This window comes from Panulirus ornatus, chromosome 68 (assembly GCF_036320965.1).
Source record: "Panulirus ornatus isolate Po-2019 chromosome 68, ASM3632096v1, whole genome shotgun sequence".
NCBI classification, from domain to species: Eukaryota; Metazoa; Arthropoda; class Malacostraca; order Decapoda; family Palinuridae; genus Panulirus; species Panulirus ornatus.
The window spans coordinates 14867888-14939976 of NC_092291.1; the positions used below are offsets into that span (position 1 = coordinate 14867888).

The following is a 72089-nucleotide window of genomic DNA, read 5'->3' on the forward strand; positions in this document are numbered from 1 at the left end:
GAGCCGGACGGTACGACCCTTGATCACGAAGGGACCACCCTTGGGTGGTCGGGTGTAGCGCCACCACACCCGTCGTGCTCCATGGTCGTCCAGTCGTGCTCAGGGGTCGTACATCTCCGTGCTCAGCCCTCCAACACAACTGCAGGACTAATCTTGTTTTTCGACCATGTTATTTCTTTCCTCCTTATCCCGCTGACGTTAATTGCTTTACATTTACATCACTAAATAGGGACCTCGTTGTCCTTTTATCTCTCTGTCTCTCTCTCTCTCTCTCCCTCACAGACACACACACATTATATATATATATATATATATATATATATATATATATATATATATATATATATATATACTGACTTATATTTCATTCTCAAGCACGGTATCATAAACAACCATATACGTATATGTATAAGAACATAATGTATATGTCCTGTATACTTTGACCGCTACCCAGGCTGTGATTTCAAGAGAACCCTGAACGTCTTGTGTGTGTGTGTGTGTGTGTGTGTGTGTGTCTTTCTCTCTGCCTCTCCCTCTTCTTATACACCTGTCTATCTCCTATCTTTTTCGAACACATTAGCATTCTCACTCTGCGGAAGATAACAGTTAACTTTCCTCACACGGCGCGAAACAAGAGAGCATCGTGCATCACTCTGGCGGGAAACCCTTAAACGAAAGGGTCAATGAAGCCAACCTCACCGAACCTACTTCCCCGATGGCTTTCCTGCTACCATGAATCTGCAATGCCAAGAGCCAATATTCCATCAGCTAATGGATGGGCCCGCAGCGGTTCCTCCGCCAAAGCCACCACACTGAACACACACACACACACACACACACACACACACACACACATGTGGATGGCGACTGCAAAGAAATCCTTGGCCAGACGGATTGCACTAAGAGATACCAATTTCGTTTCCGTTCGATTCCCGACTGCCTGTTTTCTCGCTGGCTGAACTTCTCGTACGTCAGTTCTCGAGTGCCTATTTGTCATTGGGCTGAGCTTCCCTAACGTCAGTTCCCGATTGCCTATTTCTCATTGGATCAGCTTCTCCGCATTAGTTCCCGACGGCCTATTTCTCATTGGCTGAGCATCTTTATGTCAATTCCCAACTGCCTATTTCTCACTGGCTGAGATCCTCTGCGTCAGTTTCCCGACTGCCTTATTTCCCATTGGCTGAGCATCTCTGTGGTATTTCCCTGACTGCCTATTTCTCAGTGGTTGAACTTCTCTACGTCAGTTTGCAGACTGCGCCCGTCTCTCACTGACTGAGTATTTCCATGTCAGTACTCAAATGCTGCTTCCTCATTGGCTGAGCTTATCTTATGACGCCATAGATTTGCTGTCCTGCGAATGGACAGATTATTAACCGCTCCGTGGCCCACGTCAGGGATGAGTTGCCCTGTGATTGGACGCGGTGGCTGGAGATTAGTCATGCGAAACGCTAACTTCTGTCAGAATCAAAATCAGTCACGACAGATTCATCATATTCCAGTGGCAATTCCGTCCCAAATCTCTATCCAACGGCTGGAGTCACAAATAATGATATCTTCAGCTGTCTTCCATCAAATGAAGAGCCTTGGCTAAGATAAAGAAACCGATGCTGTAAACATCAAAAAATACGAATCGTCTCATGATCAATACTCCTCCCCCTTCACCATCACCACCGTCACCACCATCACCAACACGTCCTTGCTCCTCGCTTGGTTCGCTGTCGAACTTCCTCTTCTTATAACATTCTTGTGAGACATTCTCCCAAATTCCTTCCCAGCATTTTGCTATTTCCCCTGAAGCGCGCACACACACACACACACACACACACACACACACACACACACACACACACACACACACACACACACACACACACAGTACGGTCTCTACACAACAACCTCCCCATCTCACTCCATCTACAGCTTTTTCAAATTGCTCTGCCTACGTTTCCAGCCTCGACCTCGTTATAATTACTTTTTGTTCAAGCAAGCAACCATGGTGACTTTGGCACAGCCGTGTCCAACTCTCGTGAGGACACGACACACACCGTGTCCACCGCCCATGAGGGTATGCATGACACACCCATGTCCCTCCGCATGAAAACACCACTCAGATTCCTGCTATATATTCCAATACAAAGTCTGTCTCTCTCTGCACATACCCTCCACGCTCATCCATCAACCTCCCCCCACTCCACGCACAATCGCCACCCGCTACTGCCGATGGGTCATCTTTTTTTTTAACTCCAATCAAACGTTTCTTCCACGCGAGTAAACGTTTCGCATACGCCATTTAGTCCCCGTCAAACCTGTTCGAGTACCATACCCAGTGTAGGTTACACACGACCCCTCGCTCCAAGCTACTCTAGCACACTACCTAAAGTGATTCTAGGCCTTCCCGCATACCGCCATACTCTCACTCCGTCTCTCTCAATATCCCTCCAATTGCACCGCTCCATTCCAGGATGCCTTCATCACGTTCTGATCCTCAATCTTCCTTGGGACCTCGTCCACGCCTCCTACTTCCCTCTTCATCCTGGAGATCAGATCGAGTACACACCCTCCTCATCCCAGGTCGGTCGTAACCCCCGTCGCTGGAGACAGGGCCCACTCCATACGTTTTCACCTCCGTGATATTCGCGTGGAGCGCTTTCGTTCGTTGTAATTCTTCTCTCACTTCTCTACCTCGCCGTCGGGCTTCGACCACGGGCACCGGAATGTCCTTCCTTTGCTTATCCATTTTGTCCCAACCATATGGGACGGTAGATCTAATCATCCCAGGGAGCCAAACTCCCCTGCATTATCTATAACCATCCCTTCCCTCCCCCTCACCTTTGTGTTTCTGACGAAAATTCCCATCTTGTACCACCCAACTGCCCACCATCATTATCGCTCCGGTAAGGTTCGCCTCCATATCTGCTCTCCTAAATTTCCCGTGGCGTACTCTTATCTCCTCTCGGAAAATCATCTTTCTCGGTCAGCCAGGTCATCCGTGAACGATACTGTCTGGACGTCTCTCCATAAACTCTTCCGAGGCCTCATCCAGGTGTGCTATGAACGCAAGCCTTGCCTCAACGCACTCCAGCTTTCCACACGAGCCATTTCCAAATGGCCGTATATAAGGCATTAAAACCAGTCCGGTCATTCATGGCATGATGTTGGATACCCCTTACTTCCATATGGCCGTGCAAAAGGCATTAAAACCAGTCCGGTCATTTACCATCTGATGTTGGATACCCCTTATTTCGACCTTCTTTTGATATCAGGTTTCTTCCTTCGGGCCAGAGGAGAATCAGTGACCTCGCCTTTCACATGGCCCTCAGAGGTGTTGGCTCAAAGGCCAGGTCGGCACGCTCAAGGATACGCACCGTCGAGCTCGGGGGGTCGCACCGTCGTGCTCAGGGGTCGTAACGTTGTGCTTAGGGGTCGTAGCGTCGCGTTCAGGGATCGTACCGCCGTGCTCGCGGTGCCGATAACATCAAGAGTGAGTAACCACACACCGTCCTCCATGAACAAGGTCGATGACGTCATTACCGCGTCTCTTCCACACACCCCCCCCCCCCTCCCCACAAGCCACGGATGCCGTGATTACAGCTGGTATAATGCACACGTCGTCGACCAGATTCCTCCCGTGGTATCGACCAATCATCCACTGCAACGTCACGATTGCCCTCGCCCTGCCTGCCAATGACAGCCTCGGGCCGCATTCCGTCGTCAAACAAATTCTAGCCAATCACGAGCAATGGTAATGCTGCCTCAAGGGAATCTAAACTTCCTTCGAGACAAATGAGGACCATAAATATTCTGTCTCTTAAGATTTTCGGATATTCCTCAGAAAATCTATGATATTTCTCTGTTCCTCTAATATCAACACTGGAAGACCCGTGTTTAACGTGGATCTTTAAAAGATAAATAATTTTTTTTCGGATTGACGTATGTGGTTGGATGAAAAAGCTTTTTTGAAAACCTATAACAATTATTTGAATGGATATTCTTTCTTTTTTTTCATTTAAATGAAGTTAATGTGTGGGTTTTAGGATATCAAAAAGAAAATAAGATTAAAAACAACAAATAAGGTAGGACCTCCAGGAAAACCATCTGTCTTTGTCCCTAACAAGAGAAACCTCAAAAAACAGATGAACACTTGTGAACAAAAAATAACAGGAGGGACAAAACAAAATCATTAACCAAAAAAAAAAAGAAATACATTGCAAAAACATCAACTAGATTACAAAACACAACTACAACAATAATAATAACAACAACAGAATCACTGTCCCATTCACAAGTCACTGCACCTCAAGCGTTAGCCTTGTTCATAATAACCTCGAGCCGCAGCTCTTAGGTAATTTCACTGCTGCACCTCTGCAGGCGTCAACACAACTACTGTATTCATGATCTCACTACCATCACTGCTGTTCTCGTCACTGCAGCGTCCCCTGCACAGCTCCAGTGGCAACCCAACCTCACTGCAACAGCCCTTGAGTACCGGCGCTAAGACGACCTTTGAGCACCACCACCACATCGGTATGTCCCTCGGGTAAGGTCGTATCGTCGTGATCAACGAAGTCATATGCGTAACTTCGTAGTCAAAAAGGGTGGGTTTTAAAACCCTTTTTTTTATATGTGTGTATGTGTGTGTGTGTGATTTAAGTACGACCAGTTACAAGCACAGCAACAATTAAGAAAAAAAAAAGGATATGAGTCTGACACAAATGCAGAGAGAGAGAGAGAGAGAGAGAGAGAGAGAGAGAGAGAGAGAGAGAGAGAGAGAGGAGACCTACCGTCTGCAGGAGCCGCCACCAATGCCAGCGTCACTCCCTCGCTAACCCGGCCTTATCAGACGCGCCACAGACGACACAGGCCGTCAACACACAACCCCGGGGGCGGGGCGCGGCAATGATCCTTGCCTCTTATGTTCCTCTCGGAGAGAAATTTCCCGGTATCCTATTATTTTCCCGGGAGGATATTAATTTTTTTTTCCCTTTAATTCTTCCCTCGTCGTGAAATGTCCTTCGAAACTACTATTACCCAAGAAACCCGGGTTCGACTTCCATACCTCCACGAAAGGTATTAGGGATTCTATTACTGTCCTCCGACGGATAACTTCGTTATGGACCATCCGTTCTTGTGTTATCAGGCTTTCTCATCTTCCTCACCCGAAGCTCTTATTTCATTAGTTCTGACATCTTGAGAGAGAAAAAAAAAGAAAAAAATTATGATTCTTAGTTTCTTTTTTAAAGCAAGAACTAATCCCTTCATATCCTTACTGTCTAGTGGACGGGAACAATCCATTTGCAACAGAGTAATCAAAAGAGAAATTCATTAACATGTCTCACTGCTAAAGGCATTCATCACATTCGAAACTTGATGAGAAACGTAATTAAAACTACAGAATTAAAGTGTGTATTACAATTTTCCTTGATGCTTTTGTCACAATATTCATTTCTTTAAGAAAACCGTTTTCTTTTTTTTTTTTTTAAATCACTATTTTCAATCTTCTGTCTCTCTTAAAGACATATGCTTCACTAGGAGGACGTGCTGTAAGCGTCCATTATGCGACACAGACTTCATATTAAATCTACCTTTTTTTTCTCTTCCTTCTCGTACTAAACTTGTCAGTGTGGTTAAGATATGCGCGAAGACGCGTGGAGTGTTGCGGGCCAGATTGCGGGAAAGGAGGAGGTCGGCGGCAGTGGACCACCTTCCTGGGCGAGGGTCGAGGCGGGAGTGAGGCAGGTTCCCGCCCGCCGGCCCCACCACCACCACCACCACCACCAATTCCTCCTCCATCATCACCGCGCCTCTCACACGCTCAGTGTGCAGCCTGAGGTCAAGGGGAGCGGTCGCCCCCACTGCTTCGTCAGGCTTGGTGACCCTTGTGGCTCATCTCTCTCTCTCTCTCTCTCTCTCTCTCTCTCTCTCTCTCTCTCTCTCTCTCTCTCTCTCTCTCTCTCTCTCTCTCTCTCTCTCTATCTATCTATCTATCTATCTATCTATCCCCACACACACAAAAAAAAATTCCAAGTTCTCCAATCCCTCCCCCCACCAAAAAAAAGACTACATATGACTGAATCTCATTCACTTGAATATTCTTACGAAGTCAGCACTTTTATTCTGGGATATTCTAAGATCTTGGTGTTTACCGCCTCCAGCAGGATTCTGTTCTTTTTTTCTTTTTTCTGAGTTTTATTTCTTGAATCTTTGTTCAGCTGCTCATTAAAGCCCCAGCGCTTGTAAGTCTTCCCTCACAGGCACGACAACTTTAACCTTTAAGTACGACGGTTTAACTCCTCCAAGTACGGGCGACGTAGCCCCTCGACTACGCCAACTCAAACCCTTGAAGTACGACGACTTGGCCCCCTTAAACTACGACAAGTTAAAACCTTTGAAGTACGACCATTTGGCCCCCTTAAACTACGACAGGTTAAAACCCTTGAAGTACGACCACTTGGCCCCCTTAAACTACGACAAGTTAAAACCCTTGAAGTACGACCACTTGGCCCCCTTAAACTACGACAAGTTAAAACCCTTGAAGTACGACCAAGTGGCCCCCTTAAGTTACACTCGAACTCACGTGGTTAAGACTTGGTAACCGAGGGATTAAACGATGCCTACGCAACTGTGTCCAAATACATGTTGTCGCCCCTCTGGGGAAACAAGTTATCTATACCATCTAACGACACGTCTAACGCGTTCTGGTTAATCATCAAGACGATCAATAATTTGATAACGTCACCAATGTCCGCCTGAGCACGGACATGAATCGCTGGGGAGGTGAATTAACATCATCATCTCCCAATCAACAGGAAATGTCCATTACCCATTTTTTTCCTAGCAATAGCTCGCGATCCATCGGGAAAATTTAGCCCAATACCAGTTTTCGAACTTCTTTTTTTTTTTTTTTTTGTCCCCTTGCGTGTTTTGCCCGAAATTGTACGATCTTTCATTAGCAATTAACTGGCCCACGCTATTCAGGCGTAGTCTCTTTAACGTACTCTTATCGACAAGAAAAACACGAGAACTGTCCTTATACAACGCGGGTCATGGTGTGAAATCATACTGCGTTAGCGAGGTGGCGTTAAGAACACTGGACTGGGCCTACGAGGGGAAAAATCCTCACTTGGCCCCCTTCTCTCTTCCTTCTTTTGGAAAAGTAAAAACTGGAACATCTAAAAAGGTGTTATTCCTCTTTTTTCTTTTTCACTAGCGGTGATAATCTGCCGCTGACGGCCTTAATAAAAACCTGAGAGACACGAGCTCTGTAGCCCAAAATAACCAACGCAACCCCACTAACAAACTCTATGAATACCAAACATCTCTTTGTCTTCGTTACTTCGCTAAGCAGCCAAGATATTTTCCCCCCCCTAAGGTTTATAATTAACGCGCATCCTCCCTCCACGGTAGATTCACATCATCCGAGCATAATCTCTTACAGATACGAGATTAGCAATTTAGATGCGAATTACGATAATGTAAGATATAGGGATGAGGGCAGAACGCGGGTGAGGAAGAGTGGGGAAAAGGTCTTAACCCCTTTAAGCAAGACGGTTCGACATGACCCTTCTAAAGGGTGAATGCAAGGCCAGGATATCATGCTCAAGGGTCGTAACGTCGAGCTCAAGGGTCGCAAACAACGTCGTGCTCAAGTAGTCGAAACCTGGTGCTCAAGGGTCGCAACCTTGTGCTCACGGGTCATGTCCCTGTGCTCAAGGGTCGTACCATCGTGCTCAAGAGTCGTCACGTTGTGCTCAAGGGTCGTCACGTTGTGCTCAAGGGTCGTAACGCTGCCCTCAAGGGTCCTAACATTATGGTCGTATCATCGCGCTTAAGGGTCGTAACGCCGTGCTCAAGAACCGCGCTACCGTGTTTCTATATATTTCTAATAATACCCAAGAGAAAGTAACAAACGTTCACCAACTTTTGAAAAACTTCTAATTGCCTACTTATCCCCGACAGATGGGCGTTTTCTTTTTCAAACAGAAAATTGTATCAGCGTTCTGTTTAAATAATTATTTGTGCGTGAGTTGCCTGCCTCTCTTGCCGTGCACAGCTCTATCCATACACAACTCTGGCCGTACACAGCTCTTACCGTACACAGCGCTATCCGTACACAGCTCTGGCCGTACACAGCTCTGGCCGTACACAGCTCTGGCCGTACACAGCGCTATCCGTACACAGCTCTTGCCGCACACAGCACTAGCCGTACACAGCTCTGGCCGTACACAGCACTAGCTGTACACGGTTCTAGTTCAAAACCTAGTCCCTATCCGCGCCACTCGCGGGCGGGGGCCCCCCCGCCCTACCGACTGTATAACCCCGTCGCATTTGCATTTCAACTGCGTTCGGATGGTGGTCGGGTGCAGGGGTATTCCTTGCAAATGACCGTGGGTTTTGTACGTAAAGTTATCGAATTAATTCCACACCGGGCACCCTCGGCCAACCCAGAGTCCTCTGACCCAACGCATGTTTTGCTCATCTGATAATTGTTCGAGGTACCTTGGTGCTACATGCCACCACTCTTGTTCCAGTTCGTGCGTGCATATGTGCTAGATAACGCTATTTGTATGGGTATGTATGGTAGATGCCGTTACTCGTGGGTTTAAGTGTGGTTGATAACGTTCTTCTTGCGTGTGTGTGTGTGTTAGATAACGTTATTCGTGTGTGTGTGTGTGTGTGTGTGTGTGTGTGTAGTAGTAGTAGTAGGTAACGTTATTCGTGCGAGTATATGGACTATATACCGATATTCGTGCGTGCGCATGATTAGATAACGTTATTCGTTCGCGCACTTGTATTAGATAGTGTCAATGGTACATATGTATGTGCACTAAATCCAGTTATCACATAATGATGTTCGCGTGGGCATGTATCTTACTCGTGTGCATGCATGAACTAGACATTCGTTATTTTAAGACATATCTAATGACTGGTTTGAATGAGGGGGCCGGGTGGCCTGAAGGGTGAAGGAAGATTTTAAGAACTGAGGAAGGGAGAATATGAAGGAGATGAGGGAGGAGGCTGGGGATGCAGAAACACACACACACACACACACACACACACACACATACACACACAAGACGTTCAGGGTTCTCTTGAAATCACAGCCTGGGTAGCGGTCAAAGTATACAGGACATATACATTATGTTCGTATACATATACGTACACGGTTGTTTATGATACCGGGTATGAGTGTGTGTTCAATAACCTAATCATAAATGTTTATATATATAAAGCCTGGTGTGTGTGTGGGGGGGGGGATGATACCAGATTCCACCTTCATGTGGTTCAAACCACGAGCGATAAGCTAATCTACAGCGAGGCAGCATCCTCGAGAAGGGACAAGAAAAGGTGTACGCCTTCGTCCCAAGATCATCTCGCTCCAGAGAAGTCCACCATCATTTCCCTGCTCCTACGTGGAGTGCAACCTCAGACCTTGAATGTGGTGATGTATTCATGAAATAAGTTTTCTAGCGCGGACGAGTTTTCTCATAGCCTGGGAAAAAGATTTGAAATTGCTCCGCGTCTGCGCCCCAGCGGCCGGCAGAGGCCCTGGCAACCGTTGCCGTGGTAACCGTTGCTGGGGACGCCGACGCCAAAGGTCAGCTGTGGGAGGCTCGACTCGCATAGATTATTTACTCAAGTTATTCAAGCTTGTTCTAGTTTATTTCAAAAAGGTGTTCCACTCAACAACAGATAAGTTCTACCACAAGGTAAGCATCTGGCGTCTGCCATAAAGAAGATCTAAATATACTATCTGATCTGATGCAATATACTCTAAAGGATTGTTTACTCTATCCATTGCCGATGATAGCACAGGGTGCCTCACTTGTGTACTTGTTTCATAACGCGAGTTTGCTGTGTAAAGACAATCTGATTGGACGACAAGATTCTGTAATGATACACGTCACACGCACGTCCTTGGTGTTACCCCCCTACCTTACTGGTGATAAGAAGGTGAAAAGATAAAAGATCTTTCAAAACCTAGTATTTTTTCCGTTTGTTTTTCAAATTGCTGCATGATATCACAGCCAAACTTCACACACACACACACACACACACACACACATATATATATATATATATATATATATATATATATATATATATATATATATATATATATATATATATATATATATATATATTCCTATGAGTCCACGGGGAAAATAAAACATGATAAGGTCCCAAGTGCACTCTCGTGTAATAATCAAATCATCAGGGGAGACACAGGAGAGAAATATAAGTCAGTTGATATACATCAAAGAGACGAAGCTAGGATGCCATTTGGTAAACATGTGATTGTCCAAAACATACAACGTAAATCAATCCCGAAGGATCTTCGGTGCAGATGACTGACGGATCATTAATTTCTAATTCCTTGATTGACATTTTACCACACGATCTGAAATATGTGTTCAGCACCGCTGGATAAAAAAGATTCCCCCCTCACTAATTACCTAAGAGCTCAATGAGGAACCAAAATGTAAATTGTACAATAGAGCTGTAAAGATGGTTACATACGGTGTACTCCTGTAATTCATCATAATGAGATGACCAAAATTCATTGGATTTATATCACAAATTGAAGTTTGACGACTGTTCCCAACACATCAAGTCACCGCCATCATCCTCACATGGAATATGGTGAACGATATACCAATAAAAAAGCATATATATATATATATATATATATATATATATATATATATATATATATATATATATATATATATATATATATATATATATATATCCCAGACTCTGCCAATTTGAGTGAGGTTAAACCGCGAGTGAAAAGGCATCTTTGCAGAGGGAGAGGCTGTATAATTGTCAGCAGACGGAATAGAGTACAGTCTCGTCAAAGGACTTCTAGCTTCAAAGGAGTCATTCTTGTTCCTACTACTAAATGCAGTGCCGCCTTGGGATGCAAGGGCTCCTGGAAAATGAGTCCTGGGGTAACAACAACAGGACCCTTTCTGAATGGTATCCAGTTTCATGCGGTTTCTGCAGCTTTGAGGCTGCTCTCCAAGCGGGAAAAGGGTAAGGTAGGCTCCTTTGGTGAGGGAAAGTGATTGACAAGGTTATTCCCAGCAGTCTAATGACGACGGTACACCAGTCTGCTTGAGTGTGTGTGTGTGTGTGTGTGTGTGTGTGTGTGTGTGTGTGTGTGTGTGTGTGTGTGTGTGTGTGTGCGCTTATCTTTCTTGTTTGTCCGTCTGTCTGCATGCTTTAGTCTTTCTGTCTCTTGTCTACTTCTCTACGTTTCTCTGTGCCTGTCTGTACGCACGGTTTTTGCATGACAGTGTGTGTGTGCGTGAGAGACCGCAGTTACTGGCAACACAATATCTTATTCACACTTCGACGAATATCTGTCAGGGTCGCTGCTTCCATCGCGACCCAAGCCACCGTGGGTTCAACACACTGCAGTCATAGGTAGGTGCCAGGTGAATTCTATGCTTACGTCACCCGTTACACTTTTTTGATTTTTCACCTGTGTATTGTTAAGTTCAGAGGTAGGCTGAGTGTGTATTTCTCATCAGGGTATCAGGAACCCTCATTGGGTAATGAGGCCTCGATCCTCATATCCCCTGTTGCTTATTTGGTCTCACTCCTCACCCTCCAGCCTTCATTGTGTTCTCCTTAACCCTGAAAACCTCATCGTCCACACACCTCCCACTCGACCCCTAATCTCCCACACCTCGCCCTCCACTTATCCCGTAACACCGTCACCATCGACGAGCAGCTGTCATTATCAGAATACCTCCGATAATAGTGGCTCTACATCTCTCTATCCTCCCAAGTAACCTATCCCCTCTCCTCCCCTCGGTCCATCACCCCTCTCACTCTCTACTTTCCTCTCCTCAAGGTTCACTCTTCATCTCAACTCCCACAGCCTCTTGCTCATTCTCCATCACCCCAGCTTGTTCCTGGCCCAAAGTCTGTAAGTACGTACAGATAACACTGGATACCAAACACTGTTCAAGCAACGAAGAACTTTGCATCTGGAGACACACGGAAAGCAAGATCTGGTAACACATTGCTCATCCTGGACCTGTTCTTGCAGATCTGAGGCCCAGCAACTGAGCGGAGACGCCGGAGAAGCAACACTTCACCCTAAAAGGAGAAACAACCTCAGAATACAATCCCTCAACATTTCGTACGCTGTAGGTCAAGGAAAACACACCTTACTGTACAATGCCCAAGGAGGGACAATGAAAACCTAAAGCGTACGACGAAACCAGAGGGAGAGAAAATGTCTTACATGACCCAGTTATGAGGAGTGAATTTGACGGACACGATACGAGAGAAAACCAACAATCGATCGTGCGCGACTCAAGGTGGAGAGATCTATGCACACGAGCTAATCAGTAGGGTAGGTCATCGTACACACGACCAAGAGGTGGGAAATTATCGTACACTGCCCAAGTTAGGTAGGGAGAGTTATCGTACTCTTAACCCAAATTCAACGTATCCAGGCAAGAGAAGAAAAAATACACCAAGGGTTTCATAAGCCAAGCAGATTACTGAAAAAAATATATAGTCTAAATGATGACGATCAAATCTCACAAACCGGTAGCGAATCTTTTTCAGTGCAATCGTACCCAGCAATAACTGTGACAAGCGACAAACTAATACCAATGTCCTTATAGCCGTGAGGGTCCTTCTACTGTCAAATATATCGGAGGCTTAAAAACCTGGTTTACGTCAGTGGTAGCAAGTGAATGTAAAAACCACTTGGCTTATTCCGCTGCGAGATTGATGTTCTGTACCTCAAAAAAAAGAAAAGGTCATCATTTTACACCAAACACAAGCTCAAAACATAATTTTTTTATATGTTCATTTGCTGGACGTGTGTGTCAGTTCCTGAAAGACCCCCTCGACACCTCCATAATTACATTCCTGGAGCTGAGCAACACGAATTCGTTCCCGACGCCCTCGATTATCATCATTACTCCATACACAGACACAGGAAAATTCTATCCTTTCCCTCTCCTTCCCGTCATCTCATCTCGCATCTTCACTTATATCGGAAATTTACTCCAGTAACTCCTACACTTTAGTGGCCATCCCCCCAGCTCTCTGCTAAAACTCATAAAGCGAAGTTTTGAGCGATTCCATAAAGTCTTACCGCAATAAATACTGAATCTCACCAAACCTTCCACTAGACTCCTCGAGCTCAGCACGGGAACCATCAGAGCTAGGCATTAAATCTCTCGAGAGATCGCAGAGACTCCAAAACTTTATCATTATAGAACAGTAACACTTACGACGGTAACCTCCACCCCCCGACAGTTATCGATATAGCTCATAGCGGGAGGGGGGCTTATTGAAAAAGACGCTATAGATCTCCCCATAAAACTTCCTCCCCTCCCTCTATCAGACTCCCCGACATCAAGGTTTACAAAGGCTTTCCCCCCTCCACCAACCACCAAGATTCTGAGGAGGCAGGACGCTGTCGCAGCCCCGCCAACGAGTGCCAGGCTGGGCGACCTCGGGTACCAGAAGGCCATGTCGGTGTTCCGACAGGAGAGCCTGTCGGAAGAGGTCAGCAGGGAGAGTGCTACCTTCACGGCCGTCGCAGGAGGGGGCGTGGCGCTCCACTTCAAAACGTCCACCTCTTCCACCTCGACCACGTCTACCCAGACGACCAGTGAGACGGTCGTGCAGCGGATGGTGGGTGAGTTGGGAGGTGGAGAGGGTGTGTGTGTGATGGGAGGGGGGACGGATGAGAGGGGGAACTCAGTACACAAGCGGATGGATAAGTAATTGAGAAGCTAGCCGGTTGAAGGATGAGTATATCAGAGTGAATATCTGATGGGTATATACTAATCAACTAAATATGGTAATTAATAATCATTTATGTGTATAGTTTCCTCCATGTCATCCACCGATCTTTTTCCATGTACACCTTCCGTCTCTCACACACCCCTCCATCAGGAACCGACGTGCATACCTCCGGCAGCGGTATGGGTACTGTCAACGGATCGGGTTTGCCAGTATCTAGCCTCGAGAGCCCACCACAGCAGACCGCCGTCCACAACACCGTCATCCCTCCCTCACTAGACTGGACGCCCGCCACCGCTGCAGATCCTACTGTGAGTGTTAGCAGAGGGAAATAACTTATTTTTCATACAAATGTTCACTTTTTCCGTCATTATTTCAATGTATCCCTCCAAATGACTGAGGCACATTGTTTTTTATATGCTTCTTCTTCTTTCCCTTTCGGGTCAGTGGCGTCGAAAGTGTAGTGAAGATGTGACTGTAGTGAAGATGGCTCGTATGTACAGTGATAAGGTCTATGTAGTGTGTAATGAGGATCAGTATGATGGTGCCTTCCTGATGTGAATATGATGGCGAGTGACAGAGTGTGGAGGAAGACATGTGGCAACCGCTCTCGTGTGTTAGCGTTTTTTTTGTTATTTCTGAATTTTGTCAAAGCACTAAACGAAAAAATCAAACTAATCATCTATGGAATCCCTTCATTTATGGGTATAATAGGTCTCTGACATGGCACGACATATGCACGACATTACTATCCTTGAGAACGAAGAATTGACCTCAGACCTGACCCTAGTACATGCTTTATCATCAATGAGATTGAGATCAAACACAAAACTAAAACAGGATCAACTTTCCTCTCAGATACGATAGGGAAAAACGTAATGAAAAGACTGAAACTTTCCCCTTTTATCGTAACTGAACTGTTTAACTAAGCGACTCCGTTTCCCCCACAGGATAACATGGCGTTGTTCGAGAGCGAGATGAAGCGGAAGGACCACCTCATCGAGGAACTCATTAAGCTCCACCCAAGCCATGGGCTCAACAAGGTCAGTAACTCCATACTTCACAAACCATTAGTTTTCCGACACTGTCAATTACTATCTGCCGAAAAGACTCAACAAGCTGCCTAATAAAGTGTTCTTTTCTGTACTACCAATCATACCGTGTCATTAGGAATTAGAAAAGTGTCGGAGAACAGTTTTGTTGATGAAGACCTGCTAGAGACAGACTAATTTAGTACATTAATGAGATACCGAGGTTCATCAACCCTAATACTATTATAGCATCATTAAGGTTTATTTGCATCCATCAGCAGCGTTCATCACATAACCTGGAAGTCTGCGGGATTATCTCAACTCACCACCTATCTATCGACTTGTGTAGAAGTTAAGCATTGGGTACCATTTAATACAACATCACATCTAATCAGTTAACTGTATCTCTCAACAGAAGTTATGAATTTGTTTTGCAACGCCTCTGCTACTGTAACCCATTTATGTGTAGTTGACAAAGGTCGATAAAACACAGTTCCTGACTAGACTGACACAATCAGCCACGTACCTATAGACGAGAGAGAGAGAGAGAGAGAGAGAGAGAGAGAGAGAGAGAGAGAGAGAGAGAGAGAGAGAGAGAGAGAGAGAGAGTAGACAATAGCACGGCTCTCTGTGTAACCGAAGACGTCACGGAGGGTAAGAAAACAATAGAGGAGAGAGAGAAACATCAGCCATGGCCCCCATCTCTATAGACAGAAGGCAGCATGTCGTGTAAATGTAGACAGAAGGCAGCATGTAGTGTAAGTGTAGACAGGAGGAAGCATGTCGTGTAAGTATAGACAGAAAGCAGTAAGTCGTGAAAGTGTGTAGTGAGAGAGACAGTAGTACAGCCTCTCCCCTTTGGTATAGACGTCACGGTTATTATGATGATGACGTAAGAGGTACAGAACCAAGCCGTGTCTGTGTGTGTGTGGCAGGTTCGAGGTGGGGAGGCGGAAGAGGCCTTACGGAGCGACCTAGCGGGGATGACGGTGAAGGTAGAGCGACTGGAACAACAACTGAGGGACGCCCTAGCCTCAGTGGCCTCGAGGGACGCGCGAGTGACGGAGCTAACCCGTCAGCTGGACGCCCACAGGCAGGAACACGCCCGCCAGGCAGCCACTATCGTCACCCTCCGGCAGAAGCTACAGGTGGGTACTGTGCTGGCCTCCACAGGTTACGTCAAGGGGAATGAAGGAAAATGCAGTATGCTAATCACTTGCATATCATAACTGTGAGTGAAGGACTGACGGTGACTCCCTACTGCAGGAGGAGGAAGCAGCGTGTGTGTCCCTGAAGGCTAGCCAGCGTCGGGGTGAATTCACCGTGGGCGCCCTCACCCGCGAGACGCGTCAGGCTGCCGACCGAATCAGCGAACTCGAGTGTCGACTCAAGTACGTTTTAGAAGACATTGTGGTTCTTCTTTTGAGCCATTAGGAGACCAGGTACATTTTTGAGCCATCAGGAACCCAGGTGTTCTTTTAGGCCAGAAGGAAGCCAGGTTGCTTCCAGTGAGCCATTAAGAGCCCAGGTACTTCATATTAGCCATTAGGGCCCTATGTGCACTTGTTAGCCCATTAGAAGCCAACGCACAGTATTCCTCAGGTGAGTGTTAATCCTGTAGCCCACAGGCCAGATGATCTGGTGAAGATGAGGAGTGTCAAGGACCCACCCCACTAACCCTGGTATCCTACAGGACCCACTTGGAGGAGAGGGAGGCGGCGGAGCAGAGGAGCGAGACAGCCCAGAGGCGTCTGCTGGAACTGGTCAGAATGGTGACTTCCTCGCTCAGCTTGGGCGATCTCGACCCTCAGGACATCCAAGAAAAGCTCTCCACAAGGCTTGCCGACCTCGTCCAGGTGAGTGGAATAGAAAATGAGAGTGGGAGAATGAGGGAGAGTTAGAAAATGAGAGGTAAAGAGTATGAAAGTGAGAGAGAAAGGAATAGTAAGAGTAATGCAGTGAGGGATAACAATGAGAAAGACTTCATGGATATCCAAAGAGGATTTTTGGCCACCATACACTAACCCATGCCAACCAAACTCTATGAGATACATGAAGGATTAAGCCTTTGTTTCTGCTCACTATCGCAATGCACACACACACACACACACACACACACACACACACACACACACACACACACACAGGCACACGATATGTCCCCATAGAACGCCATCCGCACCAACAGCTTGCTCTTCCTCATACAGGAGTGTGCTCGACTGCGGAGTGAGGTGCTGAGGATGACAGAGGAGCTGGAGCAGCGAGAGGGGGAGGCGGAGGCGACGAGGCAGACGGTAGGAAGACTGGTCAACGAGCTCGACGATGAGAAGCACACCGTCGAGGAACAGAAATCGGCCATGGAAGAGTATAGGAGGGTAAGTGGAGGAGTTCCCGTCACTCGCGAAAAGAGGCAGCACGTCCGGTAACCTAGTTTAGCTTGTGTGTTAGTTCAACTCAGATGTGAGTCTAGTATAGTTCAGCTTTGGTTTATATGGGCGCCTTTGTTCTGTAGTTCCGGTCTAGCTTCGCTGTACGTGGATTAACTGGGGTCGCAGTGATTCGTTGATCTGATCTTATCTTGAGTTGGTCCGATTTGGCTAGGACACAGTGGCTCGTCGCTTCGATATTCCTGCATTCCTAATCTATACATCTGGTGGCAGAACTCTGACTTGACCTTACGCGAGTCAGGTCACTGATCACCAAGGGGGTCGTACCGTCGCGTTTGATGGTCGTACCGTCGTGCACAAGAGGTTCTAGCTTGGCTTGGAGATGTTTGACTGAGTTTTCCTTCACAGGGTTTGGTTTAGCGTGACGGTGGTTATCCAATCTAACTTTTGTTCAACAAGTTCGATTCAGCCGACTGGCAAAGGTTTATGTGCTTGAATCCTCCTCACTGCATCAGAAGTTTCGAAGCTTTGGTTCACTTCCATCATAGTGTTGTGGTCAGACGGGATGAAGGCAAGGTTGAGTGCTTGTACAAAAAAAAATCCTGTTCTACTGGTGGAAATATTCTCTACCCGTATGACAATGACCTGTGTCTGTGTGGATATGACCCTGACTCGTGTCACCGCTGTATGACCCAGACGTTAGTCCCACCTGTAAACGCAACCTTGTCTGACCCTGACCTGTGTTGTACAAACGCTTCTGTCTCCTATATAAAGCCCTAACGCATCCCTCCTGTGTGTCCCTGACTTCATCATACCAGTTCGTCCCTGACAATCATGGCCCTGACCCGTCTCTCGGTTGCGTAGTCCTGACCTGTGCGGTACTTGGCTGCAGGAGGGTGACGACCTGAGGACGAGGCTGCGGGCGACGGAGGAAGAGGTAAAGAGCGTGAAGGAGAGACTCCACAACACCAACAAGTCATACAACACCACCCTGGAGGAGCTGCACACCGCCGAGAAGCAACTCCAGCAAGCCAAAGGTGAGGTGCTCAGGTCGTGGTGTGTATATGTGTGTGTGTGTGTGTGGAGGGGATGGTCAGGGAGGGCGGGGAAAGGCCACAGGAGTGTGAGCGAATAACTGAACGAGCGTCTGTGAATGTTAACGAGTTATGTGCACGTTCAGCCCATGCTTGAGCAAACTAACCACTACCAGAGCCAATATCTGAATGATATGAACTTGGAAAGTTCATCTTAAACGCTCCTACTGGGGGCAGTAACGCCACAATTGTTGCCCTACCACTCGTTAATCCCTTCTCCCTCTCCTCCCCTTGCTGCTACAGACGCGGCAGTAGTGTCGGACCACCGGAGGCAACAGAGCGAGGTGGAGGGCCGCGGGTTCCTGACCACCGTAGCGGCGCTACTGTCCACCCCGGAACACCGCCTGTCCCCAGAGCCACAGGCCATCACCGACCGCATTCAGAGCCTCGTCGCTACCAACAGGGAGACTACAGAGGTAGGTCCTGGCTAGGAGGGGCGGAGTCCAGGTCTGCAAAGTGTAAATGCTTTCCCTTGTCTCTTCTTCTTCCCTTTCATAATCTTTTGTCTCTTCTTTTTCCCTTTCATAATCTTTTGTCTCTTCTTCCCTTTCATAATCTTTTGTCTCTTCTTTTCCCCTTTCATAATCTTTTGTCTCTTCTTCTACCTTTTCATAATCCATTCTATATTTCAATTAAGGCCCGGCCTTGTTGTTACAATGAAAAAATTTCAGGTACATTACCATTGTACCATACGATAACGTCACCCACAATGGAAATCGAATCATACATCATTATTCGCCCGTTTATAAATCGGATATTACGGATATACACCTTTTATTCTACCTTGTTCATAGGTCATTATCTCCAAGTTCTACTCCCTCCAGCACGTGGATCGCCTGACCTCGCAGGTGACCACCCTCGGGGAACAGACCAGGAGGCAGACGGAGCTGTACGAGACGGCCGTCAAGCGAGGCCGCCAGTCAGAGGCTGACCTCCACGCCCTCAGCAACCGCTGTCGTCAGCTCGAGGCCGACCACGCCGCCGCCGAGGCCGCCCGCGAACACCTGACTGCTGATAAGGAGAAGGTGAGTTGGTGGGTACTGGTGCCAGGGTGTAGTAGGTGGTGGTTACTGGTCCCAGGGTGTAGTGGGTGGTGGGTGCTGGTCCCAAGGTGTAGCGGGTACTGGAGCCAGGGTGTAGTGCGTGCTTCCCTCCCCCCACGTACCCTCCCCAGCAGGTGCTCACTCGGGTGTCCTCCTGACGCAGGCGGGGCGGACGCTAGCGCGGGTGGTCGAAGCCCTGGGCCTGTCGGAGATGGGGAAGGAAGTCACCAGTGACATCGAGATGATCATCTGCCGCTGCCAGCAGTTGGCCAAGCTCGAGGGCGAGAAGATCGTGGACAAGGTAGGCCAGCCAACGCTTCAGATGTTTGCTTGTAAAACACACACACACACACACACACACACACACACACACACACACACGTAGTAACACTGCAACTGGGGAGTATTCTGCGAGGGTGCACTATCGTCATCGAACGGAAAGGAGTACACAGCCTTGTCGAGGAGTTTTCCCGCCCTAAGGGAGCCCACTTTACCCTGCTTCCCGCGTGGAGCGCAGCTCTGAAGCTGCGGGAGCCTCCTGAAAGAGATCCTGGAAATGCGTAACCGTCTACATACATGATCCGAGTGGACAGCAGTCCCACATCCCATCTCGGCAGGATATCCCATTGTGAATCGATAAGCGAGAGGAAAACGTTAATGTAATCAAATAGATTTAACAAAACCATGAAAATTATTAACACAGAAGTAACAAACAAGAATGCTGATTTTCGCCAAGAAGTAGTAAACCCACGAACCTCCAGCTACAGAAATTTGTCGTATACGAAAAGGAGAAAAAGCACTAAAGATGAGGATATGCTCAAGTGGACTTGTTAGGGATTAAAATGATCTCTCGTTCTAAGAATAGGGAAAACAAGTCTTGACTAATCCAGAGGTAGTGCTGTACTAGACAATAAGGTTTAAAAAGTCCTCTCTTTCTAAACCCGCAATATTTCCTCAACCATATTCCTTAAATCCCCCATTTTCCACTAACTTTAAGCAGTCTTTGAACATCATTTCTATGCACGCGATTTATGTGACACTGTCGCCAGCACTTAGAATGTCACTCGTGGGTTAAGACGTATCATCACCTGTGTACTAAAATCTAAACGTATTTAAAAAGAGGTAAATCATGTTCAACGCAACCAGGTAAACAGATCAGATTTCGTCGTTCACATTCGGACATAAACTATACTCTGCAGTGTTGGTATGGAGGAAAACTTGCAGGAAACATGTGTCAAACTTTTTACAGTCTGTAATTTTTTTGCTTCCTCGGGTCATTATTCCACTGATTCAAATGCTAATTAATTCAATTTCTTTCTTCAAGTTAAAAGACACAATTATACTTTTTGTCTGATTAACTTTCCTAAACATGACAAAACTGCTTCCTTCTTAAAATTCTCAGTTAAAAATACTTTATGTGTTCCTGATCATACAGGTTTAGTAAACTGTTATTTGTTCCTGATCATACAGGTTTAGTAAACTGTTATTTGTTCCTGATCATACAGGTTTAGTAAACTGTTATTTCTGGTCAGGCCAAGCTGAGGGGAAGGAGGGACACCGATGAGGTACTGTGTATACCAATATGCATGTAAACAGTATCATATATATATATATATATATATATATATATATATATATATATATATATATATATATATATATATATATAAACACCACTTTTTTCTAGTCTTAATCTTTGGATTGTAGTAATGCCTTTGTGTAGCAACGCTAGTACAGTACAACGAGACAAAACGCAATGTGCAATACTTGTGCGCTCGCACTGTGTGCACTATGACGAGCCCTGATCTCGACGGCAAAGATCCTGAGGTGTTTACGACATTCCTTAACGACAGGGGTCTTAAAACATCTTACGAATCTTTCTTTACGATCGTAACAATGACACGGAGATCATTAGGACCTGAGCTCACTTCACAGCAAAGATTCTCAAGATTCTTTACGATACTCCGTAAAGACAGAATCTTAAAAAAGAAAAAAAAAAAATCTTTAGAATCTTCGTTTTAGATCCTCGTGCTGGGGTTAAAAATCCTTAGAACTCTCTCGGGGATCTTTCATAATGGCAGAGATCCTGGGAATGCCCCAGTAATCCTCTTGGTCAAAGTTCCCCCAAGCGGAACATTCGGGATCTGGTATTCAACCCACATCACAATAAGCCAGTTAGATGTTACGTCACGTCACTTTGAAATGATGTGCTAAGTGGTCTTCTACACCTCTTGAACACTTAGGAGTACGACCCCTCTCGAGTACGAGGAAACGACCCACTTCGACACGACGGTACGACCCCCTGAGGATGACGGCAGAGCCCCTTTGACTTGACGGCAAAGCGTCGTACGGTCGTACTCAAAGTATCGTACCGTCGTGCCGGGAAGGGCTAGCTTTGCATGCTTCACTGGTTTACAATTAGTTAGGAGCACTTAACGATTGGCCTCTTTCCCCATCCCATCCCACCCACACCCCTAACTCGTCGTTTATCACATTTCAGAACCATTTGTCACGCAAGATGAGTCTTCTGTGATGTTCTCTCTAATTCAGAAATGAACTTACTGATGTAAATGGTTCAGAGAATGATGATGATGATGATACTGATGGGTGTTTCATTGGGGTATTCGGTCATGTCCCGAGAAGAAGGTTCGAAACCCTATGAAGCAATTTCTTTAAGTTTGTAGAATCGGTGTTTACTGTCTCCCATTCTTTACAGCTATTTACTCATCTTTTACTACTCTCTACTGTCATGTATCAGTTATAGACTAAATGGATAGCTGAACGCTCAGCAAATTCTCTTCTAGGAAAATTTTTTATACAGTTGATATATTATCTTGCGCGTGTGAATAATCCTGTAGGTATATTATTGCTGTTAACACAAAACGTTCAGTAAATCCCATATTTAAAGTAAAGAACACACACATACACACACACAGTGTAAAACTCCCTAACCGTACCTTATAAATCAATAATTTTCAGCACACACACACACACACACACACACACACACACACACACACACACACACAGTGTAAAACTCCCTCCCTCGTACCTTGAAAACAGATAATTTTTAGTTAAGAACACACACATACACACACACACTCTAAAATTCCCTCCCCGTACCTTAAAAATTGATAACTTTTTAATTAAGAACACACACATACACACACAGTGTAAAACTCTCTCCCCGTACCTTAAAAATCGATAATTTTAAGTTAAGAACACCCGTTCCTTAAAAACTGATAATTTTAAGTTAAGAACACACACAAACACACACACACACAGTGTAAAACTCCCTCCCCGTACCTTAAAAATAAATCATTTCAAACACTTACACGCACGAGTGCTAAGTATGTTCAACTAAAAGTATTGCAGAGGTAAATCCTAAAAGGAATAAATGCATTAAGAGGATAAAGTGATTAGTTGCAATTAAGATAATTAAGAAGTCATTGGGGAGAATATATTCAGGAGTAGGTAGTGAATAAAAAGATGGCTGGGTAGTGAATTAAAAGCTGCTCTTTACTGCCAATGGGAATTGTGTAAACTGTTAGCAACGCACTAACTCCTTTTATTTTTCTATTAAATTCTTTACTCTTGGTGTCTGAGCCTGGCTCAGAAATGAAGCTTAAGGAAGTGAACGGGGTTGAAATGGACTTTTGTGTGAGGATTTCCATCACTTTCCCCGCTAAAACTAAAAGTAGAGAGTATATTTAATATGAGCCCCGGAGGCAAGCTAGGCTAGAAGCTTAAAACAAAAATTGAGTCGGTCAAGGAAAATGGTTATGACCATAGAGCTGTAACTTACAAAAAATATGTACAGGTCTGCTGGGAGGGGGATTAACGAAAGGGGGTACCCGATGGTTTCCCCATAGGAAGATAAGACGAGAGATGAATTAAGAGGAATATTCAGAGGAATATTGTGGTCAGATACAGAGAAACAGGAGCAAGAGTTTACTACACATGAAGGAAGAGGAGACTCGACGGAATCGCATCCGAGATCAAAAAAAAAAAAAAAGTGTCAAAAAAAATGGAAGAGGGAAATTAATCAAATGAAGATCTTATTTAATGAGCATTATAGAATCAAGTCAACCAAAGGGATCCAAAGAAATTTAGACACGGAGAGAGAGAGAGAGAGAGAGAGAGAGAGAGAGAGAGAGAGAGAGAGAGAGAGAGAGAGAGAGAGAGAGTCTTCTAAGAATGTCCCAGGGACAAATCCATTAAAGGTAATGCTCATAACACAAAGAGACTCGAAAATAAGGGGGAAAGAAAACGAGAGCAAGTTTTGGGGCCGAACAACAGAAACAGAGGGGTATTAACTGATGCATTAGTGACAGAGATCTGGGGGGCTTTGAGACGGAGGGGAATAGCAAATTGCTAAGTGAAGCTACTGTAAAGAGCGTAATACACACTGTTAAAGACCAAACAATTGGGTGATGTAAGTGATCTGTTAGATGAAGGGTTTAGAAAACGCGCTGAGTACATGTTGGCGAAAATGGATATCTTAGTAAAAAGAAAACGAGAGTCCTATGACCAACCTGATCATGATGAGATGAGATCTGGCCTAAACTAATCAAAGATACACATAATGGCAGCGAGGGAGCGAGAAGACAAGGGATACGTAGGACTGGCCCGCTTAACATGAGACAACGTTATAGGTGTATGGAGATACTGTCTCCATATATTCGGAAGAGTGCAGATACGCCTGACAAGGAGAATTTCTTTTTCTTTTAGCTTATTCGGACTGCCATAAAGCGTTTGACTGTACAAAAACGTCATTACAAACAGGTGACTGTACAACATACACAGATACAGAATCCCTCCCATTAAATCACTCTCCAGTGTTCACGTATCCTCACTCCATACCTTACTCCCTCACTATCCCCTTCTCCGATTTCTCCCGCATCACACTCCTCCTAACCACTCCCTGACCCCCCAACTCCTATCCACACCACCTCACGCATCACATCACGCCACTCACCTCTTGACCGCCGCAGACGACCACCGTGTACCAGCTACAGCGGAAGGTAAAGGGGCTGCGGGAGGCGGTGGAACGTAAGGACCTGCACGTGGACATGCTGCGCCGGAAGCTGGCACTGACGGAGGATGCGGCCAGGGCTTCCCGCCACCTGGAAGAAGAGAGAGACGATCTTATAGCCAAGTGGGTCGTCATGGTGATGTACAGGGAGGGGCCCGAGTGGGTAACGTAAGGGTTCTCTATGGGATGTAGTGGGAAATATATGGATGGAGTTGGTCGTCCAAGGGTGTTGTGGATACTCTAATGGTGGAGTGGCTGATGTTCGGGTGCAGTGGGTGTTCTTGGTTACGTACTATGTGCGATGGATGTCCAAAGGGTTGTATGGTTGTAGAGGTTGTTCTGAGAGTTGTATGGTGTGACGGGCACTAAAGAGGTTTTATATGGGTATGGTTGGTCTCGCGGAGTGCACTACAGGTGAGGTGATTGTTCTTAAGTGATAGGGATGTAACGTTGTGGAGGTATAGTCGGTGTGGGGCGGAGGTAACAAGTGATCATGGAGAAAAGTCGGTTTAGAAAAGGCGTAAATGGTAGTACGAGGCATACCGTGTGTAGTGTTGGTGTACCTGGATGATGGAAGGATATGTTAGGACCCATGCGTTCATGCTATAGAAGCAGGTAGGACCTGTGCCATTCACGGTGTACCAGGACGGCGTATTCCCTTCAAAGCAAACGAAAGGTGACCTCCCTCCCTTCCCGCAGATACAAACGCCAGTGCCGAGCTGTAGACCGCCTGAACGGAGAGATGGCCGAGTCCAGACTTCAAATACGAGATCTTCACGCCCAGCTCGCAGACGCCGCAGAGGAGAAGGTAAAAAAAAAAAAAAAAAAAAAAACAGGTCTTTGGGACACTTTCCCCTTGATTTACTTCGAGCGATTCGTTACTTTCCTACTTCAAGCACGAAAGACACGTCTTTTGGTGAGGTTAGGATAATGTACCGTCAATAATGTGATGTATAGTCAAGGGTCTCCTTCCATTCTGATCTGATACAATGGGAGGTGTGTCATTCCTGACAGGCTAGGGTTGGTTGACTTTTGTACTCGGTCGTTCGGTACAATTGATATGCTCTAGATATCGCAACATCCACGGATTCTTGTGACATTAATCACACTGTGCGCGACGGGACGAGCCTTTGAGCACCCCTCCTACCAATATTGCTTCCATCATCACTCTTTTCCATCCCTCTCTTCAGACCCAATCTCTCCCTCTCTCTCTCTCTCTCTCTTTCTCTCTCTTCCCACTACAGACCCGCGGGGGGCAGCAACAAAAGAAAATCGAGGAACTCACTGCTAAGATCAATGAGCTGGACGCCATCCGATCACGCCAACAGAAGAAGATCTCCCACCTGAAGGAGCAGGTGAGAAACCCTATATGTACAGTAAATATGCATGTAACGAAAGGCATGACCCTCACTACCACCAACCGAGTGCCGTTCCCAGGCATCAAACACTATACCATAGCCCTCACCATCCTCAGTAACATATATCCACTCCTCACTATGGTCCCCCCACCATCTCGACACTACACACCATGGCCCTCACAACCATACACTATATCCCTCACCACTCTAAAACTATACACAATACACCATGGCCTTTACCATCCCCAGTACCATACACCACAACCTTTAGCCTTGGTCCTAACCATGTGTTGCACGTCCCTCCGCAGGTCAAGGCCCACGGAGAACACGTGCTTGAGGAGCGACGTCTGAACGAGTCCAGCCTGGAGGGTCTGACGCAGGAGCTGGCCCTCACCAAACAGGCCTTCAGGGACCTCACCAGGCGGGAGAAGCAGGTTGGTGAGGGGAGAGGACAGCTCACAAGGAGGGAGAGGCAGGTTGATGAAGGGGAGAGGTGAGAAGGCTGGAAGTGGTTGGGAATAGGGACCAAGAGTGTGGATAGAGGTATGTACTGTAGTGTGTGTGTGTGTGTGTGTGTGTGTGTGTGTGTGTGTGTGTGTGTGTGTGTGTGTGTGTGTGCGCGCGCGTTGTTTGTGTTCAAGATGGCAGAAACTGTCCACATAAAGCTTATAACGCCAATATAACACCACAACATACGTCAGGTCTTCACAACACCTTCAAAGATCTTGAAGCTTTCGGCAACTTGGTCCGGTCATTCAATGCTTTTCACCTACCATATACCATTCCAACACCCTGACACACACACACACACACACACACACACACACACACACACACACACACACACACCCAGCTACGTTCCCTTACGCCCACTTATACTCCAATGACTTGCAGATGACGGAGTTCCGCCGCACGGTGATGGAACTGCTGGGCACTGACGGGGAGGCGGGCGTTGAGGGCGACTATGAGGCCATCTGTCGCCTGGAGCGGGTGGTGGGCGCCCACAGAGAGCTGACCGACCTCTCCAGACGCCTGGACGAAATCACAGCGCCTTCCAGACCAAACAGGTGGGTGAGTAGTAGCACCTTCCAAACCCAACAGGTGGGTGGGTAGTGGCACCCATCAGACCTAACAGGTAGGTGGGTGGTAGCACCCTTCAGACCCAACAGGTGGGTGGGTAGTGGCGCCCTTCCGACCCCTCAGGTGGGTGGGTAATGGCGCCCTTCAGACCCCTCAGGTGGGTGGGTAGTGGCACTAACCAGACCCAACAGGTGGGTAGTGTACTCAATCCAAACCGAGAACATGTAAAATGAAGGCTTCCACCGAGGTGAATGGGGTAATGGCAGCAGGAAAATGGCCGATTCTTGGATGCCTCTAATATGAAACTGGTATTGTGTTTGGTCGACTACAAGGACACCCGACGCGCCATGAAGGGCTTAAAGCTCAGGTATGCAGAAGGTGGCCTAGCTAGTTCCAGGCACACGGGGAGGAGAGTCCCCGGTCCCGGCACAAGAGGAGGGAGTCCCCCGAAAACGTTTCCATACTGATGTCATTTACATAACCGTATCCTCACAATGCGAACTCGTTTGCTGACGATAAGCAAAGCAGGATTGGTCATTCAAAAATATCATCAAGTTTCTTCCCCTATATTTTTGTATTCTAATAGAAAATTCTAATATAGTCTAAATAACACCTCGATGATGTTCTCCGTGTTTGTCCCAGTCTTGAATTAACCAGAGATAATGTTTCAGTGTAGACACGTTGGAAAAAAAAAAAAGATGCAATATTCTCAATCTTTCTACACATTACAAAGATTTTCACAACTATCAATGGTCATTTTATCACAACTGTTATACTCATTTTACGTTCTCCCCAAATCAGTATGCACCTATGAGTTCATTATAAAGACATCATGTGGTAATACGTCTTAATGCAGTACATATTCTCCTTTTCCTTATGTGGGCAGCGCAAGGACCCTGACCAGCCGCTCCCCGCCTCTCAGGTCCCCATCAAGATCTTCGTCTGGAGTCCCACCTTACAGGGCAGACTCCCCTCCCAGGTCAGCATGGTAGACTTATCTTCCAGGTCAGTCAGTAGAGTTATCTTCTAAGTGAGCTGGTACACTTATCTTCCAGGTCAGCTGGTAGCATTATCTTCTAAGTAAGCTGGTACACTTATCTTCCAGATCAGCTGGTAGACTAAAGTTCCAGGTCATCTGGTAGTCTTTTCTTCTAAGTCAGCTGGTAGACTTATCTTTCAGGACATCTGGTACACTAATCTTCCAGGTCATCTGATAGACTTATCATCTAAGTCAGCTGGTAGAATAACCTTCCAGCTCATCTGATAGACTTATCTTCTATGTCAGTTGGTAGCCTTATCTTCCATATCAGCATATATTTTCATTTCTTATTCTCATTAGTATTCGAGGTCTCATTAATGCCATAAGCAGGTTATACATTTCTCTATCCTCAAATTACAGTCCTCACTTTTTCAAATTATCAGTCTTCTCTTTTTCTAAAAAAAAAAAAAAATATCGGTAATTTCCTCTTATGCTCATAATCTTTATTCTACAGCTTCATTTTAAAAATAAAGTACAATGTGCTCTATTTACAGTTTACATATTTTCACTGTCCAGCGAATTACTTTGTCAATATTTTGTTTCCTCGTTCGTACTTGACTTCTACAGATTACATTTGTTCCTGCCTGTTGACCTCTGTCACTAACCTCCTGTGGCCACCTTCCGTCCATTAACTAATATCCTCAAGCTAACCCCCCTCCTCCGTCACCACCCTCCCCAGTTTCACCTGCACACCTCCCTTTAACTCGTCACTAACCTCCCCAGGCCTCACTTGGCCGCCTCCCTTCCCTACTACAGGATGCCCATCGACCAGAATTTCCTGCATATGTCGGATGAGCTGAGGGCGCTGGCTGACGACGCCCACAACCACCGCCCAAATACTCGCAGCATCCGCCGCCCACCTTCCGCCCACGCCCGCACGCCCAGCCCCACCAAGCGGCCTTCCACTGACGAGGACGAGGATATCTAAGAGCCGTATCACCGATAAACCGAAAATTAAACTTCAAAACTATCGAAGAGCGCAGGAGTCCGTACTTTACTTCATATGTCCGCTATGAGAATAAACTTCAACAATTCTCATTGTTTTTGAAACCCTAGCACACTGTGATATATCATAAAAAAAAATATGCTACAAAATTATTCTGTGATTTTCCAAAATAAAATCATCCTTTTTTATGGGGTATTTAGAATAAATTTTATACAATCTATTCAAGAAATCAACCCATGTCAGGAATAATACCTAGGAACCTAGCTGGCAAAATTACCGTTTCGATAATGGTTAGAATTATTCCATGAACATCAAAAGCCATTGAAAAAATAATTTCAACCAAACTTAATCTAATCTAACCTAGCTAATTCGTTAAACATCCGAAACGGTAATAATATCCATAAAACAGTGGGTATATGGAAAGTACCGAATATTAGAACGCAGAAGCCAAAAAAATCAACATGACAGAAAAAATACACCAGTCCTACAGGGAGGTCTAGGTTCAGCTCCCTAAAATCAAACATGAACTACATTTTACGGTCGAAGGGAAATGATGTAAACAAAACTACACAGAAGACAAACAAATAGCCTAACCCTAAGGCAATAAATAGCTCCGCTCAAAGTGCGCTTTTGTGCAAAACGCAGGCTGTCTACTGTCAGTGCATCACAGTTCTGGACACCTCGGAAGAAACAAACAAATCAGAATGGGTGAACTTGGCTGCCTCCATACAAAGGTGGAGGAGAGGAAAATTGAGGGGGAAATCCACACCCTCTATCTCATCTGATTGATGATGAGAGCAATTGCTTTCATAATCTCACATGGTTGGCATCTGGGGGCTCATAGGGAAGGATGGAGAGACAGCCTCCTCCCACCTCCCTGATGACCGAGCCAAAAATAGAGCAAGACCGTAGCTTAATGAAGTGTTGCTTTCGCTCCGGTCACGGTCCGCTCAAAACACCTTTTGGATGACCGTTGCTTGCGCGTGATTGGAGAGAGGGTGAACCCTGAGCCATAGTGTGCATGATCCCAATGAAATATATAAAATGATATTCAACCGCAGAGACTGCGAACCGTGAGCGAACATAGAGCGGAGAAGTTACAGTGTGAATCAGGCTTTCAGTAAGACTCAAGGCACCAGTCTGGGACAATTGTTATTCTAAAGTTTCTATGGATTATCAGTCACAACAATGATTGTCAATTACCTCACAAAATGGCGTTTATGTTGCTAAATAACTTCTCAAAACAGCCGGCATGTTGAGAACACACGTTTGTAATCCCCCACAAAATATCAAAACACTGACAACTTGGATAGGACGACAATAAACATACGCATACGATACGCACTTGTTACGCTAAAACTGAAGTATTCATAACCCATTCTAACTGATGTTGAGTACAAGGTATTTTATTTGTGAACATTGGCAATTTCTATGAATACATATATACAGTATGAAAAAGGACACACAATAATTCGTTATAAAGGTGCAAGTTACAAGACACGGTAACTTCTTTTCTTTTGGTACGATATTTTTTCCGGTGGTTTCCATAACATTCACATAGGAAGCACGAGTATCCCTAGTATTATTGGCTAAAGGATTATGATTCGCTTTTTCTCGGCGTGGATGTGACAAGTTACGAAATTGGGGGAAACAAACTAAAAGCTCTTATGCAAAATGAATCTCAGAAATATTTCACACCTGCAGAGATTCCTAACTAGGGTAAGTCTTAAGTTAATGGTACTTCTCTGTCTACATACATTTAACCTGAGCCTTAGAGCTCTTCTTAACCAATTTTTCATGCAAGATGATAATTCATGCTCCAATTCTCTCATGTATTTTATTAATCACTTCTACTTAGTGTTAGGATCATATTGATCCTCATTTCATCTTTATATGTGTAAGGTAGTAAGGTGGTGGCCCTAAACTGGAATGTTACCAATCTGACTTCGTTTTACAATTGTAGTATACTGTATGAGAACCATAGAAAAGTAATCAATTCGGTAGGGCTATGAAGATTAAAGTACCTAAAATGTTAATGGAAAATAATCAAAACCCCTGAAAACCTCACCCAAGTTGTACTAGGGATTTAGATATACTAATCTTAATGCTTGATGGTATTTTTGAGATATTCAAATGTTATTGTCTGCACCTCACATGGTAAACTATTTGCATTTAGAGCTCTTGAAAATTTGTTGATGTTCAATTTTAGGGAGTCTCCAGAACCAGCTCTTAGTTTCTGCAAGCTTGGGAACAAGATGTCGCAACATGTCTAAATAAAGTGTTAAGGTTAGTTTAGGTTATAGGTGTTAGGATTTGGGTGTTTGATTAGGTTTTTGATTGGAAGTTGGGTTAGGTCTGAGAAATCTGGCTATAAACCTTTTGCAGCCCAAGACAAATAAATATCCCGAGATCTCATATGAACCCAGCTGCTTCACTACCTAGCTCGGCAGAAATCAGAGGCAGTTACTAGTTCCACAGACAATCTCCTAATTTTCTATATGAGAATATTCATAAACTTACAGATGAGAATGATTAAAGCATCTTTTTTTCTGAAAAGCACATGCCTACACAACAGTTGGATAGAAGACCATAACAATTACTTAGTTTGGAAATGTCTTGGAAAATAAGGTGGCTGTCAGTTGATGGGAAACTTTTATTAGATTTTCATAAGTTCTGCAGGTTTCCAAAAACATTTCACATTCTTTTGTCTTAATTTGACTTTTTCTTGATCATAGTGGAGGGAATGGGTATCAGAGATATAAATAGATAGATAGCTTCATAGTTCAACTCTCTATCAAGTGATTGTAGGGCAAAAGTAATCGCTTTATTTCTAACGAGGGGCCAGAGTACAAGACTGCTATGGTGTGTGGGCTGACTGTGGCCCCAAGGTTACCTAATGTTTTTTTTAGCTTGCTCCTCACAGGCCTTTAACTCAGATAATGTTAAGGTAGTGAAAGTTTGCTGGGAGTATCGAGTAATACCTAAACGAAGTTATTTTGAAGAAATGTTTTTTCAAATGACACAAAACACTCTTAGCATACCTATATTTTTCTTATGTAGTTTATGGATGTGCTTAATAACCAGTACATATCACATGTATGATTTTAAATATTATACATAACGTGTAGATGAGAGAGGCAAACATGGGAAACATGGGAAATGCTGGACATGTATGGAAAAAAATTATTCATTGCAAACTTACGTTCAACTTAATGAGTTTTGTCATGCCTGTTTAAATTTGGAGTAATTATTAGTACTTGGGTTAGGTTATGTTCTTTTGAATGTATGCTAAAGTACTATAAAATTGAAAAAAAAAATATGCTAACCTAACCTTGCCAAACTGTGTTTATGTCACATTTTATTATTACTGTCTTATGAGTTGATTATCATATTAGCATTTATAATTTCAGCTGAAAATTAGAGCACTTTCATTTAAATCAACATTCCTAAATTTTCCCAACGAAGTGGGTAGAGTTTTGAAGAACAGTTGAGGGTAGAAATTAGGTTTCGGTGAAAATGATTAGGTTAAGTTACTACGAACAAAAACCATAATCATATCTGAAAATTTTTGTAAATGTTATTTCACTGTTTTATTACAGATCTTTTCAACAAATAGCAAGATAAAACCAAAGTTTGATTTCAAGCTGTTTGATGATACTGGCGAGGCCATAAAACAAGGATCTCTGAAGCCTCGTAATCATGCAGGATCCCTGTCTATTGGCACAGTTACTCTACCTGATAAGCTTACTGATGCTGCTACTCTTGCCTTTGCTGGTTGGTTTGTGAGAATTTAGTGCTGAGCATGTCCTTTTTATGCCAAGTGTGCTTCAAATCTTTTCTGGATGTCATGATTCGTAAGAGGACAGATGTGAGGGGCTGGGTCAATTTTATGTGAAAAATGATATGATTATCATAATTATGTAATGACAAGATTCCATAGTGAAAATCAGTGGTTATCAGGAAAACACGTTTATGGTATTTTTACTGCTTAATGCTGGGAAAGAAAACTATCCAAAGGACTAAGGCTGAACTCAGGATTTGTTTTAAACAGCTAGATTTACAGGTTCTATTTAAATAATAGGTTAAAACCAGTTCTTGTGTTCAGCCTAGTCCTCTGGATAGTTTTTTTTCCCCAGCAGCAAGCAATAAAGTAATGTTAATGTCTGTATTCCCAATAACCACTAATTTTCAATCATGGAAAGGTCAGTGGAACCTGGTTGTGGATAGGGAGCTGTGGTTTTGGTGCATTACATATGACAGCTTGACAATAGATGCTAGCAGATGCAGCCTTTCTTCATCTGTTCCTGGCACTACCTCTCTAAAAGAAGGAAATGGCAATGAATTATGAAAAAAATATAAAGGTAGCATGTACTGTAAGCAGAATGAATGTATAAATATATTCTTTTAATACAGCTGGTTTTGATTAATTTTTGTCATTCAATCAGTTTTATAAATCCCGCATATGAAAGCCATGCAGTGATAGGGAAGAGGGGATTTGGGTCATTTAAAAGGTCAGATGAAGAAGTGTATCAAGGGAAGAAGCTCGATGGTGGATGACACGACAAATGACTGTAGGAGAGGAAGGAGGGATCAGTACGTACAATATGTATTTGCACATGATGATGCCAACAGAATATATACATTAGTAAGTATGAGGGTTTGGAAACACATTCCTCCCCACAATTATGGCCATAATTCTATATCCTCTTGGTTTAAGGATGACATTTTAGAATTCAATATTGATATGTTTCAGATAAGAAACTGTATGATAGGGAGTAAGTATGTGAGGTTTGTGAGATTTAAGTTCGGGCTTATCATATCATGACAGTAATGTAAATGTTAGCTTTGTATTTCTGAAGACTAGGAGTAGAAACGTGAATGAAAAATCGAGGAGGATGAAACTCAGGATATTGTAAATGAAAAATAAAGCTATCTGGGAAACTACCAAATGATGTGATTTGGAATCACTTGAGTAATATGCATTGATAAATATGGGCTCGTATTTGGTTTTGAATATTGTTATGTGGGAAGGGCAAGTAAAGAAGATAATGGAAAGGTAAAGTGTGAATTTTCTTAAATTTCATTTTATCAATTTCATTAACTTACTTGTCATTGGAACTGGCAGTGTTAACAAAGGCCTTAAGTTTGCAGAAGCATAGTGCTGACTCATAGAAGTTTGAAAAGATGCAGTTCTTCTCAGTGTACATTAGAATTTATAATCATTTAAACCACAACATATTTGTTTGTATGTAGGAGACTGTTATGTTAATGAACTTTTTGACAAAATTTCTATATAGGAGACTTATGTTAATGAACTTTTTGACAAAATTTCTATGATATAATTATAAATGAGATTTTTTCAAATTAAAGAGGTCTATGAGATGAAAATAAAAAAAAATTTACATAACATCAGTAGTGTCTTCATAATATTTTTCTTTATTCTAGAGTATCCAGAAAAGAACTTGAAAAATGATGCCAAAAAGCTTACATCTTACTTGTGGTCTAGACACCCACCACTGGAAGTTGATGAATACAAGGAAAAACTGAAAGAAGTTGAAGAAATCATCAGGCAACAAGGTATATGATACTGAGTTTATCATCATATATCTAGAAATTATTCAAGGGCCCTTTATCTCCTTAGATGGCCAAAACATTAACCACAAAGAGAAAACTTGTCCATCATATTCACTCCATCTCTTTTTCACCTCCTCTGCACCTATTACCACTTCCCCATCTGCCTATGCTCCCTATCTAAACCCTCACCTGCCACTTTACCCACTCTTACATTCAAATAACCCATCAACAAAACACTTGATCCATTGCATCAAAATTGCTGACACACTTAGCTTTTTGCAAATCACATGCCTCTCTGCCAAACCCTTCTCATTTCCTAGTGCATAACCACCCACTTCTCATAATTCTTTTTCACTGTTTCTCACATCAGTCTGTGTCACACATTCCCACAACTCGCCTTAGAGGGCCAAAACATTAGAGAAAACTTGTCCTTCATCATATTCACTCCATCTCTTTTTCACCTCCTCTGTGCTATTACCACCTCCCCATCTGCACCTAACCTAACCTATTACCACTTCCCCATCTGCCTATGCTCCCTATTTAAACCCTCACCAGCCACTTTACCCACCCTTACATTCAGATAACCCATCAACAAAATACTTGATCTGTTGCATCAAAATTGCTGACACACTCAGCTTTTCCCAAATCACATGCCTCTCTGCCAAATCCTTCTCATTTTCAAGTGCATAACCACAAACAATCACCCACCTCTCAAAATTCACTTTCACGGTTTCTCACATCAGTCTGTGTCACACATTCCCACAACTCTTTCAGCAGAAGTGTTACCACTTCCTTGACTTTTGCCCAAACACTAACCTCTGACTTTACCTCAAGACATTCCCAAGCCAATTTTTCCTTTCCCCTTGCGCTTAGTTTCTTTTACATCGAGAACATTCAGGTTCCTCTCTTCAAACATCCCTGGGGAAAGGGAAGGAAGAATACCTCCCACATATCCCCTGTGTGTCGTAAAAGGCAACTTAAAGGGGAGGGAGTGGGGGGGCTGGAAATCCTCCCCTCTAGTTCTTACTTTTCCAAAAGAAGGAACAGAGAAGGGGGCCAAGTGAAGATTTTCCCTCTCAGGCTCAGTCCTCTGTTCTTAATGCTACCTTGCTAATGCGGGAAATGGTGAATAGTTTGAAAGAAAGAAAAGAAATATATATATATATATATATATATAGAGTTGATAGAGATGCTCTGTGGAAGGTATTAAGAATATATGGTGTGGGAGGCAAGTTGTTAGAAGCAGTGAAAAGTTTTTATCAAGGATGTAAGGCATGTGTACGTGTAGGAAGAGAGGAAAGTGATTGGTTCTCAGTGAATGTAGGTTTGCGGCAGGGGTGTGTGATGTCTCCATGGTTGTTTAATTTGTTTATGGATGGGGTTGTAAAGGAGGTAAATGCAAGAGTCCTGGAAAGAGGGGCAAGTATGAAGTCTGTTGGGGATGAGAGAGCTTGGGAAGTGAGTCAATTGTTGTTCGCTGATGATACAGCGCTGGTGGCTGATTCATGTGAGAAACTGCAGAAGCTGGTGACTGAGTTTGGTAAAGTGTGTGGAAGAAGAAAGTTGAGAGTAAATGTGAATAAGAGCAAGGTTATTAGGTACAGTAGGGGTGAGGGTCAAGTCAATTGGGAGGTGAGTTTGAATGGAGAAAAACTGGAGGAAGTGAAGTGCTTTAGATATCTGGGAGTGGATCTGTCAGCGGATGGAACCATGGAAGCGGAAGTGGATCATAGGGTGGGGGAGGGGGCGAAAATTTTGGGAGCCTTGAAAAATGTGTGGAAGTCGAGAACATTATCTCGGAAAGCAAAAATGGGTATGTTTGAGGGAATAGTGGTTCCAACAATGCTGTATGGTTGCGAGGCGTGGGCTATGGATAGAGATGTGCGCAGGAGGATGGATGTGCTGGAAATGAGATGTTTGAGGACAATGTGTGGTGTGTGGTGGTTTGATCGAGTAAGTAACGTAAGGGTAAGAGAGATGTGTGGAAATAAAAAGAGCGTGGTTGAGAGAGCAGAAGAGGGTGTTTTGAAATGGTTTGGGCACATGGAGAGAATGAGTGAGGAGAGATTGACCAAGAGGATATATGTGTCGGAGGTGGAGGGAACGAGGAGAAGAGGGAGACCAAATTGGAGGTGGAAAGATGGAGTGAAAAAGATTTTGTGTGATCGGGGCCTGAACATGCAGGAGGGTGAAAGGAGGGCAAGAAATAGAGTGAATTGGAGTCATGTGGTATACAGGGGTTGACGTGCTGTCAGTGGATTGAAGCAAGGCATGTGAAGCGTCTGGGGTAAACCATGGAAAGCTGTGTAGGTATGTATATTTGCGTGTGTGGACGTGTGTATGTACATGTGTATGGGGGGGGGGGGGGGGTTGGGCCATTTCTTTCGTCTGTTTCCTTGCGCTACCTCGCAAACGCGGGAGACAGCGACAAAGTATAAAAAAAAAAAAAAAAAAAAAAAATATATATATATATATATATATATATTATCCCTGGGGATAGGGGATGAAGAATACTTCCCACGTATTCCCTGCGTGTCGTAGAAGGCGACTAAAAGGGGAGGGAGCAGGAGGCTGGAAATCCTCCCCTCTCTTTTTATTTTTCTTTTTTTTAATTTTCCAAAAGAAGGAACAGAGGGGGGCCAGGTGAGGATATTCCACAAAGGCCCAGTCCTCTGTTCTTAACGCTACCTCGCTAATGTGGGAAATGGCGGATAGTTTAAAAGAAAGAAAAAGATATATATATATATATATTATATATATATTATATATAATAAATATATAATAAATAATATATATGATTTTATATCCCTGGGGATACGGGAGAAAGAATACTTCCCACGTATTCCCTGTGTGTCGTAAAAGGCGACTAAATGGGGAGGGAGCAGGGGGCTGGAAATCCTCCCCTCCTGTTTTACTTTTTCCAAAAGAAAGAACAGAAGGAGGCCAAGTGAGTATGTTCCCTCTGAGGCTCAGTTCTCAGTTCTTAATGCTACCTCGCTAATGTGGGAAATGGCGAATGTGTGAAAATATATATATATATATATATATATATATTATTTTTTTTTTATTATACTTTGTTGCTGTCTCCCACGTTTGCGAGGTAGCGCAAGAAAACAGACGAAAGAAATGGCCCAACCCACCCCCATACACATGTATATACATACGTCCACACACGCAAATATACATACCTACACAGCTTTCCATGGTTTACCCCAGACGCTTCACATGCCTTGATTCAATCCACTGACAGCACGTCAACCCCGGTATACCACATCGCTCCAATTCACTCTATTCCTTGCCCTCCTTTCACCCTCCTGCATGTTCAGGCCCCGATCACACAAAATATATATATATATATATATATATATATATATATATATATATATATATATATATATATATATATATATATATGATTTACTTATTTATTTTACTTAACCGCCGTCTCCTGTGTTAATGAGGTAGTACAAGGAAACAGACGAGGAATGGCCCAACCCACTCTCTATCCACCTATCTATATCTGATGCCTCTTCCCTTTGGACTCCCTCAAGTGGTTGGCCACAACAAAAGTCTCTTTAACCGATGAACTCAAGTTCCGCTTCTTAGCCCTTATGCCTTAATAGGCCAATGGCAGAGGGCAAGTTTAATGCAGTGTTTTCAGAGGCTCCTAGCTATGCTCCCAGCTAATGTTCCAAACTAATACTCCTATTTAATCCCCTTGTCCAATGTTCCTACCTACTACTTCTATGTATTGCATCTACCAGGATGCTAAAAGGCAGGGCTAGCACATAGCATTCACTGTAGAAAAAATCTAGAGTTAGAAAGAATTAGTTGCATAAGTTTGTCAAGAGTTATGTGTGGCAAGGATAGATGGAATGTTTGCAGGCAGAATGACAGCAGTCCATGTGTGGGTGAGTCAGAAAGAAAAGACAACCACCTTGGTTAAAGGAGTACAACTGGACAACCATTGTGGTGGCTCACTATGCAGCCATTTGTGACCCTCCCAATACCCAGGCAGGCAGTACCAGTAATATACCTCCTTGGTTGATGACTGCCTGTGAGCTGTCTGCCAACTACAACCTATATCATCACTCTCTCCAATACAATTTACCAGGTATTTTACTGTAAATTAGACATTCACACTTGTCACTCATTGCTTGATACAAAGGCACTATGCATTGATTCCTTCCACACTCATCTCCCTTCCTGAGAAACTCAACTTCATTCTCACATACTCCAGCTGCTTTGCCTCACTTCTTCCTGATTTACATTAAACTTTTATACACATTTTCCACTCTGCTTTTTCATTTGCAGAAAAATTTGATCCAATGTCTCCTGAAGTAGTGGAAGAGGACAGAAGACGACTTTTAGACTCCAGGAGGTCAAAAGTTTACGAGAAAATGAAGAGGGAAACCTATAACTGGAGACCTATCATTTATGATAAATACAAGTAAGCACTATATAATGCTGTGTTAATGAGCATAAGGGGAAATGACAGCAATTCCAAATCTTTAGATATAAGTAGCAATAATGAGATAGCCTTGATTAGGGAATTCAGTTGCTCATGCCATCTCAGTTAACATGCAAGAAAAAATACTATTTTTCCCCTTTACCATGTTCAATCCCTTTTCCTCTTTAAATCAAAATTACATGTGCAGTATATCCTCATTCAATCAAGCAGTGTTTGGTACATAAGAACATTCTGCTGAGAAAAGCTTAGCTCAAAATGGCAGTTAATTTTTTTTCATAAGAGGAGCATCATTTCGGATTTAATCCTAACAATATACATTTTTTTTTGTCTTATTTACAGTATTCAAAAGTGCACATGAAAACATCACTTACAGAATATCTCTTTTCTTTCTTTCTTTCATACTATTCGCCATTTCCCACATTAGCGAGGTAGCGTTAAGAACAGAGGACTGGGCTTTTGAGGGAATATCCTCATCTGGCCCCCTTCTCTGTTCCTTCTATAGGGAAAAAACAAAAATAATTACTGATGAGAAAACCAAAAAAGTAGTACATTTTCCCCTGTATTGGTATGGGAAGTTGTTGAACTGACAGGGGGGCAGGCCATGACTGGAGAAACTAATCTGAAACATTTATGGAAGTGTATGATGATTATTTTCTTAAGTGTGATTTTGTTGTAAATGCTCCGAAACACATTACATATACTAATGATTTTTTACAATTGTAGGCATGATTTCACATATCCAGTACATATTTATATATTCTTTACATAATATTATTTATTTATTTATTTTGCTTTGTCGCTGTCTCCCGCATTTGCGAGGTAGCGCAAGGAAACAGAAGAAAGAAATGGCCCAACCCACCCCCATACACATGTATATACACATACGTCCACACACGCAAACCTACACACCCATACATCTCAATGTACACATATATATACACACACAGACACATACATATATATACCCATGCACACAATTCACACTGCCTGCCTTTATTCATTCCCATCACCACCTCGCCACACACGGAATACCATCCCCCTCCCCCTCATGTGTGCGAGGTAGCGCTAGGAAAAGATAACAAAGGCCCCATTTGTTCACACTCAGTCTCCAGCTGTCATGCAATAATGCCCGAAACCACAGCTCCCTTTCCACATCCAGGCCCCACACAACTTTCCATGGTTTACCCCAGACGCTTCACATGCCCTGATTCAATCCACTGACAGCACGTCAACCCCGGTATACCACATCGATCCAATTCACTCTATTCCTTGCCTGCCTTTCACCCTCCTGCATGTTCAGGCCCCGATCACTCAAAATCTTTTTCACTCCATCTTTCCACCTCCAATTTGGTCTCCCACTTCTCCTCGTTCCCTCCACCTCCGACACATATATCCTCTTGGTCAATCTTTCCTCACTCATTCTCTCCACGTGCCCAAACCATTTCAAAACACCCTCTTCTGCTCTCTCAACCACGCTCTTTTTATTTCCACACATCTCTCTTACCCTTACATTACTTACTCGATCAAACCACCTCACACCACACATTGTCCTCAAACATCTCATTTCCAGCACATCCACCCCCCTGCGCACAACTCTATCCATAGCCCACGCCTCGCAACCATACAACATTGTTGGAACCACTATTCCTTCAAACATACCCATTTTTGCTTTCCGAGATAATGTTCTCGACTTCCACACATTCTTCAATGCTCCCAGGATTTTCGCCCCCTCCCCCACCCTGTGATTCACTTCTGCTTCCATGGTTCCATCCGCTGCCAGATCCACTCCCAGATATCTAAAACACTTTACTTCCTCCAGTTTTTCTCCATTCAAACTTACCTCCCAATTGACTTGACCCTCAACCCTACTGTACCTAATAATCTTGCTCTTATTCACATTTATGTATATATTATATTCTGTAAGGATCATTTACATAAACAGGACATTCTTTACTTAAATAAAAATATAACTATTTTCATCAAAATATGATTTTTCTTTTACTAGAAAACTGACTTTAACAGTAATTGCCCCATAAAAATAGTTTCCCACAAGGGTGAAGCAGTTACACTTTCTTTGAAAATTTATAAGTGACTTTAATGTCATATGTTTTTCTCTATATGATTTTACATTCCTAGTACCATTTTTAGGTAAGATCTAGAATAATTCATAAGTTGGGAATTCCAGTGAGGAGGCAAAGTTTAGAGCTATAGTCTGTGCTCAGTGTACTACTACATGCAGCCATAAGTGTTGTTGCCCAATGAAAGGGCTTAGGGTTTTCTAAGCAAGTGTAATTGCATTTGAAATCTTTTATTTGATAAACCAGATTGGAACATTCTCCATGTTACGAGTTTTTATGGGCTTTCCTCTTTCTGACGTGAGGCAACACTGAAAATTAAAAAGGAATTTGAATCTTATACCAAAGGTGCAGAAAAATCCAGGGACTTGCAGCTTTTGAAATTTTGTTATGAGTTGGTTGGAGTAACAATAGAAACCATTTTTTACAGGAAAATACAAATCAGATGTAAAAGTAATCGAAATGTATTGGCTGGGAACCAGTTCGTAGGAAAACATTACTGAAAAATTACTGATTATTGTTACAGATCATCTGTATATGCTGTTGCACGTATGGCACCAGACTTTGCCTCCTTAGTGAGAATACTGAACGAGATAAAGAAGCGGGATTCACAGTTCTCGCCTCGAAATATGCTTGACTTTGGATCAGGAGTTGGCACCAGCATGTGGTAAGTATAATGTGACTGGATTGCAATTTTTTCATAAAAATATTGAAACCTGCACATCTGGCCTAACTCTAGCACATCTACCCATTGCTACTAACAGATTCTTGAGGCATTTGGGCAGCTCCTGGGACTTATACTTTGTTTAGGTTGCCATCTATGGCTATGGCCAGCAGAGCCTACAGTTTCTGCACAACATACTCTCATTTACAAGATGACTGCAAGTGAGGAGCATTTGAAACAAAATGTGGGTAGGATATGAACTGAAAATTGGTTTGCTTTGATATCGTTATAAAATGCATGATAATTCAAAAGCCTTGAATCATTAAATATTTGATAATTAAAGCTATTGTAATTCTTACATTAAAATAATTTTTTTCAAATGTTTCACAACTACATGACCATTACCCAAATCTGCATTCTAAGTCTGAAATGTCACAAGTGTAAAAATTCACCATGTGAACCCATCACTGAGTGGGGGGCTAATGGTATACCAAACTTTCTACAGTAATTTCATACTTTTAATTCCAGTGATTTAGAAGTTACAACAATTGCAATACTTGTACTTTTCTAATTAACAGGGTTGTGGACAAGATTTGGCCAGGTAGCTGCAAAGAAGCTGTATGTGTTGATGCTAGTGGAGATATGAATGACCTTGCAGATTTACTGCTAAGAGGTGGAGACATCAGTAATCCTCTGCATGTACGGGAGGGAGGAACCTTCTTCAAACAGTTCTTACCCATGTCTGATACTCATAAATATGATTTAGTGCTTTCTTCTCGTACACTGTTTGAGCTCCCAGATATGGCATCAAGACTTCGCACTATTGATATACTTTGGCGTAAAACTTCTGGATACCTGATAATTGTAGAAGCTGGGACAAAAGCTGGATATAGGCTTGTTCTGGAGGCACGAGATTATGTTCTTGAACTGAGCAGGAGAGCTTATGAGGAAGGGGAGTCCAATCCTCAAGGGTATGTCTTTGCACCATGTTCTCATGACAAGTTTTGTCCAATTTTCTTTCATTCTTCTGATGCACACTGCAACTTCAGTGTTTCGTATAAGCCATATGCTTTTGGCAGGGAGCAAAATATTCAGAAAGATGTATTTAGTTATGTAGTATTAAAACGTGGAAACAGAGATGACACTGAAGTACAGTGGCCTAGAGTAGTGCGTCTTCCCATACATTCAAAAAAGCACATTATATGCAGGACATGTACAAGATATGGCACGTTCCAGGAACTGACGGCAACAAAACGTAGACAAGGTAATGTTTGTTATAAAGTGTTCAAAAAGACATCCTGGGGTGATCTGTTACCCATTGAGCTCCCAGAACCTGAACCAATACAAACACCAGGAGTAGAGGTTCTTCAGGTTGAATCTGATGAAGGTTCCAGTGACACCGTCAACAAAACAGAAGACTTGGAAGCTTAGGAAGGATTACTGTAAATGTTTGTCATTTGGTAATGAATGTTTTGCAGACCTGGTGTATCTTAAAAGACAGGTTTTTCACTTTCTCCAGAATTTGTTAATACTTTCCCAGGGCATGTGAAATGTCTGGTGTAAAACATGGAAATGTCTGTGGGGCCTAGATGTGGAAAGGGAGCTGTGGCTTTGGTGCATTACAAATGACAGCTAGAGACTGAGTGTGAACAAATGTGGCCTTTTTTGTCTGTTTTCCTGACACTACCTCACTGAAGCAGGGGGCAGCAATGATGTTTCCTGTGGGGCGTGGGTGGGGCCAGGAATGGATGAAGGCAAGCAAGGATATGCACATAATTATATGTCTGTGTATGTATATATGTTGATATGCATATGTATGTATATGTGCATGTATGGGCATTTATGTATATATCTGTGTGTACATGAGTGGATGGGCTATCCTTCGTCTGTTGCCTGGCTCTACCTCACTGATGCGGCAAATGGCGATCAAGTATAATAATCTCTATATTTCAATTAAGGCTCCTCCTTGATATGGACATTTGTCTTTGACTGGGTCCTCCAGCATAAAAAAAAAAAAAAGGCTTAACAAGCAAGGTTATAATAGGTAGGTGGAATAGGAATATGAAACTATATGATTAAATTATTACAGTACGTAGGGCATGTAAATAAAAGAAAGGATAACTGGATCTCAGAAGTGTTTGTTATGTTTGTGTTGTTGTATCTTGTGTACATACCACTAATGATGTATAGCATTTCTATAAAAAAATCTATTCAGTTTCCACCCTCTTGAGCCTGGATATCAGTGTCACTTCCTTTGTATAACATGGTGCTAACAACTCCAGGATGCAAATAAAGAACCGAATGCAGTAGCATATTACTTTTCCTACCATATGGAAAGTACATACGGCTGACACACAGGACTCAAAACTATGCAAATGTTTTGTATAATCATGGTTTTATTTGTAAAATAATGTGCCAAGGGTGGGTCAGGAGTCTTTAGAACTTCATAAAGTTAAAGGAGATGTGGGATTAAGAAGCTGGGTCATTTGTCTAAACCATGCATTCTGTTTCCTGCTGTCCCAACAATGGTATATTCCAAATCTATAAAAGCATTTTGACATTCAAAAAACTAGGAAATAGAGGCTTGTTACAATAAAAAGTGAATAAGAACATATAGGAACAATGACCCTGAGCAGTGTGTTGTACTTTTAAGTCGCAAGGCATATATTCACTATTATATATGAATAAAAGCTGAGTGTAAATTCACATAAACAGGGTGACAGTAAATGAAGATCAAAGTAAGGTTGGATGGAGTACGAGACTGAATGGAGAGAACCTGGAGGAGGAAGTGGAATTTTTAAGATACATGGGAGTGAACTTGGCAGTGGGTGGAACCCTTTTTGCTTAAGTAAGCTAAAGGATGAATGAGGAGGTTAAGGTAGATCAAAGAGTGTATGGAAAGAGCGATCACTGTCTGTGATGGCAAAGATGGGAATCTTTGATGATATAGTAGGCCAGAGATAAAAAGGTACAGAAGAGGGAGGAGGTGTTGGAAATGGCTGAGAACATTATGTGGTGTAAGAAGAGTTGATTAAAAAATGACAGGGAAATGGAGAGGGATGTAGCTGTAAGAAGAGCATGCTTGGCAGAGCTGAGAGGGGATGCTGAAATGTTTTGGACATATATAATGGCTGACTAAGAGGGTAGGCATGTGAGAAATTGAGGGGACAAGGACACTGTCTTGTCTATGATTTGGGCACAACTCACCTCTCCAACAAATCAAAAGACCCTTCATGCCCAAGATTCAGCTTATATATGCAAAGACAATGAATACTTACTCAACTGCCCTAAATTCTCCCCACCAAGACAAGCACAGTATCATCATGCCTCTCAACCTTTGGTCCTGCCTCATGGATGTGGCTGGCATTTTGAGCACCATATGAACCCCAGAGAAAGGGATCTAACATATGGGTGGGATTCAATCAAGGAGGCCAAGCTACTATCATGCCTGAGGGATGGTCCATTTTTATGTCCATCTTCTGCTGACATTCCACATCCATTATCTATTTTATTATGCTTAACTGCTGTTTCCCACGTCAGTGAGGTAGCTCCAGGAAACACGAAGAATTGCCCATCCACTCATATATATATATATATATATATATATATATATATATATATATATATATATATATATTCTTTCTTTCTTTCAAACTATTCGCCATTTCCCGCGTTAGCGAGGTAGCGTTAAGAGCAGAGAACTGGGCCTTTGAGGGAATATCCTCACCTGGCCCCCTTCTCTGTTCCTTTTTTTGGAAAATAAAAAAAAAAAAATAATGAGAGGGGATAGGGGAGAAAGAAATACTTCCCATGTATTCCCTGTGTGTCGTTGAAGGCAACTAAAAGGGAAGGGAGCGGGGGGCTAGAAATCCTCCCCTCTCATTTTATATATATATATATATATATATATATATATATATATATATATATATATATATATATATATATATATATATATACACATAAACGACCACACATGTACATATTCATGCGTGTCAACTTACACAGACATATACATATATACACATGTACATGTTCATACTTGCTAGTTTAATTACTTCCAAATGACCCATAGCTTTAAAGTGTTAAGACAAAGATACATGTCCCAAAATATGGCCCATATTAATTTAGCTATATCTGTCCCTTAGTGTCCCTAAAGGAAATGCCAGCTTTAGTTTGTTGTTTGTGGACTTTTGGCATCTGTATCTTAGGTGTCGTTACACACACACACACACACACACACACCTAATTTATATACAATAACATATGCATGAGCTAACGTATGCATACATACCAACTTCCACACACATTAATCTGCACACAAGCATACAGTTTTCTGATGTGTGTATAAGTTCAGTACTGAAAAAGATTATCAGAAAACAAGGAGAAACTACCTGAGAAACAGTACAGTTTCAGTGAAAGATTATGTGTAGTCAACCCTTAGATATCTATAAGTGGAGTGAGTTCTGTTTTTGATGAAAGAGAAGGGTGAGTGGATATTCTGTATCAATTGCCAGAGGGCATTTGCACTATATCACATATGAATTTGGTAACAAAGCTGGTTCTTCAAATATGGGAAGGCTACTTCTATGGATGGAAGATTATCTTAATGGAAGGGAACACGCATGTATGGAAAGTGAGCCCATAACAGGAGGTTACAACTGAAAATTATGAAAGACATGTGTAAGGAAAAATGGGTGATACTTCTTCAGCAACAGAGTTATGGACTCTTGAAATAAATTCAGCCAAGAGGAAATAAATGTGACTACTAGTGGACAAAAAAATCTATGTAAAAAGAACAATGAGGTAAGAGGTGAAGCCCCACACGAGTGTAAAACTCCCTCCCTTCATGCGCAAATAAGTAACAATAAATGACTAACAACACACACACAAGTTTATAGACACAAATGTACCCAGACTTTCCATTATCGGAGACAACTTTTAAAAAAACCTCAGCCCTTCCAGTGAGCTCGCCATAATTCAGAAGAGGAGGTCGTTACCGAGTAACTGGTGTGGATCTCCTGGTCGTTAACAGAAGAGCTGCGATCCCAACGAGCAGTTCTTCAATAATTAGACCAAACTCTCTCTACTAAATTTTTTTTCCAAGTGGCACCGACTGGATCCTCAGCTCCTGGCTTAGAGCCGGAGACCTGACTCCATTGTTTCGCAAATTAGAGAACTTGTTGCCAGACAGATCAGTAATAGTGTTTCCAGCTTCGTTAACGTTGCAAAATGAACAACTGATTCACATGTTGCCTATAAGGAGGGGTTTTATGGGGTATGTGCATTGCGAAAATTGATGTTAAATGTGTGCGTAATTACATTCTGGTTTATTTCATTCATCACCCACTCCTATGCTATAAAAGTGCTACAATTCCTAACAACCTACTTCCTGAATTTCACGTTATGAAATCTTGTTGTTCTACCCTGCATACTTCAAGGGACCGTTCACTGTCTACGTCATCAAGTAAGTTTAAAAACGTAAAAGCTTGTGAGCAGGTTATCCCTCACTCTGTGTTCCTCCTTTTGACCTATGAAGTTTTTTTATTGTTGCCAGTGCACTACATATTCTAGTTTTGGCCTAGTGCAGAATGTGAACAGCTTTATGAATATATCCTCATCCATGAATGTAACTTATTTTAATATTTAACCAGCAGACAAATTTTTTCTCCTTAACTATTCTCTTAATGTAGGACAATGTAAACAGGTTAAGGACGACGTCAGCTCCAAAGTTCCTTGATAATACTGAAAGTTCAAGAGATGGTACTTACCAGTGTAGAACTCTCGCCACTTACTGTACAAACAGATAATTACATTGATATTACGGTACCCGTACCGCACAAACGGAAACACACACACACACACACATGCCCACCAGGACTGTGCAAATAGGTAATTACAAATATGTAATTACTCACACTTGCTCACAGGTCTCCCCACAGTGACACACTATGACCCTCTACCACATATTAGCGGCCCTACACACACATCCTTTCCTCGTTAGACCAACTCCCTCTCTCTAGCCATGAACGTGTTCCTCGTCCAACTGTTCATTCCATTTCATCTACTTCAAATCATTTTTCCTTTCTTTTTTAGCCATCTAACATCAGACTTGTCACTGTCCTGCTATGTTGTTGAAAGATTTCAACAAAGAGGAGGATAAGGGTGTAATAGCTGAAGAATATGTCAATTGCTAGTATATACAGTCACCGTTGATGGACAGAATATCTATCTATCTATATCTCTGACGCCTGTTCCACTCAGGGACTCCTTCAGTGGGATGGCATCATAGCAAACAGAGTGTCCATAACTAGAGAACTCAAGTGCCGCATCTTAGCCTTCATGCCTCGCCCATAACAGGCCACTGGCAGAGTGCAAATCTAACGCAATGTTTGCAGAGGCTCTTAATGATTACTTCTCTATCTAATGCTCCTACCTACTTCTTCTACTTCATGTTACTACCTAATGTTCTAGCCTAAATATTCCTACCTACCACTACTACTACCTACTGATCCTACCATCTCGCCAAAAGCCATCGGTGCTATAATTGACAGTGACCGCTCAAGAACGTGTTAAGTGCTAGTATTCAGAGTAACCTATGAAGAAAGTGCTGGATAATGTCTACAAGTGACACTTGAGGAACCTTAAGAATCGCAAAATTTTCAAAGTGACTTTGTCTTATATAGGCTTAGGTCTTAACGTGCGAAATTTCATATAAAATTAATCCTACAGCTTTTGTTAACGGACATTATCCTCGGCAGTTCGCAAGGAGTTTTGCAGGAGCAGGAACCTCCAAATACTATTGAGATGCAAATACGAAGTGTTTATGAAGCCGGCAGAGTGAGAGGATCTACAGAGGCAAGACTTTTAAGGAGGTGGAGAGAGAGAGAGAGAGAGAGAGAGAGAGAGAGAGAGAGAGAGAGAGAGAGAGAGGAGTCTTATGTAGTACCTTAGGTAAGCGTGGGAAAAGTTGCGTAAAATAATGAATTTTGTAAGTTGCGTAAAAAATGAATTTTGTAACGTAAATCCTTCGAGAAGTTAACACCTGTATATGAAAGACAGGATTGGAACATGCGTCACTTAAGTGTTAATATCTACTGGTTTTAAGAACTAGAAAGCTCACTATGCTGGATTTTTCGCTAGATCTTTCGGGTATTAGTAGAACGCCGTGACTGATCATATTTTAAGCGTAGTATTAACCTACGTTTCCCCCCCTTCTACTTTTTTCCGCTAACCTATAACGTACAATATCGTTATTTCTGTATCGAAATGGGTTAATTTCGTCGTCTTTGAACATGATTCTAAAGTGGATTTATGTGGGAAGGGAAATGAGTGATGCGTTCAAAAGATAACAGTTGCGTAAGAAACATATTGATATAATAAAAAAAAAATGAGGACCAACAGTGTCATGTCTATAGCTGGGAAAAGATACAAGAGAGGAGTATATACCAACAAATATGCATAGTATCCCTGGGAAGACCAGGTGCAACACGGCCATATCTGTAGCACTGGGTAATATCTACTCACTCGTAGGAAACTTTGTTGAAATAAAAAAGGAAGACATATGGGTCAACATTTTCGACGTAGAGGCAGATCATGCACCTCAACCCCTCCCGAGTGACCGAATTCGGCAGTTCAATAGATGAAATAAAAAAACAAAAACAAATCTACCTACATTGAGTCTATCTAATACGAGTGACGGTAATACACGGAGTTTATGAAATATTCAGGAACTGGAGCATTAAAGAAGAAAGGAAAAAGTATTGGGGATGGAGTTTGGGAACAGAAACAGTGTCAGGTTCTAGAGGTTATAGGTTAGAGGTCTGGGGAATTTAAGAACGTGATCACTCAGGCGGAGGACAAGATCTAAGATCTCTCGGCTCACAGGCCGGGGGAGGAGGTCAGTAACGTCATTCCAGGGTTGAAAAGAAGTAAAAGACTGGAAATTCAAGACTCTGGAATTTAAGAGTGTATATATATATATATATATATATATATATATATATATATATATATATATATATATATATATATATACATTGGAGAGGATGAATGTTTTGGACAATCACATGTTTACCAAATGGCGTCCTAGCTTCGTCTCTTCGATGTATATCAACTGACTTATATTTCTCTCTTGTGTCTCTCCTGATGATGTGATTATTACACGAAAGTGCACTTGGGAACTTATCGTGTTTCATTTTCCCCGCGGACTCATAGGAATATATATATGTGTGTGTGTGTGTGTGTGTGTGTGTGTGTGTGTTTAGTTGCCTACGTGCACTTTAAGGAAAGAGTTCTCGTGGGGCCTCATCATTTCAACTTTTTGTACTATCACACGACTTCTTAAACTTCCAAATCTTAAGAAGCAGAGACCAACGAGCTTCTTGTTAAGACAAGGAGGCCATTCGACTCCGTGGTAAGACAAGGAGAGCAGTGGAAACCGTGTTAAGACAAGGGGGGCAATGAATGGACTCGTCTGAAGACAAGGAAGGCAATGAATGAACTCGTTTAAGGACAAGGAACTTCTCCACCTTCTAAGCATCATTATCCAGTTTATTCCATTCATCGACTACCAATACTAGAAAAATGTATACTAGTTTTGGCCAATCGTAGGATATCAACAACTCACTGAATAGTTCCCTAAGCCCGTATGATATTGCTATTCTAATATTTGCGAGCAGATAGTCTGGTTTGCTTTACTCTTCTCGTGTTGTGGACTCTGACGACAGATTTAGAGACGATGGCTACGCCCCCACGTCTCTCTCTCTCTCTCTCTCTCTCTCACACAGGTTCCTGAAGCTTATCTCCTGCTAGATAATATTCATATCGAGGCCTCATTTCACTCCATCCCATTCTCCTCTTCGCTCTCTAACTCCCCGATTACTTTGACATCATCCGCACACATATACGGGCAAGAGTCACCGCGCCGGAGTTTATTAGCATAAGTGACCGCTGTTAATAATGCCTTTGTCAATGACTCTGGCTTGGCGGCCAGTAATGAAGTTTGACGAGACTGCATTATCATCGTCTGTTGACCAAAGCGATTACGGTCTCGTCGTGGAACTTCTGCACCCAAAGAAGTCCGTCACTGCCCTGCTCATGATTGAAGCGCACCCTTGAATCTGCAAGAGCCCCATAAATGCAGTCCACGAGTTGAATAATCAAATTTTATAATATATATATATATATATATATATATATATATATATATATATATATATATATATATATATATATATTAGTTGTGTATGAGAGACAGTGACAGAAAGGAAGGAAACCCCATAAGCTTATCCCTCAACGAGAAGCACCAGCTTGACGAAGCAGATCTGCAACCAGTCCCCGTGACCTTAGGCTGCACACTGAATGTGAGAGGCGCGGTGATGGAGGAGAATGGTGGTGGGGCCGGCGGGCGGGAACCTGCCTCACTCCCGCCTCGACCCTCGCCCAGGAAGGTCCGCTGCCGACCTCCTCTCCTACATTCTGCCCGCAACACTCCACGCGTCTTCGCGCAAATCTTACCCACACTGACAAGATTAATCGGAGAGAGAAAAAAAAAAAGGTTCGACGTGGAAAACAGTGTTATAAAAACTTATGTAAATTGTTCATTGGTAGAGTCTTACGTTAGACAGAAACGACAAGTTCTGGGGTGTCGAAGCTTTGAACAGTATCGCAGTGTGGCTACTAAAGAACACTAGAAAAAGTGCTATTATCCTGTACATTAAAGATATTCAAGTAAATCAAGAAGCACGGACGAAACATGAATGGTTCATTTGACAATTGTTATGCCAACATCCCATCTTTATCAACGTACTGATAATACGTTTCATGTGTGCTGAACTAAGAAAATTTATTGATTCGACCCCAAAGACGTTAAAGTTGCTTAAAGTGACTCTTCATCCACCTTTACTGACAATATATACACAATTCCCTCACATGTGCAAGTGCCTGCTTTCGAATGGAAGCAAAATACACATGATCTGTTGACGCAATAAGGAAACATTGAATTCCCTCCCGGTGGGGAAGATCGCGAGCCCTCGTCGAGAAGTTAGGAGGAAGATGAGGTTTGCGTCGTGAGGGAAAATAGGAAAATATCGAATATATTCCCGGAGGAATAGAAGAGGGAAGGATCTTGCCTCCCGGTTGTGTATTTACGGCCCGAGTCGTCTGTGGTTCGTCTGATAAGGCCGAGCGACGCTGACGACCACAGCTGCTGCTGGTAGTGGTGGAGGCTCCTCCTGCAGACGGTAGGTAGCCTTAGCTCTCTCTCTCTCTCTCTCTCTCTCTCTCTCTCTCTCTCTCTCTCTCTCTCTCTGCTAAAAAAAAATCTGAGAAACTAAGTATCATACATTATCATTATAAATTTTTCGACCAAGGCCCACTTTCATCTGCAACTGCCCATGGAATTTCCACAAACCCAGAACCATATCCTCCACACACAATAAATGGCTGGGGAAAAAATGCCATAAATTTTCCAAATATATCCACACACACACACACACACACACACACACACACACACACACACACACATACACGAGACTTTTCTCAAAGAAGAACTTTTTTTTCGAACTATACCCTAGTGTCCTCCTAAGACTCAGCAAATGCCACGTACAGAATCTAAAGTACATTTGTTCCTACAGTGAAAAACAGAATATAAAACTCTTTAGCATAAGCGAAAAATTAAAGATTATGAATGCCCCTCGCCTGCGGCTGTAGGGTTACTACAAACATTAAAGTCGAAATTAATAAAATGGTTCAGAATAAGGTCACCATTAAAAGAGCGAGCTATGCCATTGTGTTGAATAGATTGCAATATTGCACTCAAGGGGGGAGGGGGGGTCTATATCACGGTACTCAAGGGGTTAAGACCATGGTGTACTCGTGGGTTTGAATGATTACAGTAATCGTACTCACTGTAATCGTACTCATGGGGTTAAGTCAAGGTACTTACGGGGGTAAAATCCCCTGAGTTCCACGACTTGACTAACCATCGGATACGATGCCAGTCCTACGAGTACGATAACTCACCCCTAAGTACGATGACTTACGCGCCTTAAGTACTATAATCCCGCTTGAAGGTCGACATGACACCTTGAATACAATGTCTCAACCCTTCAAGTACAATTATCAATTACCATTCAGCCACTTGAGCATCGGAAGATGAGAACTTTCAGTGCAGTGACCCGACTCGACCCTTGAGTGTCCCTTCAGTGGGATGACGGAACCCTTCAGTACGATGCCGTAACCCTTCAGTACGATGCCGTAACCCTTCTGTACCATGACGTAACCCTTCAGTACCATGACGGAACCCCCTTTTAGCCATAACTTAATTCAACGTACTCAAGGGGTTGTCATGATACTGAAGGGGTCAAGCCACCCTACTCATGAACCTAAAGTCTATCGTACTGCAGGGGTTGAATCATCGGTGCGTTAGTCGTAACATCAATAAGTCGTCGTAGGATTAACGACACAGGCAGATGAAAGGGTGAGGCCCTAGCTACAACAGCTGTAGTGATACATTGATGTAGATAATTGTAGCTCCGAGCTACAGCAACAGTAATAACACTTGTCGTAGATCTTATAGCCCTCTGCTACAATGCTTGTGATGACACCTGACGTGGACACTGCAACTCTTGTGCTACAGCAGCAGTAATAACACCTGTTATCGGACTTAAAGCTCCCTGGTACAACAGCTGTAATAACACCTGCTGTAGAACTTTCAGCGCCTAGCTACAGTGTAACAGCAGCTACTTATAACATATAACTCCCAGCTACAACAGCTTTAATGACACCTGTTGTAGAATTTTGTGTCGCTCCGTGTGAGGATAAATCAGGAAGATGAACAGAAGAATATAGTGTAGATCACAGTATAGACTAAAAGGAAGATGAAGAATGAATATTTCAGAAGACAAAGTGAAATAATGTGGGTAACACCTTATTTTTTCATGATTCATTTCTTGTCGTATCATTGCTGAAGTGTTATTTGCTGCTTCCGATTTTGCTTTTGTTCCATTCAGCTTCCGAACAGAAGCTGATGAATGATACACTTGTAGATTCACTGGAACGTATATCTACACTTGTAGATAGCTTACTGGCACAAACTCACCAACGTGTAGCTTTGAGCACAGTCTAGCAGAACGCCGCGTTCCAGTGACTTATGAACTTCACAGATTAACTATTGAAGTAACTGAATATGAAACACACGACCATAAACCTAGTCAATTTACTTAATAGGATATAAAACAAATTGTTTTTTTTTTAGGCGGGGGTTCCGGTAGGTTAATAAAAAAAACTCTGTCGGTTTGAAAGCTCCATATATCACCTTTGTTGTAAATCTAATAAAATTTGTGTTTTATTGGCGTGCCGTCAGCTTGGTGATTAATAATGTTTGAATGTTAAATGGAGGAAGGAAAAAAAATAATGAAGTTTCTGACGTTTGAAACGTAGTCGAATGCAGTCGATTCAGAATTTTTTACTTATTTTTTTTCTTTTTCTTTTTTGGAGGTTTTCAGTTGTCTCGAGGCCAAGGATTGGTTACTACATTACGTAGGCGGTATGGCTCGAGCTCTGCGATTGGTTAGTACGGGAAAAGGGGTAGGTAATCTCGGAAATAGTGATTGGTTACTGAAAGATGAAGATGGTGTGTGTGTGTGTGTGTGTGTGTGTGTAAGGCCTATGTTGCGACTAGGTTACTACAGGATGTGGACACTAGATACTCTCGGAACCAATGATCTGATGACACTGTCTTGACTGACGTAACGATAGTTGTCACTGGCTGTCATTACGAGTGACGTAACAGTCTGTAACGGGCTAATATCTATATATATTTTTTGAAGGAAGGATTGCACTACCGCCTTGAGCTCAAGGGTTGCGTACCATTGCCCTCAAGGGGCCATACCATCGTCCACTAGGGTCGTGCTATTGTGTTCATGGGTTGTAACATCGCCTGGAAAGGGTCGTTCCAGCATCCTCAGCGGTCGTAACTAGGCGCTTACAGGGTCGTATCATTCAAGAAACATCATCTACTACATTTCACTATTAAAGAAAAAGATAAAGAAAAAAAAGGAAGTGGAAATCCACTGATTCTCCATTTATAGTGATAAGCGCTGTTCATCACTGAACCAATGAACTTCTCAGTGACAGCGACCACATGAAAAGTGACTGAACACAGTTGCCGTGCAAGCTAATGCTACCTTAAAGTCCACGAAACACCCCCAGTCAACGCTGAACACGTGCACACCACGTCAACCTTCATAAACCTCGCGTTGATTGAACATACCTCACGACGAGTTCAGTATTTCCAATGCACGCTGAACATTTCCGACGTGCTTTGAACAACTGTCGAGTGTAATGGTCGTTCTTTAAATGTACTCTTCAATTTCGTTCATGGATGTTCACTGCCTTTCATTCGGTTGAGCATATCCCTACTAAGTGTAACATATCTCATACATGGTTGAACATGTCTTATTTATCTTTAATATTCCACACACTTAAATATGTCTCGTTTATGTTCAATATTCCACAAACATGGTTGAACATGACTTATTTATATTCAATATTCCACACACGCAACTGAACATCGTCTTATTCATGTTCAATATTCCACACATGTCGTTGAACATGCTTTACTTATGTTCAATATTCCACACCCATGGTTGAACATGCCTCATTATTGTTGTACATTACTGAAACGCGGTTGAAAGGTTGAACATGGCTCACTGTTTCTGAACATTACTCACATGCGGCTGAACTTGCTTGCCTTCGTGCGTGTTGAACACCAACCTCACCCACAGACAGCGAAGCTTATGAAGGTTGCAAGGTAACAGGATTATCCTTTAGGCTTAAAACCTTTTTAACTGAATCCGACCCGAAGTCAGGATAGCCAGCAGTGTGGATGTGCCAGCAGGGTTGGCAACAATGTTATTGTGCCTGCAGGACTGCCAACAGTGTGGGTGTGTCAGCAGGGCTGCCAACAGTGAGGGTAAAACGATACAAGTTTTCCAACAAGTAATACAGTTCAGCGGATCATGTTCGGGAAGAAGAAGTACAGGGATGTTTCACATACATCTATTACTGTGAATGAACGCTCCTCTCTCTCTCTCTCTCTCTCTCTCTCTCTTCTCTCTCTCTCTCTCTCTCTCTCTCTCTCTCTCTCTATCTATCTATCTATCTATCTATCTATCTATCTGCATCTCCGTCAATCATCTATCTTTGTCTGCATGTATCCCATTTATCTACCTCAGATGTTACAATTCTAAGTCCAAATTCTGAGACTGACTCCGCGATACCTAGGTTAGCCACGATGCTTTAGGTTCTGGTTTCGAATCCTGATTCAAGTGGGAGACGCAGAGTCAACCCCAGCTGTTCATCCTCCACTACAGTGGCCAGTCGATAAGTAGACCTGTGGTCCATACAGTGAGGCCCAAAGATACGACGATACGACCTATAAGCAACCCCTGATCACGACCACATGAAACACGACAACACGACTCCTGTACAAAACGACGCGACCTTTCTTCTTCTTCCTCCTCGTCTTTCTTCTTCATCCACCTAAGTATCGAGCGTCTACGCCATTTCTTCCTTTTGGAGCGGATATCTTACCCGTCAAAGTGGAGTTGGAGGCAACGCATTTAAGTTATGGTTAAGAAAAGACCTCGACAACTATTTCGTTTCCTCAAATTGACGACTTGATGCGATTTGCGCCTCCGTAGGGACACATAAAAGATTAATAAGAAAAAAAAAGGTAAAAAATTTCTCCTAGGTTATACAAGTCTCCTTTTCCCAGTCTTGTCACACTAACCCCTTTTGTTCCTGATCTCCGCCACTATCAGAAATCCCCGACAACGATCCATGGCCGTGTGCTGCTTGTATTTCTTTGTAGTGTGAGCAACCGCGCTCTCTCTCTCTCTCTCTCTCTCTCTCTCTCTCTCTCTCTCTCTCTCTCTCTCTCTCTCTCTCTCTGACCCCGTGCAAACTCGGCGATTCTAAAATTTCCTACTTTCATATTACCAAATATTTCCCTCCCCAACAAACTTTCCAGAGTTTTTGAGTTGTTTTGTTTTGGTGGTGGGTGGGTGGGAGGGGATGATGATGATGATCCCAATAACGCTAATTGCACCTATTTTGCGAATTCCAAAATTCGACTGACGGGTGAAGCCATTTTTAAAGTCAACACTGACGAACTTGTACATTAACACTGTTAACCTACAGGAAACAAAATTTAGTTGTCCCTTAATTTCTGTTTTTTTTTTTTTTTTGGAGTTAACGTCCAATCAGACGTCAGCGTGATAAATACGACCAATCCCAGAGGAGTAAATTGACGTCTGGTCATGATTTCGACCAATCGAAGGCCACGGTTGCAGGACCAAAGTAGGGGTGTGGCGTCTCTACAGACCAATCCAGGTCTACCTTTAAGGTTAGATTTTAGTGATGGAGATTATACATGCGCGCGATGATTGGCTGGTTGGTTGGTTGGTTGGTTGGTTGGATGGATGGATGGATGGATGGATGGATGGATGGATGGATGGATGGTTGGTTGGTTGGATGGATGGATGGTTGGTTGGCTGATTGGTTGGCTGACTGGTTATTTCGGCATTAAACCAATCAATTGCCAGGGTCACTGGGACCATGAAGATCAATATAAATAACCAACACTCGAAGCATCTACGAAAAAGAAGAACACCTCCTTCGGGTGCTAAGGATATGACCACATACATTCTCACGACGTACATGGCCCCTGCCTGTGTGGGAGGGCTTTGGCGTGGGGTTAATAGCTGTAATCAATTAGCTGATGGATATAGAGGTTCTCACCAATGAACATTTATCTCCTGCCTCAACCTAAACCTACCCGACGTGTGTACAAAGTTATTCCAACGGCAACTCTAGAACCACAGGGTCGCTTTGCTTACATATACTATCTCCTTTTTCTGACAAGTACATATTTCTCACGCACTGAAGAATTTAAGGAAATTCACAGAAAGGTAAGAATGGCAATTCCTGGAAAAAAAAAAAAAGGAGCAAATGCTAAAGGCCTCTATACCCCTTGAGGGAAGCGAAAAGCTGTATTCACTTGAAAGTAACCGAGATGTAATCCTGTGATACAGATGTTGGGAAACCGAGTGAGTGGACTGAGGAGAAATTAACAAGAGGTAATGCAGAAACATCTGAAACAGACAGCAAAACTATATCAGTTGGTAAACTGCTTGGCAGCGACCAATGATGACAGCGAATGCGACGTAAATCATATCTTAGGAGGCCCCGCTAACGATATTGTCGCTGGACATTGCAAACACAGGAGAAAACAACGGCGAAGAACGGTAAACAGTGGAGGAAAGGGGGAGGACCAACGGTAAACAGAGGGGGGAGAGAAGATGGAGCGATTGGAGGAGAAGCAGGTGGCAAACAATAACAAGAGGATGGAGGAGGAGGGAAAGGAGGAAGTGGACGACGGAATCAGGGAGAGGCGTATGGGAGATGTAGATGACAGCAGTAGCAGGAGGAGGCAAGATTCAAAGTTATCAAATAATTAGAAAAAAGGAGGAAGGGATCAGGAGGAGTCCTACTGGGTGGTGTTATGGAGAGGACGAGAGATTTAAGACATCAAGCAAAATATACAGAAGGACAGAATAAGCTGCTGAATGTAATACTAATTAAAAGGAAAATACGGAGGTGTAGAGCTGTAGTTGTTAGAATCACCAGAGGCAAGAGACCACGCCGTAAGACGCTGCACTTACCAAACCGTCACCAGACACCAAAGAGCCCGGGACAGATGTAATGCAAGAGGCAAGACCATGCAAAACACCAACGGTAAACAAACATTCACGACTGTCGAGAATAATTTTTGTCAGCGTCCGCCTCTTGTCTTCTCGCTTTTCAGTCTTCGTCATCCTCCTCCTCCTCCTCCTCCTTTTCCTCTTCCTCCTCCTTCACTGTCTACTCTCCCTTCTCCTTTTCCTTATGGATTCCACTCCTCCCCCAACTCAGCTCTCCTAGAACCCTTCTGTCTTGTCAAACCCTCCTGTATCCCGTTAACCTACACTTCCTCAACACTAATACCATCCCCTGCCATCCCTTCTGCTCTCACGCATTCCCTTCCCATTGCCACCTCTCCCCCTTCTCCTCTCTCCCAGCGGGCTCTCCCTGGCATCCATCAGTGGCAGTGAGTGTGACGGACGGCCAGGGGAAATACGATTAGCTTGATCCACGAAACGTACTGAAAATATTTAAACATTCTATCTTGATTACAGGGGAAGGCTTCGATGCAAATCATGACTCGTTCATTTACAGTTACCCCGGGACAACGTGGCGTTGTGCATTTCTCCAGCACGCGCCAATAAGGATCACTTGGTTCTATAGTCCTCACTAACATATGTCAATAAAGGATGTGAAACCTTTGGAATATACATCATTAAAGTACCTGATACCTTTCCCATCCCATTCAGCTGCGACTGCAGCTCTAGCGTCTTCCACTTCGAACACACTTATGAACTTGTCATTCCACTCCTCGCATATCTCTACATCGTCCTCTGCATCTCTTCCTTCAGAATCCCTTAGCCCGATTCACCGTTCTTAATCCAACAATTTAACTCCGGATGAAGACATGGGAAAGCCGTAAATTATCCTCTGCCATGTTTCAAAATATTCTTTTTAAAGTTGCCTTGCGCATTCTTCCTTCACTTGCTGTAACCATTCCTTGCTGGCTGGCTATCATGCCAACCTGTATATCCTCTACTTCATGTCCCAACACACTTATGCTCTCTGAGATCTTTCACTGAACCCAGTGACTCTCTTTTTCAAACCCTCCCTCTTTAATTGCAGCGAAAGGTACCCAGGTTCTAAATCCTTCACCGTAAATCTCGGAGAACCTTCCAAAACAATTCTCTATATTAGAACTCTGTGACTCCAATTCCTAATGGTGTGTGTGTGTGTGTGTGTGTGTGTGTGTGTGTGTGTGTGTGTGTGTGTGTGTGTGTGTGTGTGCGTGCGTCTGTGTGCGTGTGTGTTTAATGCATGACATTCTTTGACAGAAGCCCTCGGTACATGTACTTTGTCACGTCTTCAATTAGGAAAATCTTTCATATACACAACATGTAAATCTAAGATACAAGTTATGTCACGAAGCATCGAAATTTCACGTGTACAATGCAACATCAAATACAAGGAATGCAAATACGTATTGATAATGCAGTCATTGTACTCCACACACACACACACACCCACACGTGATGTTCCTTGGAAGATGCGTGTCTTGAGAAGTGTAATGCCCACTGCCCCTCTCGACACTGATTTACATGTCAAGGTATGAACAATTCTGTTAGTGAGTCCAGAATGACCCAGCCGGACGGCGCCTGAGTCCAGGAGGACCCCCAGCGAACGGTCCCTGAGTTTATAGCGAGTCCAGAAAGACCCTCAGCTGGAGAGTCCAGGAGGACCTCCAGCCGGACGGTGCCCGAGTCTATAGTGAGTCCAGGAGGACCTCCAGCCGGACGATGCCCGAGTCTATAGTGAGTCCAGGAGGACCTCCAGGCGGACGGTGCCTGAGGCTACAGACACACGTGCAGGGCCGGCGGGTGAGGCGCGCTGGTGAGGCCGTCTCTCTTATCTAGGTCCACAGTGCGTTGTTACAGGGAGGGAGAGGGGCGGGAGGGATAAAGGGAGAGGGAGGGAGAGGGAAAGAGAGAGAGAGAGAGAGAGAGAGAGAGAGAGGAGAGTGAGTGAGTGAGTGTACCGTTTGCCAGTCTCAAGGGTTTCGTTACCACCGCTGCGTTACCGAACTCACAGCCTGGGAGAGCCCCGACCTCCAAGACATAACAGTCTCCGTGGAAACATTTTTGGACGATACGACTCCTGGCAACTAAGGCAAGATTGCCTGCCGGTTCTACCTCCCGGAGGAGGCGAGGCAGAAGGGGGCGTGGTGGTGGCACTAGAGTGTGCTTTAGGAAGGTTATACACGCCTCCCAGCCCATTGACGCTGTGAGCCCCAAATCTGTTAGAAATAATGTTCCTTCACGTGTGCATTAATGCTAGAGACTCCATCTTGCTGCACCTCGGTGAAGGGAAGGTGCAGACCCAGACCACAATTCAATAAGTAATACATATCTATTTTCTCTTCTCCTTTCTGGCATAACGACGACCACATTGTAAAAACCGGAGACCTTAACCACCACCTCATCCAAGGGGATTCTCATGACTTTCCCGCAGAATTTGACTGGAGTAACCAACTATATGTATAAAAATAAGATTTTCCCCCACGGCTATATACTTCAGGCTCTCCTCTCGATCGAGTTACGAGTGGCGTGACCTATACCAGACCCAGTCGTCACTTCCCGACGACCCCTTGCCCAGGCACATGGCGCCCCTGATAACAGAGCTGTCTTCACCACAGTGGCGATACAAACGCAGAGTAAAGAAAGACGTTGGACGCACTACCCGGCTCTTTGAGTGGGATGGATGGGAGACTGGTGAGGCACCACACTCTGTGTGCTTGATACTAACCGACAACCCAGCTCTTCTCCTCCTCCCTGAGGTTCGAAAATATGGATTTCCATCCACGCGACAACACAGCAAGTGGCCATGCCTTCAGACCAGCCCCCCCTTCCAATTGCCGAGAAACAGCGGAATCTGCATATAAGAAATCACAAGAGCACAAAGAAAGGCAGACAGCTACATGCTGTGAGATTCTATACAGGGAGGCTCTCCTCTGCCGAATGGAAGAGGTGCAACGCCCGGTTGTCTCACAGCGGGAAGCGGACACCACAGGGATGTTACGCTTCGGCAATATCGGTTCCAGCCTCTGGTGGACCATAGTTCACCCCGTGAACACAAACGTGCGACGCTCCTGAGCGCGACGATACTGATCAGAATGAGATGAAATGCGGTGACCTGTGGTCAAGACTAACGTAAAGGCTTCGCACATCGAAGAATATATATCTGTACTTCAAGATCCAAGACGACAAAAAGAAGAGCAGTCATGGAACCAGAAAACCTTATGCATCCTAGCCAACGGTGGTCGTCAGTCATAGCTAAGCTAAGCTAAGGGTCGTCGTTCAGAAGGACGACAGTCAATATGGCTACTACGATGCCTGATACCATATGCAGGGGTGTGCAGACCACCTGACATAACCTTTATGGGAGACTGCACATGTCCCTCCGACGCAGCAGACGTAGAGAAAAGAGAGTCGGTGGGTAAAATTGTAGAAAATATGGTTCTCCAGCAAATGAGGAAGACCTGCGTTGGACATCATCTGTTGAATGGATGCCAATTTGGATTCGGAAGGCAGCATTCACCAGCTGGTCCTCCCCTTAGTCTCTCAGGCTCTTTGGCACAAGGTGCTGCTGGAAGGGGGCCGGATTCACCCGTGTCATCGAAATGGATATCTTTGAAGCCCTTTTGCCCAGTGTTGCGACAGGATCTCACGAGAGAGAGAGAGAGAGAGAGAGAGAGAGAGAGGGGGGGGGGGGGGGGATGTTTGGAGCAAAAGTCTAAATTTCACGAGCAAAAACAGGATGTTATCAGCAGCAAAGGACAAGAAAAAGCGAAAAATAAAATATAGCATCTCATCACTGAGGTCAAACTACCAACAGTTTCACCACCCTCCATCCCCTCCCACTGTTGAGAGGCCTCAGGGATGGTTCAGTGTGGGCCCCAGTGGTTGCTATAAAACATCATGTACACCTAATTACATCTCACACAGGTCGGGGGGGCAAGCATGCCAACTCCTGTATACATTACTGTCAATTGTGTACGCCAAGTCGATCGCGATAAAAACAAGGACATCAACGTTTTCATGGTTCATCATCCATCGTGTTATTTCGTCTCTTCTTTTTTTTCACCCTCACCTTTTTTCCCCATTCAGCTATCAAAGTTTGGAGTGATATGGTTTATGTTCTTTTCGGTTGTTTGTCAACGTCATTTGAGTTTACAGTCCGCCTGGCTTTTCCAACAGACTACTGTCATTCCTGTATATTGTGGATATAACAAATGGCCTTTGCATACGCGAATGTACACAGTTTCACTGACCCGGCCGTCGATGCATGTGGGGTATCACTGATGTTTATTTCGAAGAGTGAACTTTGACGTGAAATATCGTCCATCAATTCAATGAAAGATTTGTTTCTTTTTTTTTTTAATGATTTTTTGACTTCTATGCAAATTTTCTCCACATGGACTTTTGAAACTATTCTGCAAAACTAGGCCTACACACACAGACACACACACACGGTATATCAAGCATTGGGAACCATCTAACGAGCATTCAGGTATTACTACCGTGAGCTTTGACGGTTGGTTAAGTCAGAGTGGATGATGCAAACGAGGATACAGCTCTGGGGGGAAGTAAGTGTGCTAAGCCACGGACCCCGGTTCGTTCACAAACATCGAACTGTCGAACTAGAGGAAGGCGATCAATGTCTCTTTGTTTCCCCGAAAGAGTTAAGAACTTACTCGGTCACTGGGCCAGGCTGGGGTCCAGCCTCGCTTCCCAAGTCCCACGAACCAGAATGAGTGTTCGTTCGTCGGCTGGAAAAAACAATATCTGGGATTGGTTGGTTCTTCATGAGAACAAGGTCCTCCTGCCTCGTTGTATCCCGAGACTTTCGCAAGTTTGCGTTTTACATCTACTCAGCTTTTGCTCCCAGACTGACGCAAGACGCTTTCAGTAACTTTAGCAGCAGCAGCAGCAGCAGCAGCAGCAACCAGGGAACCTCGAAGTACTCAATCACTAATAGAGGAACATGGTTTTGGGGAGAGGTTATTACACCTTCGGGTACAGTGTGTCATAACTCCCGGAAAATGGCGGTACTACCTTTGGTCATGATGGCACCTCCCTCGAGTATAATGCCTTGGCCTTTCACCTGACCATATTAGGATCAGATTAATGGCTAGGCCACCATATCCAAGGCTCTCAACGTCGTACTCAAGGTGATACATGGTCTTTGCTCAAGGATCGTGCCGACGCGCTCAAGGATCGTGCCGACGCGCTCAAGGGTTGTGCCGTCGTCCTTAGGGGTCGTGCCGACGTGATCAAGGGTCGTAACGTCGTTATCAAGGATCGTAACGTCGTGCTCAAGGGTTGTGCCGTCGTCCTTAAGGGGTCGTGCCGACGTGATCAAGGGTCGTAACGTCGTTATCAAGGATCGTAACGTCGTGCTCAAGGGTTGTGCCGTCGTCCTTAGGGGTCGTGCCGACGTGATCAAGGGTCGTAACGTCGTGCTCAAGGGTCGTAGAATCGTGCTCAAGGGGTCGTTGCGTCGTAGCAAAAAAAAAAAGTTAAGATTTACAACCCCGTCTTAGCACTTGCCTTTCCAGGTTAGTGACTCTGTATAGCCTGTACCATCAACAGATAACCTTCCCCCCTGTTAACAGACGGTTAAACAGCCAGAGCCTAAAGTCCTCAGCGTAACTAACACACCGACCATTCACTGTTCTCGGAATTGGCTGCGGGGGCGCCATGAGTCGTCCGCACCCAAACCTGAAGATCAATGAATAAGAAGCTTTAAGGACTCTAAGCCGACCTAACAGTGTCCCTAACGCACAATGCTCGCACTTTGTGTTTTGAGGTACGCTACAGATGGGTGTTACATCCAACACAGTAACAGATCCTTTTTAGTCAATGTTCAGGGAACAGAGATATGTCACTTTCACCTTGGCTTGGGGGAACACTGACTGCATGTAACAGTCATTTCCGTGTATGCGTGTGATATATATATATATATATATATATATATATATATATATATATATATATATATATATATATTTTTTCTTTTTCTTTCAAACTATTCGCCATTTCCCGCATTAGCAAGGTAGCGTTAAGAACAGAGGACTAGGCCTCTGAGAGAATATTCTCACCTGGCCTCCTTCTCTGTTCCAATCAGAGGCCATCACTAAAACTACTGGTAGACGTGAATTGCTGGTTTGACTAATTCTGAGACGTGTACGACCGACCCCTACTCTGCTTTACACTCAAGGGACAATATGAACAGTGAGAGCGTGTATGGTCTTAGCATTATCTTGAACACCTGAAGAAGGAGTTTTATTTTTTTTCTTTCTTTCTTTTACTGGTGGTTATAACTTGTCGTCCACGGCTCTAATGACCTGAATGACCTTAATGACCCTCCGACATTCTGCATCATCTGGCGGGAATCGCCCTGTGAATCACGGATGCAAATCCTCAAAGAGAAATTACCGGTGTATATCTTGGGTACACCGACCCACGTCACTGGCATCCTGTTTACATTTACACCGTTGCCAGTTGGTTTACACTGACCCACGCCGTTGTCAAGTTGTTTACATACACACACAAAATGTTGTCTAGCTGTTTACACAGACCCACACAAAGTTGTCAAGCTGTTCACACTGACCCCCCCCCCCCCAAAAAAAAAAAAAAAGCTGTCAAGCTGTTTACACAGATCCACAAAAAGTGGTCAAGCTGTTTACACTGACCCACATAAAGAATCAAGCTGTTTACGAAGATCCACACAAAGTTGTCAAGCTGTTTACACAGATCCACAAAATGCTGTCAAGCTGTTTACACAGACCCACACAAAGTTGTCAAGCTGTTTACACAGACCCACACAAAGTTGTCAAGCTGTTTACACTGACGCATATAAATAATCAAGCTGTTTACACAGACCCACACAAAGCTGTCAAGCTGTTTACACAGACCCACACAAGCTGTATATACACAGACCCACACCATGGTCTACCTTAACTTTTTTTTTTTTTTCCAGTGGCAACAGTGTGACCCTTAATAATGCCGCGGTAAACAAAGCCATACGTTTTAAACGGCCAATAACAGAGCGATAATCTGTTAAAACGTACACGAATGAGAAGTCGTTACATAAACTAGAATTAAAAGTTCAAATTAGCCCATCTTTATTGGTGAATAACGCATGTAAATACTAAAGATAATTGTGGGCAATAGACTCTTATTCAACGTTTTTTTTTTTTAAGACTCCCTTTTTTAAGATAGTCCCAGAGACACTTCACCAAACTGCCTTGTGCGTAAGAAAGAAACAGTTTAAAACCTTAAGGGCATGAGCGTGCGACCCTTGAGCATGACGGTGCGACCCTTGAGCACGACGGTGCAACCCTTGAGCACGACAGTGCAACCCTTGAGCACGACGGTGCAACTCTTAAGCACGATTGTACGAACCTTGAGCACAATGGTACGACCCTTGAGCACGACGGCATGACCCATATGCATGAAGGTACGACCCTTGAGCACGATGGCACGGCCCTTGAAATCGATAGCACGACTGCAGCACAGCAGTAAGACCTCTGAGTACGACGGTACGACCCTTGGTATAATGACCCTTACTAATCAGGTCAAAAAGGCCAGACCATCGTACCCAAGAGTCGTAACGTCGTGCTCAAGGGTCGTACCGTCGTGCTCAAGGGCGATAAATAGTTTACCTTCAAAGAACTGCTTCAGCCACTGACTCTGTCCTTAAAACAACCCATTTTCTATTGATGGCCCTAAAGAATACCTCAACAACAACTGGCCAGTTATCAGTCTTCCTCAAGAGATCCCCATGTTTAGAGAAGACGAGTTAAGAGGCGATCCATAAAGCCTTGGAGAACCTTCCGTCGACATCTCGTGTTTCAGAAGATGACGATGACCGATCGCTTCCCACGTCAGGTCATTAATCATGGACGTTGTTTTGTGCCAAAGCTGTTATGGCCAAAGGGCTAAAACGACCTTTTTCCTATATATTAAGTTGGTGATTGGGTGAGTGTGGCAAGGCTATAGGGTTGAACAGTGTGGGGATATGGTGAAGTGTTGTAGTAGTGCAATGTGGTGACTTACAGTGTTCTGCTTGTATGTGATAGGGTGACTTAAATTAAAATTCGATGTGAGATATGGTGAGATGTTGAAAATGACCCACAATGTATGTGTGCTGTGTGTGTGTGTGTGTGTGTGTGTGTGTGTGTGTGTGTGTGTGTGTGCGTGTGTGTGTGTGCGCGCGTCTAGAAGGTTCCAGTAACGGAGAAAAATACCTCAACGAGGCAAGCTGGCCATAAATGAAAACTTAAGGAACAACAAAACTCAAATCTTTCTACTATATACATATTTTCAAAAGACTGTGCGTTACTTTTCCACGATCGAACCTCAACACCGCGAGTCCTCAGGTCTTGGGCGTGGCCACTACAGAATCAGAGAAGGTTTTTAGGCTACCTGACGCTGGCCTTCAGGTGTTCGTGCGTTTATCCTTAACGTCTGTCTGATGCTCTCTTACGGTCGAACCGTTGCTCCCAGAGGGTCCCAGATTTGGCTGCGGGTTCTTCAGCTTGTTGTCAAGGTTTTAGGCCACGACAAGTTGGCCTTAGAGGCGGGTTTTGAGGCCACCAAAGGCAGATTTTCTTAAACCTTACAGTCAATACATTTAGTTCAATGCACTCGTTCAAACTGGGCGATCTAACAGCTTTATATGATAATGAAGGGATCTCAGGATCAAATTTACGTTCCAAGGTCACCTGAGCCTGGCCCTAAATAGGGCTAGCAAAGACCACATGTCACATGTAACCACTTTTCCTAAGAGCCAGCTTTTCTCGAGCAAACGCTGGGTACTCAAGCCAGTATGGCTTAGGTTAGGTTACATTCATCGCTGATATGTCTCCTGTGACTGTAGCCATTATTCTCTTTTGATAACTTGGGACTCGTTGAGTGCTCTCTATTCTTGGTGACCTCCCCAGAGGATAAAGATCTGGACAGATCTCCCTCTGTTAATGGATAAAGGCTATTCATTCATTCTCAAGGCGGAGGTGAACTATCAAGAAATATCGAATTCTGGCAAGAAACATTTTCGTCTGGGACGAGGCTGTTCCCCTCTCACCATAACTCATGTACGTTTCTGGTTCCAAAGGAGACTCCTCAACAGTGAATGTTCATAATGAGCTCCTACCTCCAGAGAACTCTCGCTGGCACAAAATAAAAAGTTCACGAAAGAATTACGAGTTTCCAGCGCTTTGTGATTGTCGTGCCTGCGTGTGCATCCAAGTAATGGCAACCTTATTCGTCTTCATGTGAGGCCACAGAAGCATCATGTGTCCAGCCAGACTCCTGGATTCACAGAGAGCATCAGTGATAAAGCGATCCTCTAGCAGGTAATGGAATAAGCTGGAGACATGTGGGAGGAGAAGTTTTATAAACGACCCTGGTGTAAAAGCCTTACGAGTTTTTTTTTTTTTTTTTCAAAACTTGTCGAAAAATTACATCTAAACCACATTCTATGCAAGACTAATTATCATGGACCTCACACACACACACACACACACACACACACACACACACACACACACACACACACACACATATGTGTATATATATATATATATATATATATATATATATATATATATATATACACAAAGATTTTTTCTTACGGCAGGAGTGAATATGCTGTAACTACGTCGCCGTTCGCGTGCTCGGCTAAATATGGATGAAATATGTTTAATAATGTTCAATATATTGATGCAAAACCAATATACGAAAAGCAGTTTCCAAAAGAGTTCAGCTATGTTGAACAATATTGGGGTACCGAATGTGTTGTAAATTCTGAACTCAACCATGCCTTGAAAATGAGAGTCTAACTTGCCTTGATGTGCCCGTATTCAACCAGCAGGTGCCATGTGAGTGTGAGAGAGAGAGAGAGAGAGAGAGAGAGAGAGAGAGAGAGAGAGAGAGAGAGAGAGAGAGAGAGAGAGAGAAGGAAGAGGGGGGAGAAAGAGAGGGAGGGAATCATTATCCCTCGAGCTATCTTTTAAAGTTGCAATATCCCTCTACCCTGTCAGAACAAGGGTAACAACCTTATGAGCACTGAGATGTATAGTACCCCCTCGAGTGCGATGTGAAGGTTGTAATATCCCTCGAAGATACACGTAATAACAACGATATTCCTAGAGGAGGGCGTCTTCGTGCCATACTTCCCGAACAGGCTTAACATTGGGATATCCCTCGATCATACTTACAGTGCATAATGACTCTCTCTCTCTCTCTCTCTCTCTCTCTCTCTCTCTCTCTCTCTCTCTCTCTCTCTCTCTCTCTCTCTCTCTCTCGACCGTACGTACATTTGTGATATCCCCCGAGCATTGTTGTTTAATGGCTTAATATCCCTCGAACATAATAAAAATTCTCTCTCTCTCTCTCTCTCTCTCTCTCTCTCTCTCTCTCTCTCTCTCTCTCTCTCTCTCTCTCTCCCATGAGAGGAGCGGTAGGAGATAAGACCATGAGGATAAAGTTCACAGATCGACGAGGCATGGAAGCCGTGAGAGCACCCAGCAGTGTGACCAGGGATGTTGTGCTTCGTTGCCTAAATGAGGATGTAGGATGTTTTCCGTCGCCCCAGTGAGGATGTAGGATGCTTTCCGTCGCCCCAGTGAGGATGTAAGATGTTTTCCGTTGCCCCAGTGAGAATGAAGGATGTTTTCCGTCGCCCCAGTGAGGATGTAGGATGTTTTCCGTCGCCCCAGTGAGGATGTAGGATGTTTTCCGCCGCCCTAGTGAGGATGTAGGATGTTGCAGAACGTGATCCTCTACTCAAATGAGGATGTGGGATGGATCACGATGTGTCCTGAGGTTGCCGCCTTGGTCAACGTCAACAGACTAGAACTTGAGAGCCCATGAGTGCACACGAGTGTGCCAGTGTGTGTGGTCAGTGATGGAGGGGAGACGTGTGGAGGTGGGGGACACAGTGGCAGCGTGGTGGTGGGGACATAGCACTAGTGTAGACCTAGTGGCAGCGTTGTGGTGAGGACACGGCAGTTGGTGGGGACACGGTGGCAATGCGGAGTTGAGGACACAGTAAGTGACATGGGGATGGTGGTGGTGAGGGACTCGGTGGCAGTGTGGTGGGGAGACGTTGACTGCGGGCTCATTATCGGCAGTGTTGGCGCCGGACGCTGGGGGGAGAAGAAGACCCCCTCCTTCTCCTCCTCCTCCCGCTATCTTAGGTTGCCGCCAAGCTGCCAGCTGTCGACCCTGGTGGAGAGAAATGTCTCTCTCTCTCTCTCTCTCTCTCTCTCTCTAGAAAAACTATTCCTGTTTAACCTTTTATTTTTCTCTCTCTCTCAAATTACTTAAAGAGATTCTCACATCTCTTGATATACTGTTGCTTTCTAACGAATACCATTCAACATACAAGGTATCTATATTCAGGTGTGACACTTGCCCGAATCTCGACGCACGTTCCTGCTACATTAGGATCACCAGAGGATATAAGGGTTCCAGTACACTCGGTGATACCATCCCAGGCCCTCTACACCCTAGCCACAGCTGAGGGTGAGGATCTCTTAAAGGAGTCTCTCGAACTATAGCCATCCTCCCGCCACGATAAGGAAGAGAAGGCCAATTCCTTCTCACTAGACAGGATACGAGATTAAATTAAAAAAAAATAATAAATTTATAAGGACGTTACCAAAGCTACTCTTAAGGGAATTCAATTAAGCTGTTGAGTAATCTAACGTACGACTAATTCCTTCTCTATAATAGGGGGTTAAAAAAAGGGTTGGGGGGGTTGGAGGGGGGGTTGGGAGAGGATTTGTGATCCTCTCCACTCATACATCTTCCTTGCCTGTGCAGGACAGATATTTTAAGTTGTATGTTGTTCGTTGTAGAACGGCGACATCTGGGCTTTATTCCAGACAACTGATTTCACATCTTGATATGGGGACTCTGATTATATATATATATATATATATATATATATATATATATATATATATATATATATATATATATATCTTTCTTTCTTTCATATTTTTCGCCATTTCCCGCATTAGCGAGGTAGCGTTAAGAACAGAGGACTGGGCCTTTGAGGGAATATTCTCACCTGGCCCCCTTCTCTGTTCCATCTTTTGGAAAATTAAAAAAAAAATGAGGGGAGGATTTTTATATATATATATATATATATATATATATATATATATATATATATATATATATATATATATATATATATATATATATATATATTGGTCCTTTGATCATAGTAGACTTGGGAACTGTCGATTGTAGACTGAGGGTTGTTTGGACGACTGGTATAAGACGTGTCTATTACGAATCACGGAATTTCTAACTGTCCTTCGTGAAGCTGTTGATGATGATCTGCAAACTGTGGCGCTCGCTCAGTGATACCAATCCTTTTCCTTGAAACGACCAACGCTTCGCTAATCTCTTTAACGAACTAATCATCCGATGGACGGACCGAGCAGATCCGTGCACTGCGGGAGGCAACTCTGTGCAGGAAAACTGTTCGTGCAGTTATTGTATCGAGAGAAGTGAGCCTTCATCCGGGAGAGGTCCATCGGCCCCTTGAACACGACGGTGTGTGACCCTTGAACACGACGGTGTGCGACCCTTGAACACGACGGTGTGCGACCCTTGAACACGACGGTGTGCGACCCTTGAACACGACAGTGTGCGACCCTTGAACACGACGGTGTGTGACCTTTGAACACGATGGTGTGTGACCCTTGAACACGACGGTGTGTGACCTTTGAACACGATGGTGTGTGACCCTTGAACACGACGGTGTGTGACCTTTGAACACGACGGTGCTAGCCTTGGACGCGATGGCCTAGCCTTTCATCTGACCCTTAACGTTCAAGTGGCGCTGAAAGGTCACAATACTCCCTCGCTCAAAATAAAGATCAACTGGAAACCTGGAAACAGGTTGAATATGACCATTGCTATATATCTTTGAAGTGGCAGATGACGGCTCTTTGCTTCTGGAAACCAAAGACACACTTTTGAAGCGAGAGTCTCCTGTTTCCCTTCTGTATCCGTGCCTGTTTCCTCTGTTGCTGGGGCTGGTGAAACTCCTGTTGTCGCCGCTGCTGTAACCGTTGTTACTGTTGCTGCAGCTGTTGTGGATGCTGCTGCTGCTGCTGCTGTTACAACTGCTGTCGTTACCGAACTTGAAGGTCTGGGGACTTTGGATTCTACTCCTGGTCGTAGTGTTGTTGTTCTCAGGGATGTTCTTCTTGTGGACAGTCCTCCTCTTCCCTCCCTCCCTCCTGTCCATGGCCAGTCCTCTCTCTCCCCCTTCTCATCTCCCTCTCTCCCATCTATGGCCAGTCCTTTCCTCCTCTCCCAGCAGTGGCCAGCCCTTTATTTTCCCCTCTCTCTCTCCCTCCGCAGACAACCATACACGTCAACACTCTTCTCTCTCTCTCTCTCTCTCTCTCTCTCTCTCTCTCTCTCTCTCTCTCTCTCTCTCTCTCTCTCACCCTTCCATTACTACATGACACTCTCACCAACTATTTTCCCTCCACCGAACACATCTCCCATATTCGCATCCCTGTTTACTTTCTCATTTTACCCCTCTACCCTTACCCTCTGCCTCTCCTCTCGTCTCGATTATCTCTCTCTCTCTCTCTCTCTCTCTCTCTCTCTCTCTCTCTCTCTCTCTCTCTCTCTCTCCTTTCGCCTCCTCACATTTCTCCCCCCCCCCCCGTGTCTCTCCTCTCTGCATTATGCTACATTACGATGCCCAGACACAGATTGCTAT

At 43.8% G+C, this 72089-nt stretch overlaps 4 protein-coding genes across 5 annotated transcripts in view; 3 read left to right on the forward strand and 1 right to left on the reverse strand.

Annotated features, from left to right (window-relative positions):
* Positions 1–5744, reverse strand: part of LOC139747464 (putative neural-cadherin 2) — a 183457-nt gene extending 177713 nt beyond the window's left edge. The window contains exon 1 of the mRNA XM_071659827.1: positions 4782–5744. The gene's annotated coding sequence lies outside the window, so the exon portion shown is untranslated. The remainder of the gene's footprint in view (positions 1–4781) is intronic.
* A 3840-nt stretch (positions 5745–9584) lies between these two features.
* LOC139747461 (coiled-coil domain-containing protein 170-like) lies at positions 9585–28884 on the forward strand. 2 transcript variants are annotated; one of them, XM_071659822.1, is made up of 19 exons: positions 9585–9707; positions 12062–13675; positions 13936–14093; positions 14733–14825; positions 15749–15961; positions 16080–16204; positions 16507–16669; positions 17021–17188; positions 18093–18237; positions 18538–18710; positions 19119–19319; positions 19501–19638; positions 24332–24495; positions 25072–25180; positions 25617–25727; positions 26039–26164; positions 26625–26797; positions 27697–27789; positions 28606–28884. In XM_071659822.1, exons 2-19 carry the CDS (start codon positions 13507–13509, stop codon positions 28775–28777), a joined length of 2694 nt encoding a protein of 897 aa, XP_071515923.1. In that variant the 5' UTR covers positions 9585–9707; positions 12062–13506; the 3' UTR covers positions 28778–28884. The 2 variants fall into 2 exon arrangements, with proteins under 2 accessions (XP_071515923.1, XP_071515925.1); XM_071659824.1 differs by lacking the exon at positions 27697–27789.
* A 1437-nt stretch (positions 28885–30321) lies between these two features.
* LOC139747462 (ribosome assembly protein METTL17, mitochondrial) lies at positions 30322–43885 on the forward strand. Its single transcript, XM_071659825.1, has 6 exons — positions 30322–30514; positions 32395–32569; positions 34241–34372; positions 38684–38819; positions 41442–41582; positions 42158–43885. The coding sequence occupies exons 1-6, from the start codon at positions 30470–30472 to the stop codon at positions 43008–43010; spliced, it is 1482 nt and encodes a 493-aa protein (XP_071515926.1). The 5' UTR covers positions 30322–30469; the 3' UTR covers positions 43011–43885.
* Positions 43886–51022: 7137 nt separating this feature from the next.
* The window catches only part of LOC139747350 (protocadherin Fat 3-like), a 269421-nt gene continuing 248354 nt past the window's right edge, over positions 51023–72089 (forward strand). The window contains exon 1 of the mRNA XM_071659558.1: positions 51023–51823. The gene's annotated coding sequence lies outside the window, so the exon portion shown is untranslated. The remainder of the gene's footprint in view (positions 51824–72089) is intronic.

Bases quoted from the DNA above. Each gene is read 5' to 3' on its own strand.
- LOC139747461 (XM_071659822.1), top strand. From the start codon at position 13,507: ATGTCGGTGTTCCGACAGGAGAGCCTGTCGGAAGAGGTCAGCAGGGAG. The intron at 17,189-18,092 runs GTAAGTGGAGGA...ACTTGGCTGCAG, and splicing joins CCATGGAAGAGTATAGGAGG to GAGGGTGACGACCTGAGGAC. The intron at 27,790-28,605 runs GTCAGCATGGTA...TCCCTACTACAG, and splicing joins AGGGCAGACTCCCCTCCCAG to GATGCCCATCGACCAGAATT.
- LOC139747462 (XM_071659825.1), top strand. From the start codon at position 30,470: ATGAATCTCAGAAATATTTCACACCTGCAGAGATTCCTAACTAGG. The intron at 32,570-34,240 runs GTTGGTTTGTGA...TCTTTATTCTAG, and splicing joins TGCTACTCTTGCCTTTGCTG to AGTATCCAGAAAAGAACTTG. The intron at 34,373-38,683 runs GTATATGATACT...TTTCATTTGCAG, and splicing joins AGAAATCATCAGGCAACAAG to AAAAATTTGATCCAATGTCT.